Source organism: Saimiri boliviensis, chromosome 1 (genome assembly GCF_048565385.1).
Source record: "Saimiri boliviensis isolate mSaiBol1 chromosome 1, mSaiBol1.pri, whole genome shotgun sequence".
In the NCBI taxonomy this organism is placed as follows: domain Eukaryota; kingdom Metazoa; phylum Chordata; class Mammalia; order Primates; family Cebidae; genus Saimiri; species Saimiri boliviensis.
The window spans coordinates 80,819,910-80,891,998 of record NC_133449.1 but is presented as its reverse complement, the minus strand read 5'-3'; positions in this window follow the sequence as shown (position 1 = coordinate 80,891,998).

The window sequence follows — 72,089 nt, the reverse complement described above, 5'->3', positions numbered from 1 at the left end:
GCACTGTGGTCTGAGAGACTGTTATGATTTCCGTTCTTTTGCATTTGCTGAGGAGTGATTTATTGCCAATTATGTGGTCAATTTTAGAGTAGGTGTTATGTGGTGCTGAGAAGAATGTACATTCTGTGGATTTGGGGTGGAGAGTTCTGCAAATGTCTATTAGGTTTGCTTGTTCCAGGTCTGAGTTCAGGTCCTGGATATCCTTGTTGATTTTCTGTCTGGTTGATCTGTCTAATATTGACAATGGGGTGTTAAAGTCTCCCACTATTATTGTGTGGGAGTCTAAGTCTCTTTGTAAGTCATTAAGAACTTGCCTTATGTATCTGGGTGCTCCTGTATTGGGTGCATATATATTTAGGATCATTTGCTCTTCTTGTTACAGTGATCCTTTTACCATTATGTAATGTCCTTCTTTGTCTCTTTTGATCTTTGTTGCTTTAAAGTCTATTTTATCAGAGATGAGAATTGCAACTCCTGCTTTTTTTTTTTTTTTTTTTTTTGCTCTCCATTTGCTTGGTAGATCTTCCTCCATCCCTTTATTTTGAGCCTTTGTGTATCCTTGCATGTAAGATGGGGTTCCTGGATACAGCACACTGATGGGTTTTGGCATTTTATCCAATTTTCCTGTCTGTGTCTTTTGATTGGGGCATTTAGTCCATTGACATTTAGGGATAGTATTGTTATGTGTGAATTTGATACTGTCATTTTGATGCTACCTGGCTGTTTTGTTGGTTAGTTGATGCAGATTCTTGATTGTGTTGATGCTCTTTTACCATTTGGTATGTTTTTGGAGTGGCTGGCACTGGTTGCTCCTTTATATGTGTAGAGCGTCTCCCAGGAGTTCTTGTAGAGCAGGTTTGGTGGTGATGAAATTTCTGCGTACTTGCTTGTTTACAAAGGATTTTATTTTTCCTTCACTTATGAAGCTTAGTTTGGCTGGATAGGAGATTCTGGGTTGAAAGTTCTTTTCTTTAAGGATGTTGAATATTGGTCCCCAATCTCTTCTGGCTTGTAGGGTTTCTGCTGAGAGATCTGCTGTGAGTCTAATGGGCTTCCCTTGTGAGTAACCCGACCTTTCTCTCTGACTGCCCTTAGCATTTTCTCTTTCATTTCAACCCTGGTGAATCTGACGATTATGTGCTTTGTGGTTACTCTTCTTGAGGAGTATCTTTGTGGTGTTCTCTGTATTTCCTGGATTTGAATATTGGCCTGCCTTGCTAGGTTGGGGAAGTTTTCCTGGATAATATCCTGAAGAGTATTTTCCAGCTTGGATTCATTCTCTTCATCACATTCAGGTACACCTATCAAACATAGATTAGGACTTTTCACATAGTCCCACATTTCTTGAAGATTTTGTTCATTCCTTTTTGCACTTTTTTTCTCTGTTCTTGCCTTCTCATTTTATTTCATTGAGTTGATCTTCGACCTCTGATATCCTTTCTTCTGCTTTGTCAATTCGGCTATTGAAGCTTGTGCATGCTTCAGGAAGTTCTCGTGTTGTGTTTTTCAGCTCCATCAATTCACTTATATTCCTTTCTATGCTGTCCATTCTCGTTAGCATTTTGTCCAATCTTTTTTCAAGGTTCCTAGTTTCTTTGTGTTGGGTTAGAACATGTTCTTTTAGCTCACTGCAGTTTCTTACTACCCACCTTCTGAAGTCTGATTCTGTCATTTCATCACCCTCCTTCTCCATTTGGTCTGGTTCCCTTGCTGGTGAGGAGTTGTGATCCCTTTTAGGAGGAGAGGTGTTCTGGTTTCAGGAGTTTTCATCCTTTCTGTGCTGGTTTCTTCCCATTTTTGTGGGTTTATCCACCTGTTGTCTTTGTAGTTACTGTCTTTCAGATTGGTTCTCTGATTGAGCTTCTAGCTCGTGGATGCTGAAGTTATTTCCTTTTTTTTTTTTTTTTTTTTTTTTTAAGCTTTTCTTCTCACAGTCTGGCCCCTCTGCTGTAGGACTGCTGAGGTCTTCTCCGGGCCCTGCTTGCCTGGGGATCACCTGCAGCAGCTGCAGAACAGTAAGGGTTGCTACCAGTTTCCTCTTCCTCTATCTTTGTCCCAGAAGGATGCTCGCCAACTGTCAGTCCGTTCTCTCCTTTATGAGGTGAGTCTTTGAATCTATGGGGGTCAGGGAGCTACTTGAGGAGACAGTCTATCTTTTATTGGGGCTTAAGTCCTGAGCTGTGAGCTCTGTTGTTCATTCAGAGCTGCTGGGCAGGTATGTTTAGGTCTGCTGCAGCTGAACTCATAAAGCACTTTTTGTTCCCAGGTATTCTGTCCCAGGGAGTTGGGGGTTTATGAGTTTCCATTGCTCTACTGCCTTTTTGGATTTTTCTTTCAGGTCTGCCCCGCACATCTAGCAGCATGCCTAGCCACTGCCTGCCTGCAGAGGCTTTGCTGAGCTGCTGTGGGCTCTGCCCAGCTGCCTTGTGCTCTTGCCTGCAGTCCTGTTTATATGGGCGTAGTTAGAACTGTCTCGGCAACGGTGGCCCTGCCTCTGTTATGGCGGACTTTCTCCATTGTGGCAGGTTGCCTCGGCAACGGCAGGTTGCCTCGGCGACGGCCTGCCTCTCTAGTGTTGGAGAGTCTCAGCAATGGCGGACGCCCCTCCCCCACCGAACTGGACCATCCCGGGTTCGGCCGTGCTTGGTGTGAAGGGCTCAACCCAAAGGGTTTTCAATTTCTGTTTTTGTTTTTCTTGTTGGCGGTGGGGAGTGGGACCAACCGAGCCTGATCACCTGGCTCCCTAACTCAGAGTCTTTTCTTTTATTTTTTAAGTTGAACGACCCCACGTTCCAGTCACTTGTTGAAAAGGCGCCGGGATCTCCCGTGCTGCCACTCACTGAGTCAGCTCAAACAACGGCGCAGGCCCCTGGCAGATTTTTTGCCTAGGAATCTCCTGGCCTGGCTCGCTATTTCAGATGAATTGGCAACTCTGCCGTCTCAGGGCTCCGATCACCAGCTAAGAGGGCTCCCAGACCAGTGGCTTTTGTTTGGAGAACCGCAGCAACAGGGCGTGGTCAAAGCAGCCGCGCTGGCCAAATCAGCCCTGTGGGGGCCAAAACAGCCGCACTGGCCAGGACTGCGGCAGTGGCGACCCCTCTGCCTGGGTATCTCCTGGTCTGTGGGCAATAAAAATTCATCTGGAAATGCAGTGTCCACGCACCCTCTGCACTTTCACTGGGAGCTGAAGTCCTGAGCTGTTCTTAGGTGACCATCTTCACAGCATTCTCGCTTCCATTCTTAAGCTACAGATTTGCACATCCGTCCTCAGCTCTGAAATGATGCTACAGATAACTTTGGGATATATCAATTTTGTAAAGACATCAGAGAGAAATGAGTCCAATTAATTCCCAAATGTCCCTTAAAGTGCTGTATTTGGCTCCTCAATAACTCACCAGTAATTTTGCTAGGTAGTAAAAATAGTATGTACAGAAATGCTTAGACTTGTAGCGATCCAAGGTCAGGGCAAAAGGAGTAACCCTTCAGGGTGCAGGCAATAATTCAAATCTGAAGACAATAACAATTAAACTGATGAATATTTGTCAGTTTTCTGTCACTGTGAGCCTGCCTTTTTAAACTATGCTAAGCATAAGGTATTCTTTCCTCCAAAAATGTTTTGGGCCTTAATTCTAAACAGTTTTGGTTGTTGTGTATATATATGCACACATGTACATATACATACACATTTTTGTCAGATTTGCATATTTATCTTTTAATAAGCATTTTTTTGTACAGTAAATGTCATTTGGGAGATTCTCCAGTTATACACTTGGCCCATAACACGTGCAGACTTCACTGCATACATTCTTTTGAAAATTAGTATCAGGTTTTGGACAAAGTAACTTTCTTCAGCTCCTGCGGAGCTACATATTGTTCTGTCTAAAAAGCTGATGAGAAGTAAGCAATGACGGAACAGTGATACAAAGGTGAATAAAAAGAAAATAAGCTACTTCAAATTTTATGTAAATGCCTAAAATTTTTATTTTTGTTTAAAACTTAAAACGATTGAAAGAAAATTAGAACTACAAGATATGTTCTGTTTGTCAGTTGAACATTTTAGTTCACATGTAAAATATTAAAATTTAAATAATGTCTCTAATGTTAAAAGATTATCATCTTCAACTGGTAATTATTGTTCATCAGATGAAGAAAGCCTCAAAAACTAACATGACTGGTTACTACATTAATATCACTGAAAATAATTTTGTCATATAGAGGAAATTTCTTTGTCAAATAACTAGGTATCCTACTGGCCCACTGTATAAACCTAATATCTCTGTTCTTTCAGATCTTGTAGTAGCTGCCTGAGGGCCCTTTAAGGTATAAAATTATTTGTGAAATGACCCATTAAGGGACTAATTACATTAAACAGTTCAAAAAATAAATGTATTATATTTAATTTAATTCCATTCAAATGGTATTAACTAAGTGCCAGCTCTATATTAAGCTGCTGAAGACATAGTAACACTTTGAGCTCCTTGCTCAAATTATTGATTTTGATATTTAATGATTAGTGTTTAGCATCTTTTATATGCTTGTTTGCCATTTGTATACCTTGAGAAGTGTCTATTTATGTCCTTTGCTCAATTTTTAGTGAGGTGGTTTTTATCTTGTTATTTTGCTTCTTATTGACTCTGAATATTAGAACTCATTGAATGCAGAGTTTACAAATATTTTCTCCTGTTCTGTAGGTTTTGTGTTTAATCTGTTGATAGCTTATTTTGCTATGAAGAAAGTCTTTCATTTAATTGGGCCCCACTTAGCAATTTTTGTTATTGTTGCAATCTGCTTGTTGAACTGATACATTTACTATTATGTATTGCCTTTCTTTGTTCTTTTTGATCATTGCTTTAAAGTTTCTTTTGTCTGAAATAAGAATAGCAATCTCCACTCTTTTTGTTTTCTGTTTGCTTGATAGCTTTTTCTACATTCCTTTACTTTGAGCCTGTGGATGACATTCATTGTGAGAAGGGTTTCTTGAAGACAGCATAGAGTTGGGAGTTGCATATTTATCCAATTTGCCATGCTGCACCTTTTAAGTGGGACGTTTAGAAGCAAATACTAAGGGAATTTATTACCACCAGACTAGCCTTACAGGAGTTCTTCAAGGACATGCTAAAAGTTGAAATGAAAGGTTGTTACCAGCCACCAAAAAAACACACTTAAGTTCATAGACCACTGACATTAAAGCAACCACACAATCAAATCTTCATAATAACCAACTAACAACATGCTATCAAGATCAAATCCATACAAATCAGTATTATCTTTGAACATAAATGGTGTTACTAGTTTTAATGTGACTTTTTAATCTCTCAGCTCTTGAATTGTTTTACTGGATTCCTTAGATTCCTTGGATTGGGTTTATAATGTTCTCCTGAATCTCAGTGATCTTTGTTGCCATCTAGATTCTGAGTTCAATGTCTCAGAATTCTCAGTTCAATGTCCAAATGACATTTCAGCCAATTCAGTCTTACTAAGAATCATTCTGGAAAGTGAGTGCAGTCATTTGGAGGTAGAAAGACACTTTGGCCTTTAGAGTTCCCAGAGTTCTTGCACTAGTTCCTTCTTTTCTGTATAGGCTGATATGTTCCTTTAATCCTTGAAGTTGCTGTCCTTTTTATGGGGCTTATTGCTTTTATGTTCTTTGAGGGTCTTGAGGTTTTCACTGTGGTATAAGTTGGATATAGTCAGTTGGCTTCCTTTCTGAATGATTTCAGGGGTCCATGGCTCAGCCCAGCACTTTTTTTGTGTTGCTTCTTCTATTGCTGGGTGTTTGAGATGAGGTCTGTGACTTTGTTCTTCAGCCTCTTTACCTCAAGCACTGCTGTGCCGGAGGGGCCAAGTTGTTCCCAGTCTGCTGGCAACAATACTTTGATTGGGGTGCTGACAAAAGCACTTCAGTAGGGCAGTGTCAGCAGGCTCTGTACTCATGCATACGTACCAGTGGCAACAGGGTGTCAGTGGGACAGTAGGGTTTGTGCACACTTACAAAGTGGTGAGAGGAGGGTATGGTTGAGTACCTGCTAGCAAAGTGATAGGAGGAGGCTTTGGGTTCCTGCACACTAGTGGAGTTTCATCTGCAAAAGCTCTCTAATGGGGTTTGCTGGTAAAAGAACTATGGTAGTATACACTGGGAAGCTCTCCAACTGGGCATCTAAGCTGGTGCTGCAGGTGAGTGTGGCCAAGCAATGATTCTGGAGGAGCCTGACTGACAGGGGAATCTCAAAACAAACTGGCCCCCAATCACATGCAAGAAAGCCCTGTTCTGTCCAAATCTAAATTAACAAATCCAAAAGCTACCTTGACGATCATGGCTTTGTATATCTCAGATATGGTTTTCCTTTCTAGGACTTCAACCCAAAGTTTAGAATTGAGTTTGGGATAAAGAGGAGTGCATGGATTCATTCAGGTTAAGTCCCTGACAGGCCTTGCCAAATTTGTTGTTATCAGCCAGCAGGGGTCATTCCTCTGATTCCTCCCTATTATAATTTACCTTAAATTCATTATTCAGTTTACCATTAATGGTTACTTAGGCTGATTCCATGTCTTTGCTATTGTGAATAGTGCTGCTATGAATATATCAATACATGTGTAGTTTTTGTAGAATTATTTTCCTTTGGGTATATATGCATTAATGTGATTGCTGAGTTGAATGGTAATTCTATTAGTTTTTTGTGAAATCTCTAAACTGCTTTCCACAGTAGCTGAATTAATCTACATTCCCACCAATGATGTAGATGTTTTCTCTTTCTCCACTGCCTCACCAACATCTACTTCCTGACTTTTTGATAGCAGCCATTCTGACTTGTGTGAGATAGTATCTTATTGTGGTTGTGATTTGTATTTTTCTGATAATTAATGATGTGAATAATTTTTCATATTTTTTGACCACTTACATGTCTTCTTTTGAGATGTCTCTGCCCATATGCTTTGCCCTCATTTTAGTGGAGTTATTTGATCTTTGCTTGTTGATTTTTTAAAGTTCTTTATAGAGTCCGCATATCAGACTTTTGTTTAATGCATAATTTGCAAATATTTTCTCCTCAACCTATGAAAAGTCCTAGAAAAAAACCTACCAAATACTCTTCCAGATATCAGCCTTGGCAAAGAGTTTATGACCAAGTCTTAAATGCAACTGAAAAAAAAAAAAAAAAAAAAAAAAAAGAAAAAAAAAAGAAAATGGCAAGTGGTACTTTAAAGAGTTTCTGCACAGCAAATATCAACAGAGTAAACAGACAACCTACAGAAGTGGAGAAAATACTTATTACATTTTCTGTTTCATTACTCATGATTGGTTTGTCTAGGTGGTTCAATCTGGGTAGTTTTTAATGTGTCTATGAATTTATCAATTTCTTCTAGATTTCCCAATTTTTTGGCATATAGATGGTCCTAATAATCTCTAAAGATTTCTTGTACTTCTGTGGTCTCATTTGTTATGCCTTTTTTAAAAATTCTAATTTTATTTAAGTCTTCCCTCTCTCTTTTTCTTAGTACAGCTAATGATTTGTCAATTTTGTTTATCTTTTTAAAAAACAAATTGTAATTATGTTGCTCTTCTGTATAGATTTTTAGTCTCAATTTTATTAACTTCTATTGTGATCTTCAGTATAATAAATTTTTTATTCTACTAATTTTTGGTTTCTTTTGTTTTTGCTGACCTCATTTCTTGAGGTGCAATATTAGATTGTTTACTTAATATATTTTATTTTTTTTCAATGTGGGCATTTGTTGATACAAACTTCTCTTTTATGAATTTTTATATTGATAAAAATTGATACATTTTATATTGATAAAAATTTGATACATTATATGGATACAAACTTCAATTTTTCAATGTGGGCATTTGTTGATACAAACTTACTTTTGTTGCATTCCATAGATTTTGATATGTTGCGTTTCCATTTTCATTTGTTTTAAGAAATTTTTAGATTTCCTTCTTAATTTTTTCATTGACCCATTGGTCATTTAGGAGAATGTTGTTTAATTTCCATGTGTATGTATAGTTTCCAAGGCTCTTCTTTCAATTTTATTTCTAATTTTATTCTATTTTGGTCAAATAAGACACTTCATATAATTTCTGTTTTTTTTTTTTAATTTTTTGAGACTCGTTTTATAGTTTAACATATGGTTTATATTGGAGAATGTACCATGTGCTGATGAAAATAGTGTGTATTCTGTGGCAATTGGGTGAAATGTTCTGTAAGTATCAGGTAGGCCTGATTGTTCTTGTGTGTATTACTAGTTTAACTTGGATGTTTCTAATTGTTTGGTTGATCTGTCCACTACTGAGAGTGGGGTATTAAAGTCCCTGGTATGATTCTGAGGAAGGAGACCCTTAATCACCCTTAAGCATCTGAGACTACCTCCCCTTGACTTCTACATTGCATTTCAATAGGAGAAGTAAAGCCTGGCAGACTGGGTGCCACCTTTAATATCCCTCCTATAGATCACAGGCATGGTATGGAGGAATCTTCCCAGAAGGCACTGTTTGTGCCCAAACACCATCAAACCCCCCACCTAAGTCACATACCCCATGCCTACCTCATGGATCAAGACCCTTTCACCTATAATTTCCAGAGTTGTAAGCCTTTAAAAGGGCAGAGATTTTCTTTGTTAGGGGAGCCGGACTGTTAGGCAACTATGCTGCTGCCACTCCCGGCCAAATAAATCACCTCTTCCTTCCCAGTTTGGTATTTGAGAGGTTTGTTTTGTGGCCTTTGCTGCTTTAATTATATTGCAATCTATGTCTCCCTTTAGTTAATTTTTGCTGTAAACACTTAGGTGTTTTGGCATAGGGTGCACATACATTTATCATTATTAAGTCCTCTTGCTGAATTTACCCCTTTATGTAGTAACTTTCTTTGTCTCCTTTTACAGTCTTTTACTTATAGTCTAGTTTATCTAATACAATTATAGTTACTTTTGCTTTTTTTTTTTTTTTTTTTTTAATTTCCAGTTGCAAGAAATCTCTTTCTTCATTCAATTGCTTTCAGTCTATGTGTGTTTTTATAGGTGAAGTCAGTTTCTTGTAGGCTGCATACAACTGGGTAGTGTTTTCTTGTCCATTCATCCCTCCTGTCATTTTATTACCAAATTCAGTCCATTTACATTTATTGACATTATTGATTAGTAAGAACTCAGTACTGCCATTATATTGATTATTTTCATGTTGTTTTTTAATTCTTCCTTTTTTATTATAATTCTTTGTCATTTTCTCTGTTAGTATGTTTTCATTTATTGCTTTTTATTTATAGTGAATCTAGTATAGGTGTTTGCATTGTGGTTACAATGAGACTTAGAATATGTCTGACAGATATTACAAGTTATTTATAAGTGATGGTTACTTACCATAGATTAAAAGTAAAATAATAAAAACAAAAAAATAAAAAAATACCTATGCTTTAATGTCGTTCCTCCTACATTTTGATTTTTTGTTATCTCAGTTTATTTATTTTTAAATTGCCTATCTCTTGACAGTTTTCTGTAGCTTTTACTGTTTTGTATGGCTTTGTCTTGTATACTTCATACTAAAGTTATAAGGCAATTTCATACCACGGTTGCAATGTTAGAATATTCCAGGTTTATCTGTCTATTTACTTTTACCAGTCAGTTTTATACCTCCAAGTGTTTTCTTTTTGAACATTAGGTGGTCTGTCTTTTTTTTTTTTTTTTTTTTTTTTTTTCAGATTAAAGAACTCTCTTTAAAGTTTCTTGTAAGAAAGTCTGATGGCAGTGAATTTTCTTAGCTGTTATTTGTCTGGGAAAGACTTTATGTATCCTTCATATTTAAAGAATAGCTTTTCTAGTTACAGTGTTCTTGGGTGACAGTTTATTTCTTTCAGGACTTCGAATATGTCATCTCACTCCTTCCTGACCTGTATTGTTTCCATTGAGAAGTCTGTTACCAGATGAATTAGAGTTCCTTTATATTATTTGCTTCTTGCTTTCTTGATGCTTTCAGAATCCTCTCCTGGTCCTTGATCTTTGAGATTTCGATTGTTATATGCCTTGGGCAGTTTTATTTGGGTCAAATCTGTTCAGTGTTCTCTGACTTTCCTGCACCTAGATATTTATCTCTAAAGTTTTGGCATGTTTCTGTTATTATTTCTTTGAATAGCCTTCTACCTCTTGCTCTTGCTCAACAACCTCTTGAACCCCAATAATTCTTAGGTTTGGTCTTTGGAGGTAATTTTCTATATCTTGTAGATGTTATTTGTACCTTCTTATTTTTTTTTCTCCTCTGATGCAGTCTATTTTCGAATAGTCTTTAAGTTCACTGGTTCTTTACTCTGCTTCATGCTTTTTGCTGTTGAACAATTAACAATCTTTTTTAGTTTAGCAAATATATTTCTTAGGTCCAATATTTCTGTTTGATATTCTTAAAAAATTCCAGTCTTTGTTAATTTTCCCTAATAAATTTCTGAATTGGTTTTCTGTGTTATCTTGAATATCATTGAGTTTTCTTCAAACCGCTATTTCAAAATCTTGATATGAGAACTTACAAATCACTATCTCAAAGTTGGTCATTGGTTCTCTATTTATATGGGAAAGTCGTGGTTCCGTATTTGCTGTTGTTTCTTGTGGACATATGTTTATATCATTGCATTAAATGATTAGTTATTTATTCCAGTGTTCTCTGTCCAGATTGTTTAGGTTTTCATCAAATATATTTGCTTAGAGAGTCTTTGTAATTTACCTTTTGAATTTGTTTTTAATTTTCTGCTTAGTTGTCACCTTCTTTTTGGCACTAAATGCTGCCTTAAGCCCAAGTTTGTCTCAGCTCTAGTAAGTGATCAGAGTACTGCTTGTTATGAATGAGAGAAATCCTTCTTTGGATATCCAAATAGTGTGTGAAGGCAGGTTAAGGGTTCATACGCAGATGATCTGTAGAACATATCTTCTATAATATGGTACTACTAAATGGCTACTCTGATTTGACATCTCCTTGGCTATTATAGAGAAGAGTTTTCAGGGCTGGAGATGGTAGTACCCCACTCCCCTTTGTCTCTGTCTGTTCTTTTGGAATGTTGTCTGATTTTGATATAAAGATGACCTCATATAATAAGTTTGGAAATATTTCCTCTATTTCTGTTTTTGGAAAACATTTTAAGATAGATGGGTATTAATTTTTATTTCACTGTTTGATATAATTCAGTGATGAAGTCATATTGCCCTGAGCTTTTTTTTTTTTTTCTAGAAGGTTTTTAATTCCCACTTCAATCACTTTATTTTATTGATCCTTTAGGCCTTCTATTTCTTCTTGATTCAGTGTTGAGAGTTTATGTTTCTAGAATGTTATCCCTATCTTTTAGGTTATCTAAGTTTTTGCCATACTGTTGTTCATGGTAGTCCTCTATGACATTCCTCATGGAACTAGAAGAAACTATTTCAGAATTCATATGGAACCAACAAAGAGTCCGAATAGTCAGAGAAGTCCTAAGTAGAAAGAACAAAGCAGCGAGCATCATGCTGCCCATCTTCAAATTGTACTACAGGGCTATAGTAACCAAAACAGCATGCTACTGGTACAAAACCAGACATGTAGACAAAAGGAACAGAATAGACATCCCAGAAATAAGGCTACATACCTACAACCCTCTGGTCTTCGACAAAGCTGACAAAAACAAGCAATGGGGACAGGACTCCCTATTCACTAAGTGGTGCTAGGATAACTGACTAGCCATAAACAGAAAGCAGAAACTGGGCCCCTTTCTTTTACCATATATAAAAATCAATGATGGATTAAAGATTTAAATGTAAAACCAAAACTATATATTAAAAAAATACCCTGAAAGGCATTCTAGGCAGTACTTCTCTGGACATAGGCCCTGACAAAGACTTTATGACTAAGACACCAAAAAAATTGCAACAAAAGCAAAAATTGACAAATAGGAACTAATTAAACTGTCTTCTGCATATCAAAATAAACTATCAAAATAGTAAACATATACTCTACAGATATGGGAGAAAATATCTGCAAACTACATATATGACAAAGGTGTAATATCCAGCATTTATAAATAATTTAAACAATTTTGCAAGAAAAAACTAAACAACCCATTGAGAAGTGGAAAGATACATAAACAGAAAATTTTTAAAAGAAGACATAGATATAGCCAACAAGCCTATGAAAAAAGTTCAATATTACTGATCATTAGAGAAATGGAAATCAAAACCACAATGAGATATCATCTCACACCAGTCAGAATGGCAATTATTAAAAAGTCAAAAAATAACAGATGCTGGTGAGTTTGCAGAGGTAGGAGAATGTGTATACACTGTTGGTGGGAATGCAAATTAGTTGACAACGTTGTGAAAAGCTGTGTAGTGATTCCTCAAAGAGCTAAAAACAGAACTACCATTCCACTCAACAATCCCATTCATGAGTATATACCCAGCAGAATATAAATCATTCTGTTATAAAGACACATGCATGCATATGTTCATAGCAGCACTCTTCACAATAGCAAAGACATATGATCACCCTAAATGCCCATCAATAGAAGATTGGTAAAGAAAATATGGTATGTATACACCATGGAATACTATGCAGCTATAAAAAAAGAATAAGATCATGTTCTTTGCAGGAACATAGATGGGGCTAGAGGCCATTATTCTTAAGAAATACAAGAACAGAAAACCAAAATGTCGATATTCTCATCATATATGGGAGCTAAGTGATCAGAACACATGAACACAAGGGGAGAAGAGACACCAGGGCCTACCAGAGGCTTGAATGTACAAGCATGGAGAGGTGTAGAAAAACTAATTACTGGGTACTAGGCTTAGGAACCTGCTAATGAAACAATCTGTTTTATCAAACCTCCATGACAATAGTTTACCTAGATAACAACCTGCACATGTACCCCTGAACCTAACATAAAAGTTAACAGAAAATCATGTTGCACACCTTAAATACAAGAATAATAGCTTAATAACAAAATGAAATAACAACAAAAAGAACATTTATCTTAGGTATTGACATTTCATGAGAAATTATTACATATAAAAATCTTTTATAATTTGTTAGTAGTTTCAACGTTCTTTTTCTTAACTGGATCTGAGGCACAGAGTTTGCAGAGAAGCAAAATTCACTTACAAAGTAGATGGCAAAAGCACCACAGTCCCAGAGGAAAACATCTTCTTCCTGAAATCTTACTTCTAACAGAGTAACATTGTTATAAGGCATGTCTTTGAGAGCTGTATTGGAAAGTGCCTCTGTGGAAGAGTACTTTTTATCAGTGTTAACAAAAGTTTGGCTGATTTTTCTCTATTGCGGAGGTGAACTATCTTTGTATAATGTGTTAACCCCAGAGCTGTTTTCTTGTGATGAGTGTTCACTTTCTAAAACTGAAGCCAAAGTTGATGAAAATGGTGAGGAAGAAAATATTATTCCAGTGTCAATATTAAAGGCACATTCTTCATTAGAATTATATTTTAAATATCAACAAAGGAAAATATAGAGACTTACATATGCATGGATAAGAACTAAGTTCTGGTTCATCCGGTATTGATTGGATGCTCATATAGTAAGTAAAACAGCTTATTTGGCAAGTATATCAAGTGTTTTTAGTCTCTAATATGCTGTTCTTAGCAGAATTAACTGTCAACCTATCAGAATGTTTTTGAATCACATAAAAGCAATCCTGTTAATAGTGTATCATATGGAAGACCTTTTAGTACAAAAAGAATGTTTATAAAAAATTGTTTAAAGACTTCGTGCAGCCAACAAACATGAAAAAATGCTCATAATCACTGGTCATTAGGGAAATGCAGATCAAAACCACATTGAAATACCATCTCACACCAGTTAGAATGGTGATCATTAAAAAATCAGGAGACAACAGATACTGGAGAGGATGTGGAGAAATAGGAATGCTTTTACTTTGTTGTTGGGAGTGTAAATTAGTTCAACCATTGTGGAAGACAGTGTGGCAATTTCTCAAGAATCTAGAACTAGAAATACCATTTGACCCAGCAATCCCATTATGGGGTATGTACCCAAAGGATTATAAATCATTCTATTATAAAGATATAAGCACATGTATGTTTATTGAAGCACTGTTCACAATAGCAAAGACTTAGAGCCAACCCAAATGCTAGACTGGATAGAGAAAATGTAGCACATATATACCATAGAATACTATGCAACCATAAGAAACAATTAGTTCATGTCCTTTGCAGAGACATTTATGAATCTGGAAACCATCATTCTTAGCAAATGGATACAAGAACAGAAAACCAAACACTGCATGTTCTCACTCATAAGTGGATGTTGAACAATGAGAACACATGGACACAAGGAGGGGAACATCACACACTGGGGCTTGTTGTGGGGTGGTGGGCTAGAGGAGGGATAGTAGGCAGGTGGGGGCTAAGGAGGGGATAGCATGAGGAGAAATACCTATTGTAGGTGATGGGGTGATGGATGCCGTAAACTACCATGGCAAGTGTATATCTATGTAACAAACCTTCACATTCTGCCCATGTACCCCAGAACTTAAAGTATAATAATAAAAAAAATAAGAGAGGATAAAGAGCTGCTTTTTGCCTAGACTGTGAACTCCTTATGAGTCGGAGCCTATGTTACCGTTTGTTTACCACTTTATCCCTGTCTCTAGTTGCCTAGAACTTGATAGGCAAAGAATAAATGTTTTGGGGAAATTAATGAAAAATCAAAATAAAAATGTAAAATAATGAGTACTATATTAATATAATATATATTAATATCTACTGAGTGAGATATCTCTAAATGTGTGTGTGTGTGTGTGTGTGTGTGTGTGTGTGTGTGTGTGTATATCTGAATCCTATACTGTAGAATTCATTTTTATTCCACTTTGTAATTGACATGCACAGGTTTTTGTAACAAGTAATTCTTCTACAGATGTACTGTACTACAGTGTAGCAGATAAGAATGTGGTGTGAACCAGCCTTGCTAAGGGAGTCACTACTGAGAGCAGGTCTGATCTAAGCACTTGTTATCACTTCTGCAAAACAAATCTTTCTGCGGAGATATTAGGAATCACATTTACATATCTTTTGAGTTCAAATGACAAAGAGCAATTATATCTTTTCTCTGTATCTCAGTTCAAAATTCCTGGAAGATTTCGAACTTGAGTCACATGCCTACTACACATTGAAGGCTTGGGAGAGGGCCTACCAAAGCACTGCACACAGGCCAAACCTAGCCTTCTTCTGCCTTTCGATAATAAACTTTTGTTGGAAAGCAACCGCACCTATTTACTCATTTCCCTGGCTACTATCCACTACCATGACAGAGTTGAGAAGTTATAACAGAGATTCTATCACCCACAAAGACTAAACGATTCAGTAGCTTGCTCTTTAGCAAAAAAGTGTGTCAGTCCTTGGCTTTGGAGGTGTGGATGAAGAGCAGTTATCAGAGTAAAACACTGAACAGGTATCTTATGAAGAACCTTGTATACTTGGTGAGGAACTTGGTTCTTTTTGTATGACCAGCAATCTAAATCAGTCTCCAAAGGGAATAAGCTACTGATATCCTAAAGAGGTTTTGTGGGAGGGTGAGGCTTAAGACACAGTGTAAACAACATTTTATACTGTGGCGATGTCAGAACCACTACAGTGATACAGTGAAATCCATTATTTTAGATGGCCTAAGGGGGTTGGGATTGGACTTTAGCTGCTGACTAGAGGGGAAAACAGAATTAAGACTTATGGAGGAGAAAAATAAACAAGAGCTATGCAGTGGTTTCTAGCGAAGAGGTTCAGGACAGATGAAAGATTCTTAAAAACTAAGATTCAATTAAAGAAACAAGCACTAAATATCACCATATGGACCTTAAAAATGCATTAGACATTAGGAAACAAGACAATAAATGCTTTGGCACACGGATACTCAAGGGACACAGCAGTTGCATAAATGCCTTAGGACAGAAAGGGTACCTTCAGTTGCTCTGGGTGGTGAGTCTGAGTTCTTGAAAATACTTGCCTAGGATTTATTCTGAAACTGTGCATGGTGGCCGTATGATGGTTCCATGTCCCCACCACTGAACATATGTTGAAGTATGCAAGGAATGGGGATTATATATTACAAAAATAAAAGCTAATACAAACAAGAGACATGGATGGTGAGTGGAGTCAATGTACTAGAATAAAGTGTCTCTTTTTAGTTTAGATTTTTCTGAGTTGCTGAACCTAAAAATTAGATTTTTCACCTACTTGCTTGGTTAAAAATCATAGATTTTGAATTTGGTGGGCAAGTACCCTGGCTGGTTATGAATTTAGAAGGGTTGGTAAGAGAGTCATATATTCAGAATGACAATGTCTATATGGTATCCTGAGGCAAGAAAAAACACACTGTGTTCTGAGGACAAAAAGGCCGATTGTACTGATAGAAGAAATACGGCATGAATGGATGTCTTCTATGCAAATAGTTATCGTTGCATAAAAATAAGTGACTGTGACAAAAGTAAATAAATAAAAAATAATTGCTATCAAGAGTTTAATAGTGTAAAGCAAGACAATGAAAAATGTAGAGGATGTTACAGAATCATTTCTCTAACATTGCTCCTTTTATCTTTGATGTCTCTTCTGTACCCAAGATACTGTCAAACACAGAAAGAAAAAAAATCACAGGTGAATTAGTGGGAAGGTTTCATAAATCCTGTAGGGCTGTGGAGGCTCCAGAGGGTCGTGGGGTGTCCCTTATGCTGTGTTGAGGTGCAGAATCCCAGAAGTAAAGAGACAAGACACTGAAGAACTGGTAAAGAGCATCTGGACTCGGGGGTGCCACACCACCTGTGAGCAGATATCAGCTGTGGCCCCCTAATGCCCAAGAGCATCTGTATTTGTTAGGTACAAGCAGGGGGCTGGGTCATGAGTGAGGCCATCATCTATAGCCTTAGTAATAGGGCATACATAATTACATGAGTTACAAGTGAAGGGACCACCCCATTATGTCACCTGGGCAGAGATGTGGGCCATGTGCAGCAGGGGGCTCTGCCATGAACAGTAGTAGAGGGACGTGTACAGAAAAGGGGTCCACCCACATTAGGTCACTGAGGCAAGGAGGTGGGCTGTGTACAACAGGTGTTGTGTGCAACCCTTCTTATCTGGGGACTGGAGACTTCAAAGGATTTCTAATAGAAGGGTACTGTAAGCTTAATGCAGTGGGAACTGACAGACTTGTGCTCTTCTCTTAAGATATTTATGGGAGGATTCTTTGAGCTAGCATAGAAGTGAGAAAAGACTGACAGGGTGTACAGCTTCAGTCACTGGTCACACCAGAGGGGCTCTTCTCCCTCAATTACTTCCAGGATCTCAGGCCTGAGGCCTACTTTCCACAGGAACTGGATGCAAGATACTACAACTCCTTTATCAGGAGGAGAGGCCCTTGCTCCAAGCCTGCCTTGCAACATATGCCCTTTCAGGAAGGGGTGCCACCACCTGGGTCTTTAGTTCTTGTCCTGGTTTGGCTGTTTTCCCATGCACTGCTTCTGTTCTGTGACTGCTCTAGGCATTCCTCCTACTACAAATGACTATATGGTTATACAGAAGGATTATATAAATCAGCACTAAATGTGTCAGTACAGCTGACTACAATATCTATATGATTATATAGAAAGATTGTATAGAACTAAGTATGCTAGATATATGTAAGCAGTGAGTTACACTTCAAGCACTAATTCTATAAACTAATATATGATTATATATGAAGGATTATATAAAGGAAACAGCTTAGCAATAACACTGTAAGATATTCTTAGGCACTAGTTGTGCCTGGGGTCTGGACACTTCTCCTTCCTTGTTGTCCATAGAGAGTGTTACCCACAAATCTAGCTGCTCTTATCTCATTTTACAGAGGAAGAAACTGAGGGCTAACCTGCTTAATGTCACAGCCTCCTCTTTCCAACTGCAATGTTATTTATACTTTCTGTGTTCTAATTACTCCAGGGGTTTTATCTCTAGGTTTTCTCATACTTCAAGTGTTAATTTGCATTTTTATAGGCTGTGGAGAATAAAGCACAGTGGCTACTGGCTTTTAGGGTCAGAAAGTTTCATAAACCAGGCCCTAATTCAGCCCAAATTTGCTAGTTTATCTAATTACCTGTCTGTCTCTTACTTTGTGCCATGATTTGTGCTTTCCTGCCTGAAGCCACTGCTACCTAGTTTGTTGGTGTAGTTTTGGATATGGTAATTCAGTGTACATGGTTCTCCTGCTCAGCCTTTCATGTGTGGTAATCCAGAACAGATGTTTTTATTTAAAACTGTTCCCAGACTTAGAGTACTCTGTCTTTCATATTATTTTTGTTTCTTGGAGAATTTGTAACGAATGTCCCATCCCCACAATGAGTCTGACAGATCTTTTGTGTGCTGAGACAAAGATTGGGCTCAATCATAAGTGACCCATTCTTCTGAATTCTAGATTCGCACTTGCCTACTATGTGCAACAATGTAGTGCTGGCATATTCTTAGAACAGGGCTTGTGGTTGATCAAAATAACCAATTAACCTTAGCTCATTATATTCTGGAAGACTTTATTACAATAGCAAAGACCTGGAACCAACCAAAATGTCCATCAGTAATAAACTGGACAAAGAACATGTGGCACATATACACCATGGAATACTATGCAGCCATAAAAAATGATGAGTTCATGTCCTTTGTAGGGACATGGAACAATAAGAATTAAAAAAAAAAAATTGCATGTCCATAGATTGGAAGAGTCAATCACTAAAATGACCCTACTGCCCAAAGCTATGTACAGATTCACTGCTCTTCCAATCAAACTACCAAGGTCATTTTTCACAGAGTTAGAAAAAAAAAACTATCCTAAAGTTCATAGGGAATCAACTTAAATGTACCTTAAGAATTGTGCTTAAATATTAGTCAATTCACTCAAATAGTATTTATTGAATCTTTTTTACGATAGATGCCTACAATTACAGTACAATATAAACATACACAATCATGATTTGTTTCTTTGATGGGAGGGTCATTGAATGAACACTATGAGGGTGCACTGATGAAATTCATCACTTCTCTAGCTTGGTTCATTCCCTCTATCGTGTGCATTAATGATATTGAACAGAAGTTCTAGACAATAATTACTTAACACTATCTCATTAATAAATTAACTGATCATTACCTTTCCCAGAGAACTCTTGAGCTAAAAGTGAGCAAGCCATCCATCGTAAAGATCCAAGCAAGATTTGTGGACTTAGAAGAAAGCTCAAAACAACCCATGGGCTGCTGCCTGCTTCAAAACCATTGACCACTTTTAATAGTTTCTAGTAACAATATTTCCTCTGCAGGAGGTCAGAAGCCTGTCTAACCAGGGATTAATTTGGTCATAAACAAATCAATTGAGAATGTGTAGTGTTAGTCTATGTTGGAGCTTTTCCCTAAGTATGCCTTCCTGCAATTTTGCACACGTAAATGTATTAGGAAAATTTTTATATTTTCTATATCAAGTTAAAAACTTTTGCTCTGAGAAAAACATTGTTAGGGGATCAACATTGGCAACAGACTGAGAACATGCATGTAACCTATGTATTCAATAAATAACACCTATCTAAAAAAATTTAAAAATTAAAAAAATAAAAATGACCTAATGCACATAAATTTCTTGGTATTGAGTAGGGTTTCTCAACATTGGCACTATTGGTACTTTGGTTTGTATAATCCTTCATTGTGGGTGCTGTCCTGGGTTTAGCAGCATCCTGACCTCTATGCACTAGATGCCAGTAACATTTCACCCTGTTCTGACAATAAAAAAAGTCTCCAAATTATTAAAAATTTCCAGAGAATAAAACTGTCCTTTAATGAATATCACTATTATAGACTGTGGTACATAGGAAGTTAAAAATAATTAGCTATATTTTTACATAAATGTAAATAAAATGTATATCAATACACTTTTATGTCTTTTAAAATTAATTAATTTAAAATTTTAGATTCAGAGGTTACATGTGCAGATTTGTTATATTAGATATATTGCATGATGCCAAAGTTTGGGCTCCTTATGTTCCTGTTGCCCGCGTAATGAACATAGTATCCATTAAGTAGCTTTTCATCTCATTTCCCTCTCTCTATTTTTGGAATCCCATTGTTTATTGTTCCCATCTTTGTGCCTGTGTGTACCCAATGTTTAACTTCAGCTTATGAGTAAGAACATGTAATATTTGGTTTTCTGCTTCTGCATTAATTCACTTAAGATAATGGCTTCCAGCTGCATCCATATTGCTACAAAGAATGTGACCTTGTTGTTTCTTATGGCTGTGTAGTGTTCCATGGTGTATACCTACCACATTTTCTTTCTTTTTCTTTTCACTGTTACAGTAACCAATTTATCTTGCATTTTACAGGAGTCTGAATGATTTTCCAAAAGCACCTCCTTACCCCATGTTACATTCTTCAGACCATTGTCAAGTAGGCAATGAGTGTGTCAACAGCTTGAAGAACAGGATCTCTCAAGGATTTCAGATAAGCCAACCACTCACCAAAGAACTTGACAACTTTTTAATCTTGTTTTTAGTGCAGTGATATATCCACTCCGATGGCAAGCATGTCCATGAAAATCCCCATGACATGCTTTGCAAAATCAGCAATTAGCAAATTAGTTAGCTTTGGCACAGAGCTGTGCTCACTTGCCCACGACAACCTGGAAGCTGGTTTTGATGCTGGCAATAGAATGACACACTTCTCTGTAAAAAAAAAAAAAAAATAGAGTTTTATGTTTTATTCTACAGGATTGTGTTTCATGATTGACATGTGCACAAGCTATATATTCATTCATGTATCTTCTCAAGACAATTTCTCTGTTTCTTTTGTAATCTTTATTTGATTACAAGCTAGTTATTACCACCTGGAGAACCATTTGTACCCAATTCAGCCAACAAAAATGCAAAGAGGTGTTTGGGGTGGCAATACATTTGTTTATAGATACTTGTAAAGTTGACGTAGAAGTTTCCTGGGTTTCTACTCAGACAACCTAAGGAGATTTTATGACAAATTTCCTTTTCTCTCCAAAAACCATGTCTGCATTACCTCTACATGATGTGGAACATTCAGTTGAGTAGCTTCTCATATGTGTAGTCTCTTTCTGAGCTTGCCCAAGTAGAGCTGAGCCTGTCTGATTACTACATGAGATGCCACTGTCTTTTTTTTTTTTCTCTTTTATCTTCTAGGCTTCATCTTTCTCTAGTTTTTCATTCTCATCTGGGAACTTGAAATTCTTCTTTTTCTTTTTCTTTTTTTTAATGCCAAACATAATATCAAAGTCATCCCCTTCTTCAGCTGGTTCTTAAACATCACTTTCAACCTTAAGATTCTTTATACCTTCTTCACCTCCATCAGTATAAAATATCTTTTTTGTTTATCTCTTCTTTTCCTTCTGATTAAAGAAGATCAAGTCATCTGGATCATCATAAGCATCTCTTTTCCTACTGTCCTCAACATCAGCTTCCAAATATTTGTCCTCAGTTGGCTCTGGCTCCACTTCTTTTGTTTCTGAAGACTAGGTTTCCTCTGTTTTGGTGTCCCCACCCTCATCTAAGATAAATGTCCTCTTTTCCTTCTCGCTTGTAGAAGGATCAAAACTCATCTTGTCCCTATATGTGGCTGTGGCTTGAATGGGCTCAGCAAGAATGGGAAGTCAGACAGGTCAGCCCCAGCCTTGGCAGCAGCTCTGCTCCCATTGATATCTCTCCCACCACCATGCTAGGCTCTTGCATCAGTGATAGGGTTACATTTTCTTTATCCAATACCCTGTTGATGGGCACCTGGGTTGATTCCACATCTTTGCTAGTGTAAATAGTGCTGAGATAAACATACAAGTGCTGGTGTTTTTTTGGTAGAACAATTTATTTTCCTTTGGGAGTATACCCAGTAAAGGGATTGCTGGATCAAATATAATTCTATTTTCAGTTCTTCAAGAAATCTCCAGACTGCTCTCTATAGGGCCTAATTTGCATTCCCACCAATAGTATGTAAGTGTTTCCTTTCCTCTGCCACCTTGCCAACATTTGTCATCTGAATTTTTAATAATAGCCAGTCTGACTGGTATCTTGTGGTGGTTTTAATCTGCATTTTTATGAAGATTAGTGATTTAAAGCATTTTTTTTCACGTTGTTGGGCCACTCTTTTGAGAAGCATCTGTTCATGTCTTGTGCCTACATTTTAATGATTTTAATGGAGTTTTTTTTTTTTTTTTTTTTTCATGTCGACATAAGTTTCTGTTTTAGGTTTAAGGATACATGTGCAAGTTTGTTATATAGGTAAATGGTGTTTCACAGGGATTTGATGAACAGATTATTTCATCACCAATGTAATAAGCATAGTAACCAATAAATTTTCTGATCCTTTTCCTTCTTGCATCTTTCCCTATCAAGAAGGTCTTGGTGTCTGCTGTTACTTTCTTTGTGTCCATGTGTACTTAATGTTTAGCTCCCACTGACAAGTGAGAACAGGTGGTATTTGCTTTTCTGTTCCCGCATTCGCTTGCTTAAGATTATGGCCTCTAGCTCTATCAATGTTTCTGCAAAAGACTTGATCTCATTCACTTTTTTTTTTATGGCTCTGTGGTATTCTATGGCATATTTATACATATACACACCACATTTTCTTTCTCCAGTCTACCATTGATGGTAGGTTAAATGCATGATGCTGCTATTGTGAATAGCACTGTGATGAATTTTTGTTGAATGCATAGTTTGCAAATATTTTCTTTGTTGAATGCATGGTTTGAAAATATTTTCTTTCCTACTGTAGGTTGTCTGTGTACTCTGTTTTTTTTTTTTTTTTTCATTTTTGCTGCCTGAATCCGGCAGCTGTTCCTTTTTGATGTATGACCTTAATTTTATCCCCTTTTATTCTATTAACTACTCAATACTTTTATTATCCAATAATTTCTGGCTTATTTTAGACTGAGTGTTATTGCTTGTACCTTGTAAACAAAGAACCCTAATTAATACAAAAATAGGTTATGAGTTAAGAGATCTTCAGGAAAATGCTGAATTTATTCTTGGGCCTGCATAAGGTGAAATGCATGACTCAGGATGATAAAACAAAAGGAAGATTGCATCTGATTGCATAGAATAATACATAATGAGAGAAGAGGAAACTCAAAACATACATTCTTTCCTCAAGGTCCAAAATTAAATCCCCAACCTTTTGAGGATATGTTTGAAAATGCTAAAATAATTTCTTCAACTTTGTGACTCTGGGCTAAGAAGAAACAATAAGAAAAACAAATTGATATACCAACACCACTGCCACCACTAAAAAACAAAGTGATTCTCTGGGATACTAGGTTAAACAATTAGGTGAATTTGTCAGGCCTGATGTGAAAATTCATGCACTAATTAACAAAGAAATAAATTACAGTAATAGGGCCTGGGTTATAGGAAGATTCAAGGATTTATATTACCTCAAATTCATAAATCCCAGAAACCCTTGGTGAGGTTTTTTCGCACTTGTAGAAAACAACCGAAGCATTTTTTCTTGCCTCAAACCTCATATAAGGTGAATATTCAGATTCCAAATTCATCATATTCTAGAGGTTGAAATGCTACCTGAAAAGACAAAACAAAGAGGAATATTGCAGGAATTTGCTAGCTGTATCACTCAAAACCTGATGAGTATTTGTAGGAATGGATTTTGAGTTTGCAGAAATGTGGAGGTATAAAACTTTAGCTCAGGCTGAACTTTCTTATCATAGTGAATTAATTAGAGACTTTGACCATTATGTCTTCATGCAAATCTTAATCTTAGATTGCCAGATTTATGTATCATCTGGCTGTATCTCATTTATTTCTTCATTATATTCCTCAAGAAATTTTAGAAGTTGCTCATTTCACAAAAGTTTTAGGGACACGTTAATTATGGAAAGTATAGTATTATTTAAAAGGAGGGAAAAAATAAGAAAACCCGTTTTACTGGTTGCTCTCCTTCTACTAATAATGTAGTTAGAAGGGATTTAAAATTTCATCTCAGTGGGGATAAAAGTGTCCCAGGTGGCTGAGCCAAGAAGTCACAAAAGTGGATGTCACTGCTACAATAGGCAGCAAAATGGGTGGGCATTAGAACTCCCTTAGACCAATAAAGATCTCTACCTATGGTTAATTATTATGGGTTCCTAGAAATAAAATAAATGTTTCTCCACGGTCTTACCTGATTTGCAAAACCAAAACACTCCAGATATGGCAGACAAAATAACAGAGAGCAACCTGAGAATCATGGATCTCCAACCATATTTTAAGCTTGAGTCAGTTTATCAACCTAAGAGCCTTGAATATAGACAGGACTACCTGCCTTGGGTAGGATGGACCCCACTTGATATCACAGATACACACAGTGAACTGGTCCCTAGCCTTTTTGAAACGGTCCTAGAGCAATTTGGGCAACTGTGTTCTAGGAAAATTGGTTTATTCATCTGTAAAAGGATATAATTATGGTAGGTAACCTGCAAATTGTTGTATTTAGGAAAATAGAATACCTGTAAAGTATACAGAATAATACCTGGTACATACTAAGTACTTAATAATGTTAGCTATTATTATTACTAAATTCAAGTTCTTACAACACTTATCCCCAGGACATATGCCATATTTTTATTTTGTGGATCCTGTTGCTAACTGTTATGCAGAGTAGTTATTTAAGTTGTCCAGATAACTAAGATGTCATCAAGTATGATGGTACGAGGCAATCTGAAGCTCCCAAAGTAGCACAGTGTGAAAACTGTCAGTCATGGAGGTTTTTAAAAGTCCTTCAATTTTTCTCCTGCTTAATGAGATACCTACTTTCCTTGAACTTGTGATTGGCTCTGTAAGTAAAGCTTAGCCATGTACCCCTGACTCTGAGCAAGAGGTACTCTTCCTCCTCTAAAATTTTGTAGTGCCTTAGACGTAGGCCTTAAATTACTGATTGCATTGCATTGTAGTTTGTTGATTCTGTGTATTCTTGCCCTGAAAAAGAGCTCTGTATGAGACAAGGGAAAATATTATAGTACACTTGGTGGCAGGAAATTAGGACAAAGCCTGCAGTCTTCCCTTTAATAACCATTGCATTTTACCCCTTAGGTAGCATTTCTTCTGAATTTTCAAGCCATATAACCAAAATTATTGTCTGTTAATTTTGCACTGTTGTGTGGTGTAATGGTAGGAGCATGTAGTATAGAGTCAATCTCCCTGAATTTAAAACCCAGGTTCACCTTGGATAGTAGTATGACCAGGTGAGCTATCCACATTCTCAGTGTCTCTTTTTCCTTCTTTTTAATATAGCATTGATATGAGATTTAAGTGGATCAAATCACACAAATTACTAAAGCAGTGTCTGACACATACTAATTGCTCACCATATGTTAAATTACTACTGAAACTTTCAAATAAAAAACTAGTAAATATGCTTCCTTTACTCTTAATACAGCTATTTGTTACTAGTATGAATTGTTTTATAATACATAAGCAAAAGAATGAATTAACAAATGAATGATTAAAAACCTTTTTTCTAAATATGTTATATGTGTTGATTCATGTTGTTGTTTTAACTTCAGCAGATTGGAGTATTTAGAGGTCAATTCTTATTTTGCTACTATTTATTTTTAAGATTTACATATGTTCTGGAACTTCACATTTGTAGAAAATGAAAGATGATTACATGTAACTTCAAAAGACTGCTGTTCATCATGGTGTCCTTGACCTTGGCCGTGCTGAGTCTTTGTTTATAAAAAGGAAGAACTGGTCCTTTCCTTACCACTTTCTCTCCTCGCACAACTATGACTGCATCTTCTCATAGTTCTGAGGCAGGAAACATTATTCTTTGTCTATTTATGTAGTTGAATGCAAAGGTTTTTCTTCCTTAAAAAATATAGCATTTGTTTAAAATGCTTGCTGTCTTAGAGATAAATTTAACATGGCAGTGAGTGTCCTTGCATATTAATATTTCTGAAATAATTATTTCCTAAAAAAACTAATTTATATTCTTGACTGCATAATTTTAAGTAACATTTGCAATATAACACTAAAATTGTGTTTTAAATGCAACTTAAATAACTTTTTATGTTTTATTTTATAATTTTATATAGTGTCTTACTGACATTTGCTGTCCATATTTGAAATCTTATATTATTCCTGGCTTAATAGAGTGAATCTATAAAAATAGTATGCAAGATTGAACATTTACCACGAATCTCAAAAATTGTAGGAGGAAATGGCTTTAAACTATAATGTTTTACAATGGTTTAGTGAAGCAGAAATTTCACTGCATTTTCTTTGCTAGAAAACTGTTGCTACAAAAACCAGTACTTAGAAAAGCACGTAGAACTAGACATTTGTAATTAATAGTCAATTTTGAAAGAATTAGGAGTACTGTTGTTTCAGGTGAAGTACTTTGAAATGTAATTATATCTCCTTTTAATAGAAATTGTGATAAAAATGTTCCATTTTAATTTACTTGATTTTACTTCTATTAAATAAATCAGGCCTGTAATAAATTATGTTATAGACCTAATATAGCCATAAGACCATATTATGTATCTGTATTCTTTATCTCTTGCAAATGCTTAACAGTATTTTTTATCAGTATATAAAATTATTTTTATGAGTCATATCAAGAAAATCAAGAAAAATCACTAAAAATTTCACAAAGTGAAGGAAAATAAACTCAAATTATTTTGAATTTTTCAGAAGTATGGTTCCAGGTTTTATGTTAAGCTTGCTTTTATTGCAAATATATATTTTAGGATTAACAGTCAAATCTAATATAGGATTTCATAGAGTGCCTCTCATCCTATATAGGATTTGACTATAAAACTCCAAAAATTTCATTTGTAAAATGACATATTTCACAATTTATATACATATACATGTATATATATACATATATATACACACACACACACACACACATATATATATATATATATATATATATACACACACACATATATACACACACACATACACATGTATTTATATTTTCATAGCCAGAATATTAGGCTATTCAGATAAATAAGAGCTCATCAAGTATGAGAGTGTAAAAGCTGCTTTTCAACAATGATGGTCTTTCTAGAATTCTTTATGGAGCAGCAAAGCTTAAATGACTAAAGCATAGATGAAAGTAAATGATTAAACTATACAACTACTATTTAGACTAAGTATGAGGCTTTATGTTGTTGTTATTTTATTTTTATTTTTGAAAAGTTCTGTGGGTACATGTATTTGTGGTATGCATGATATATTTAGGTACAGCCATGCAATACACAATAATCACATTATGGAAAATTGGATGTGCATCCCTTCAAGCATTTATCTTTTATGTTATAGACAATCCAATTATACTCTTTCAATTACTTTAAAAATGAACAAATAAGTTATTATCAACTATCGTCCCTCTGCTGCTGTATCAAATGTTAGGTTTTTTTTTTTTTTTTTACTTTTTCTATTTTTTTGTGTGTGTACTCATTAACAATTCCTACCTTCCTCCAAGCCCTCACTACCTTTCCCTGCCTCTTACTCTATTCTCTGTCTCCATGAGTTCAATTGTTTTGAAGTTTGTATCCCACAAATGAGTGATATCATATGATGCTTGTATTTCTCTTCCTGGCTTTTTTTCCTTATCATAATGACCTCCAATTACATCTATGTTATTGCAAATGACATAATCTCATTCTTTTTGATGGCTGAAGAGTACTTCATTGTGTTTAAGTAACACATTTTATGTATTTATCCATCTGTTGCTGAACACAGGTTTTTCCAAATCTTGGCTACTGTGAACAAACATGACAGTTCAAATATTTTGATATACTGATTTCCTTTCTTTGGAGTATATACCCAGCAGTGGAATTGCTGGATTGTACGGAAGCTCAAGTTTTAGTTTTTTGAGGAACCTCCAAAACTTTTTTCCAGTGTAGTTATATTAATTTATATTCCCAACAGTGAACAAGGGTTCCTTTTTGTGTACATCCTCACCAGCATTTGTTATTGCCTGACTTTTGGATAAAATCTATTTTTACTGGGGTGAGATGATATGTTGTTGTAGTTTTGATTTGTGTTTACTTGATAATTAATACTATTGGGCATTTTATTCGTATATCCGTTGGCCATTTGTATGCCTTCTTTTGAGAAATATCGATTCAAAACTTTTGACCATTCTTAATTGGATTATTACATTTTTTCCTGTAGAGTTTTTGAGCTCCTATATATTCTGATTATGAATCCCTTGTGAGATGGGTGGTTTGCAAATATATACTCCCATTCTGTGGGTTCTCTCTTCATTTTGTTGATTATTTCCTTTTTTATGCCAAGACCAATGTCCTAGAGAGTCTCCCCAATGCTTTCTTGCAGTAGTTTCATAGTTTAAGGTCTTACATGTAAATCTTTAATGTATCTTAATTTGATTTTTATATGACATGAGACAGATAGGGATTAAGTTACATTCTTCTCCATATGGTTATACAGCTTTTCCAGCACTACTTACTGACGAGACTATTCTTTCAGGTGGATGTTTTTGGCAGCTTTGTAAAAAATAAGTTCACTATAGGTGTATGAATTTGTTTCTATGTTCTCTATTTGTTACACTGGTTTATGTGACTGTTTAAATGCCAGTGTCATGCTGTTTTGGTTACTATAGCTGTAGTATAATTTGAAATCAGGTAATGTTATTCTTCCAGTTTAGATCATTTTGCTCTGGATCACTTTAGCTATTATTGTGTGATTTCATGTAAAGTTTAGGATTGTTTTATATATTTCCGTGAAGAATGTCATTGGTAGTTTAACAGGAATTAAACTGAATTTGTAGATTTCTTTGGTTATTAAGGGCATTTGAGCAATATTAATCTTCCAATACATCAACATGGGATGTCTGTCCACTTTTGGTGCTTTCTTCAGTTTCTTTCATTAGCGTTTTGTAGTTTTGGTTGGAGAGATCTTTCAATTTTTTCGGTTAATTTTATATGTGGCTATTGTAAATAAGATTACTTTTTTTATTTCTTTTTTCAGATTGTTTACTGTTGGCTTATAGAAATGCTACTGATTTTTGTATATTGATTTTGTATCTTACAACTTTACTGAATTTGTTGATCAATTCTAATAGTATTTTTGTGGAGTATTTTTGTCTTTTCCAGAGATAAAATATCATCAGAAATCCAATATCTGAACAGACCAGTGAAAAGAAACAAGATCAAAGTCCTAATAAAGTCTCCTGGTAAAGAAAAGAAAAGACTGGGACCTGACGTATTCACTGCTGAATTCTACTGAACATTTTTTTTTTTCCTTTTTTTGAGACAGTCTTACTTTGTCACCCAGGCTGAAGTGCAGCAGTGCAATCTCAGCTCAATGCAACCTCTGCCTCCCAAGGTTCAAGCAAATCTCATGCTTCAACCTCTGGAGTAGCTGCGAGTACAGGCAGGAACCACCACGCCCATATGTATAAATACATAGCATTTTTGGTAGAGACAGTTTCACCACGTTGGCCAGACTGGTCTGAAACTCCTGATTTCAAGTGATCCTCCCACCTCCGCATCCCAAAGTGTTGGAATTACAGGCATAAACCACCGTCCTTGTCATGTTACAGATCTTACAAAAAAAAAAGCTTTCAGTTTTTACCCATTCAGTATGATACTAGTTATGAGTCTGTTGTATGTGGCTTTTATTATGTTGATATATGTTCCTTCTATAACTGCTTTTTGAAGGTTTTTATCATAAAGAGATGTTACATTTTGTCAAATGCTTTTTCAGCATTAACTGAAATAATCATATGGTTTTGTCTTTCATTCTGTTGATATCATGTATCACATTGATTGATTTGCATATGTTTAAACATCCTTGCTTCCCTGGGATAAATCCCACTTGGTCACAATGCATAATCTTCTTAATGCATAGTGGAATTCAGTTCACTAGTGTTTTGTTGGGGATTTTTTGCATCAGTATTCACCAGATATATTGACCTGTAGTTTTCTATTTTAATCTGGCTTTGTGTGATTTTGGTATCAGGATAATATTATCTTCATAGAATGAGTTTGGTAATGTTCCCTCTTCTATTTTTTGAAAATGATTGAGTAGGATTGGTATTTTCTTTAAATATTTGATAGAATTCAGGGAGGGGAACGGTGGTTTATGCCTGTAATTCCAACACTTTGGGATGCGGAGGTGGGAGGATCACTTGAAATCAGGAGTTTCAGACCAGTCTGGCCAACGTGGTGAAACTGTCTCTACCAAAAATGCTATGTATTTATACATATGGGCGTGGTGGTTCCTGCCTGTACTCGCAGCTACTCCAGAGGTTGAAGCATGAGATTTGCTTGAACCTTGGGAGGCAGAGGTTGCATTGAGCTGAGATTGCACTGCTGCACTTCAGCCTGGGTGACAAAGTAAGACTGTCTCAAAAAAAGGAAAAAAAAAATGTTCAGTAGAATTCAGCAGTGAATACGTCAGGTCCCAGTCTTTTCTTTTCTTTACCAGGAGACTTTATTAGGACTTTGATCTTGTTTCTTTTCACTGGTCTGTTCAGATATTGGATTTCTTCATGGCTTAATCTTGGTAGCTTGCATATATCCAATAATTAATCAATTTCTTCTAGATTTTCTAATGCATTGGCAGGTAGTTGCTCATAGTGGACACTAATGATCCTTTAATTTCTACAATATCAGTTGTTATGTCTCCTTTTTCATCTCTCATTTTACTTATTTAGATCTTCTCTTTTGTTTCCTTTGGATGTTTGCCAATTTTGTTTGAATTTCGATAAAACTACTTGTTGTTTTACTGATCTTTTGTCTTGCTTTATTTATTCTAAATTTATCTATTTATGTTCTGATCTTTATTATTTTTTTTCTTCCCTAGATTTTGGGTTTGGTTTGCTCTTGCTTTTCTTGTTCTTTAAGATGCATCATTAGGTTTTTATTTAAAGTGTTTTTTGATGTAGGCATTTATAGCTATAAATTTCTCCAAGTACTACTTTCACTTTATCACAGAAGTTTTGGTATATTGTGTTACCATTATCACTTGCTTCAAGAAATTTTTCAATTTCTTTCTTGATTTCTTTGTTTACTCATTGAGCCATTTGGGAACATACTGTTTAATTTTCAAGTTTTTGTGTAGTTTCCAAAATTCTTATCACTTATTTATAGTTTTATTCCATTGTGTTCATAGAAGATGCTGGATATTGTTTCAATTTTTAAAAATTGTTTTAAGACTTGTTTGTGACCTAACATCTGGTCTATCCTTGAGAATGAGCCATGTGCTGATGAAAAAAGTATTTATTCTGCAGCTGTTGGATAAAATGTTCTATAAATATCTATTAGGCCTATTTGGTCTATAGTGAAGATTAAGTCTGATGTTTCTTTGTTGATTTTCTGTCAGGGATATCTATCTATTGTTGAAAGTAGGGTGTTGAAGTCTCCAGCTACTATTACATTGGGGCCTATCTCTCTTTAGCTCTAATAATATTTCCTTTATGTATCTAGGTGCTCCAGTGTTGGGTGCATATATATTTAGAATCATTATATTGTCTTGCTGAATTGACCCTTTTATCGTCATTAATGACCTTCTTTGTCTCTTCTTTCCATGTTTATCTTGAAATCTATTTTGTCTGATTCAAGTGTAACAACTCCTGTTCTTTTTTGGTTCCCTTTGGCATGGAATATCTTTTCCCACCCCTCTATTTCATAGATAAAAATGTTTCTCGTAGGAAACAGATCGTTGGCTCTTGTTTTTGATCCATTCAGTCACTCTGTGTCTTTTTACACAGAGTGTAAAAAGTTTATTATTTAACGCGGAGTATAAAATCATAACATTGAATTCCATTTACATTCAATATTATTATTCATAAGTAGGAACTTACTAATGACACTTGCCATTTGTTTTCTGGTTGTTTCATTTTTTCATCTCTTCCTGCTTCCCTCTCTCCTGTCTTAGTTTTATTGAAGGTGATTTTCTCAGATTGTATGCTTTAATTTCCTTCTTTTTCTTTGTGTATCCCTTGTTTGTTTTCTAATGTGAAGTTACCATGAAGCTTGCAAATACTATCTTATAATTCACTACTTAAAACTGATGAAAACTTAACACAAATTATGCAAATAAGCAGACATGCAAAAAGAAACTAATAGAAATCACACTTTAACTTTGTCCCCCTGGTTTTTTAACTTTGTTGTTTCTCTTTATGTCTTATCATACTATGTCTTAAAAAGTTGTTGTGGTAATCATTTTTTATCATTTCACTATTTAGTCTTTCTACTTATGTCAAGAAAACTTTACAGAACAGTTACTGCATTTTACTATTCTGTGTTTCTATGTGTGCTTACCATTACCAGTGAGTTGCATACTTACAGGTGATTTGTTTATGTTCATTATCATGTTCTTTTTTCAGACTGAAGAATTTTCTTTAGCATTTTTTGGTAGGACAGTGCTGCTGTTGATGAAATCCCCCAGCTTTTGTTTATCTGAGAAGTTCTTTGTTTCTCCTTTATGTTTAAAGGATGTTTTCACTAGACATAGTATTTTAGAGTAAAAAGATTTTTTTTTTTTCATTTTTTTTTCTTTTTTTCTTTACTTTAAATATCTCATGTTACTATCTCCTGGCTTGTAAAGTTTCCACTAAAAATTTTTCTGCCAGATGTATTTGGGCTTTATTTTATGTTTTTTTGTTTGTTTGTTTGTTTGTTTTCTCCTGCTGCTTTTAGGATTATGTCTTTTTCCTTGACCTTTGGGAGCATATTAAATTCCTTGAGGTAATCTTACTTGGGTTAAATCTTCTTGGTGTTCAACAGCCTTCTTGTATTTGGATAATGGTATCTTTCTCTATCTTTAGGAAGTTCTCTAATACTATCCTTTTGAAAAAACTTTCTACCGCTATCTCTTTCTCCAACTCCTCATTGCGGTCAGTAACTCTTAGCTTTGCCCTTTCAGGCTATCTTCTAAAACTCATGAGCGTATTTTATTATTTTTTATTCTCCTTTTCTTTTTTGTCTTTGGACTATATACTTCCCAGTAGCCTGTTGTCAGGCTTATCAATTTGCCTTCTGCTTGATCAGTTCTGCTATAAAGATACTGATAAAGAGACTGATGGATTCCTCAATTGCATTTTTCAACTCTAGAAATTCTGCTTGATTCCTTTTAATGATTTTAATCTCTTTATTAAAATATCTGATAGAATTCTGAATTCTTTCTCTGTGTTATCGTGAATTTCTTTGAGTTTACTCACAACAATTATTTTGTATTTTCTGGCTGAAAGGTTAAATATCTGTTTTTCGAGGATTGGTCCCTGGCATCTCATTTAGTTCATTTGTCTGGTCATGTTTTCCTGGATGGTGTTGAGGTTATAGTTGTTTTTCAGTGTCTGGGCATTGAATAGTTAGGTATTTATTGTGGTATTCACATTCTGGGTTTGCTTTTATTTGTTTTTCTTGAGAAGGCTTTCCAGATATTCAAAGGGACTTGGGCCCTAAGCCCCAATAACATTTTTTTCCCCAGATTCATAGAGGTACCACCGTGATAGTCTTGGAGATAAAATCTAGAATAATTATCTGGATTACAATGCAGAGACTCTTGTTCTTTTCCCTTACTTTCTCCCAATCTTTGCTGAGCCACGTGGAACTGGGAGTGTGGTGATGCAACCGCCCTTGTGGCCACCACCCCTTAGACTGTACTGGGTCAGACAGTACAGGGTCCGACCTGAAGCCAGCACAGCACTGGCCCTTACCTGTTCCCTGTTCTTTCTGAGTTACAAGTTTCCCCAGGCCATCCAGAGATCCTGTCTTGGAGCCAGAGATTAGAGTCAGAACCTTAACAATTTACCTGATGTTCATTCTACTGCAGCTAAGCTGATACCCAAACAACAATACAGATTCCTTCCCACTCTTCCTTCCTCTTTCCACAGGCACAGGAGCCTCTCCCTGTGGAAAGCACCACCACCAGGCCATGGTGGTTCTACCAGACCACACTGATATTCACCTAAAACCCAATGGATCTTTCATCACTTTTGGTGACTGCTACCAGGCCTGGGAATCACCCACTTCAGGGCAATGGGCTCCCCCTGGCCTGGGACAGTTCCAAAGAAGCTGTCCAAGAGCCTAGGCCTGGATTCAGGGACCCCAAAGGCTGCTTGTTGGTCCATCCCACTGTGGCTGAGCTGGAGCTTAGGGTGCAAGACAAAATTTCCTTTATTTTTGCCTCTGATTTTTTTTTCAAACAAAAGAAGTTTTTCTTCATAGCCACCGCAGCTGAGAATTTGCTAGGTCTCCCCTGATGCCAGCTTGTCTCAGAGCCCAAGATGCACAGTGTACTCCCTGGGTATCGCTGGTGGTTATTCAGGTCCGAAGCATTCTTTATTCAGTGATGATGACTCTTTCCATGACTGGGTCCTTCCCTTAAAGGCAGTGGGTTCCCTTTTGAACAAGGAGATATCTAATAAATGTCAGGGAGCTAGGTCCTGGAATGGGATCCTTACAACAATGTCTGATGCTCTATCCTACTGTGCCTGAGCTAGTATTCAAAATGCAAGACAAAGTCCTCTTTATTCTCTGCACACCTTCTTTTAGAAAGAAGGAAAGAGTCACTTCTGTTGCTACAAGTTGCACTGCTTATGTTGGGAAGGGATGGCACAAGGCCTCCCTTAACTATGCCAGTTGGTGTCTCCCTACATCATGTACCACCCAAGTTTACTGGTTCTAAACCCAGCTTACTACTGGGAATTGCCTAGAAATTGAATCCAGTCCTGTGTCTAGACTGCCTTTCAAGTTTGCATAGGATTTCAGAGCATTCCAGCCTGTGGTGGTGAGATTGCCAAGAAACTCAAAAGTTCCAGCTACTGGGATGGATAATAACCCTCCAGTTAGTGCTTGTCCAAATGCTCCCCCTGTACATGAGAGCTAGCTGGAGCCAGCATGGCTTTATTCTCTGCTGCAACAAGGCACCATTGAGTTCAACATAAAATCCCCTAGTCAGGGAGCTAGCTCTCTCTTCCCAAAGTATACAGATTTTCCTTCTTTCACATGGCCACTGCTGAGGAATGTGGGAGTGGTGGCATCAGCAATTCAAGGCTGTCTCTCCAGAATTCTTCAATGCCTTTTTCCATGATATGAAGTTAAAACTGGATACTGCAATTGCTCACCTGATTTTTTGGTTCTTGTGAAATGCTTCTCTGTATGCAGAAAGTTGTTAAAATTTGCTGTCCCAGTTGAGGTGATGAACAGTGTAGGCTTCTATTCAGCATCTTGTTCTGCCCCTGCTATTTTTTTCTTATTTCCTCTCTGAATCTGATGATAACTAGATCATATTCAAAGTCTTTTTCACTTTAAAAATTAGAAAAAAAAAACCTTTTATATATCCTTATATCACAGAATATTTAAATTGGACCTTTGAGCTTTGCAATATTAAAAAGGTCTAATTCAACTCATAGGTTAATCAGCTTTCAAGATGGTGCCCAGAATTACATACCTCCCAATATTCATGGCTTCGTATTACCTCATCTTTACATTGTACCAGTTTGGATCTGTGTGACCAAAAGGATACAGTACAAGTGATGGTATGTCACTTCTGAGATTAGGTTATTAGAGCATGTGGCTTCCTTCTTGAGAATGTTCTCTGGTTTTCCCCTGGGATAGCTCACCATGAGCAGTATGAACTACCATGCCATGACTAGCCTTTGAAGAAGCCCATGTGGAAAGCAACAAAAATTTTTTTCTGGTAGCTGCATGAGTGATTTTAGAAGATCTTCCAGTCCTAGATGACTTCCATCCTAGCTATTAGCTTGAATACAACCTTATGAAAGATTCTGACCGAGATTCACCCACTTGAGCCATTCCCAGAATCCTGACCCTGAAAACCTGTGGGGTAATAGATATTTGTTGTTATAAGTGGCTGTGTTTGAGGGTAATTTGTTAACAGCAATAGGCAAGAAAGAAAAGAATAAGACCTTCAATTTCAAATGCTTCATAGTAAATCAGGATCAGTGTATAAGTGTGGATAATGAATGGCACCTGGTCCAGGAACAAATCATTTTGCTATCAAAGAAAATGTGTCTTATACAGATATCTATACCCATACATATAAGGATAGCTAAATTACAAAATTAATCTCAGGAAATTATTGAGCCTTTCTCAGGGGCTCACAGAGTCTTCTATGCTCCCTGGTCCCACTATGTACACATCTAGCTAAGGTATATTACAGTTATTCTTTGTCTATTTTAATCTCTAGTTTGAAATTTATTAAGGATAGGGCCTGTCTTTTGTATTCATGGAGCATAAGTAATCAGTGCAATTCCTGATATATACTAGTTACTCAGCATGTCATAGCCAAATGCATGTCTGAATTATTGTATGTAGGTTCAATGAGATTCAAAAATAGAATATTTTTAGATGAAATAAAAGTGTTATAATAAGTGCAGGTGAGAGCAAAAGAAAGTGGAAAGTCTTGAAGTATATCTTCCAGACTCAATGTCCATTAAAAGTCAAATCCCCCAGGTGCTATGTCTCCCTGCTTCAGACAGTCCTGAATATATATATGCTGACAAAACCTACTTTTCAGTTTTCTACTTTGCTCTTGAGGTCGCTCTTCTCTTGACATATTTCTTTAGCTATACCCGTGTGATTCAAGAATGCATTTAAAGAAGCCCCTTTATTCCAGTCCACATTGCATAAGAAAATAGAGACAGAATTATATAACATTTCTGCTGGGCTATCCAGCAGTGATGGTATAAACCATTAATGAATCCTTTTTGCTTTTCACCTTGGAAAACCAAATGCACATCTGTTGCCAGACACCTTGGTGTATGGCACACTTAAAGTAACCACACCACAAAAATGGAACCATTCCAGCTGCTCTCTACCTTTGCCCAAAATGTGCCAATCATTTTGCTTGATATGGTAGTGAAAAGACAGATATACAGATGTCAAGATCAAAGTAAGTTGAAGATGTATTTTATTTATATAGAAAAAAATAAAATGTGATACACTCCACAATAGGTTTTTGGTAAGTTTCTTTGTCCTAAGTAGATTCAGTGGTTATCTGGGTGTGTATTTCCAAAGTTGGGTTTTAATATTTATTTAATTTAATAATTGATAAATACTTAGATTTATAATTGATTATCATCACATCCAAAGAATTGCAGTTTCCTTGCTTAAATGGAGGAGTTAAAAATTGTGTTCCAGTTAATAGCTGAATTCTGTGTTGGATGAAAATATTACACCAGTGATTTATTTCATTATTTAGATAATCTTCACCAGCAATAAACTTTAGTCCCAGGCAGCTAATGTTCCCATAATGACTTTTGAGAGAAGCTAATGTTAGAAGCCTCTAACCATATTTGCAAACAAGTCCATGTATCATGACACTCAAATGATTGTTCCAGGGAAGCCAATGACTTTGGTGACTTTTGTGGCATAGATTTCAGACAGTACTTTTAAAAAGCATATAGATTGATTAAGAAGAGAAACTAATCGTGTATTCCTACAGTCTCATATTTTTACAGACCTTGAAAGATAATGGTCTGCATACCATACAACTCCGGTGATCCTAAATTACTTCATCTAAAGTCAATATGGTAACATTAAGTATCAGATTTTATTTTTATTTGTTTTCCATGTTATTTAAAATCAGCATTGAGGAAATAGGTCACTCATTCTGAAAGAATAATGGATAACAGAAAATTACATAGAAATTATTTTCAGAGTGTTTTAAATTCATTGGTTTGATATGTATGAAAATTGCTCTCCAAGCAATTAAACGAATGTGACATAGGCAAACATTTGGCTAAATATAGAAGGAATGCCTGTTTTTAAAAAAAATATGTATAAGCCTACATTTCCCACACTTTCTTTGCCTTAAATAGTGAACCAAATATGTTTAGTATTTCCAAATTAAAAGCCACAATTATTTTCTCTATGGTTTAATTTCTTACCAGAATTATTTACTGACAGTATGAAAACAAACACTTTTTCTTCTTAACACAATGAAAGGCAAATGGAGGCCTATTTCAGTGGGTTTTAGAAATCAGTTATAGTGTCTGAGCTCTTTTAAGTTTGTGTATCTCTGTGTGTATGTTTTTATGCTAATGGTTTATCTTATAAAATTGAAAATTGCTTATTTCTACACTTGAATTGAGAATAAATCCATTATATTGAAAAGATGAGGTCATTTGGATACTAATGACCTGTAACTTCATTTTTGATTCAAAAATGTCCTCTGAATTTCATACAAGCAACTGGTATTTGGCATTGCCAACTAGGTGCTTAAGACTGCTTCAAACTAAAAATATTCAAAATCAAACATATGCTGTCCCTGCCCACCTCTCTCCTTCTCTAATCAAAGGCTTCAGACAACTTTTATGTCTTCAAAGTATTGTCTCTGCCTAAATACTCATGCTGCCTTCCAGTTTTTTCACTTTCTACTGTCTGAGCTATCTTTAAAAGATGCAAGTCTCCTTGAAGAGGCTCTTCATGTCCCTTTTAAGTTGTATTTCTAGGTATTTATTATCTTTGTTGCAATTACAAATTGGAGTTTACTCATGATTTGGCTCTCTGCTTGTCTATCATTGGTGTATAGGAATGTTTATGATTTTTACACATTGATTTTGTATCCTGAGACTTTGCTGAAGTTCCTTATCAGCTTAAGACCTTTTGGGCTAAGATGATGGGGTTTTCTAAATACACAATCATTATCTGCAAACAGAGACAATTTGACTACCTCTCTGAATATCCTTTATTTCTTTCTCTTGCCTGATGGCCCTTGCCAGAACTTGCAATACTATGTTGAATAGGAGTGGTAAGAGACAGCATCTTTGTTTTATGCCAGTTTTCAAAGGGAATGATTTCAGCTTTTGCCCATGCTGCATGATATTGGCTGTGGGTTTGTCATAAATAACTCTTATTATTTTGATATATGCTCCATCAATATCTGGTTTATTGAGAGGTTTTAGCATAAAAGGATGTTGAATTTTATCGAAGGTCTTTTCTGCATCTATTGAGATAATTATGTGGTTTTTGTAACTGGTTCTGTTTATGTGATAGATAATGTTTATTGAAGAAATAGTCCTTTCCATATAATCAATGCATACACTTACTTTTTTATTTAAATATGCTTATTAATTTGTAGTATAGTTACTGTGTGATCAATTGTATATTACTAAAAATTATAAGGAAAACTCCACCCAGGGATATCTTTAACACCTCAATCTTTAGAGTCACAAGAAAGTAAAATTATATAAATATGTAGTTATAATGTCTGTTGTGAAGAATGACATATTGATCAATAAAAATTTTTCAAGCATGAAGAAAAAAGATGCAAAGCTGATGATGTGTGGTGTTCTGGGATTTCAGGTGTTCCTCATTAATCAGTTTCCCCAGGAGTAACCTTTTCTCTTCACTCAGATTTGCATCAAAGATGAATCTTGGGCACTATCTGACGTTCAGGGAGTCTCTTCTGCAGCACCCTTACAAAATGGGTAGCAGAAGCAGACAAGATACAGTCATAATGTCAGATGACTGCCTGAGAAGTGTGTCCATCCAGGGACCATTCTCAGAGTTTGGGAAATTCTTCCCTCCTTGTTATGCCTGTACTCAGTCCTGATCAGTTGCCAGCTCATATATATGTGTATGTATGTGTATATATATATATATATATATATATATATATATATATATATATATATATAAAACCTCTTTATTATACTCTATATCAGGAATTGTACCTTGGCATTTGTACTGAAGTTGTTTTGTTTACTTGAAATTCCCCAGGCCCTGATTGGAAATTCCCAGGCCATGTTGTATGATACTGCTAAGTGACACATAACAGTAGCCCTGCTAGATGTTTGACAGAGCCCTATGGCTATCATTAATCTTTTAATCATTTTATATCTCTTATAGTTTACTAACTACCTCATGCTATTGGCTCAAATACTGTCACTCAAGTTTGAGATATGTTTTTCAATGATTCTTAGGTTCTTTTACTTTTGCTTAGTGTGTAAAGGTAAAGACCATGCATGGACAAGTTCAGAATGTCAGGCTTACCTTGAATTCTTCTTCTCTTTATCTTTTGGCTCATAAAGGGGAATTAATCATAGGTGGGGAGGACCTTGCTCTTAGATGAGGGCTGGCCTCACAATCTCCCTCTTTTACAGAAAACAGTACATCTTAGGGAGGATATGGAAAGTAAGACCTGTTCTCATAGCACACTTTTAGTTATCTGCAAAGTAAGAGATAGCTTTGACATAAGCTGATTTCCATGGCATCAGCAAAGACCAGGGAGCATACTCCCAATGAGACAAGATTCTTCATAGAAAAGGCACAATATGCTCTTTGCATGTGAGATTAATTTGCTATAGCTGAAGTTCAATAAATTTTTATTGGATATTTCCATCTTTTTTAGCCTTTTCTTCATTATGAGTAATTATTCAGAATTATTTCCTTGATTTTATGCCCAGAGGTTTCGATTAATTAGTTAATAATCTGGGAATTAGTTTAAAGGGTTAATTTACCTGATATTAAAAAAAAAAGCCAGCTACCTCAGTATTGATCTTTCCTCCATGACTGCATCATATTAATAACTTTAAATTGCCATTAAGAAAAACAAGTCTTACAATGCCTATCTTTAAACTGTCTAAGCAGTTCTATGCTTCCTTTAGCTTCCACACTCTTGCAAATGCCATTACACTTTATGTATATCTTCCCTTTCCTCTCATCTAGTTAGTGCATCCTTCAGGTCTCCAGTTTAAGTTATTTCCACGTCTGATATCATGTTTCCATATCATATGTGTCAGAGCACTCTTCTACAAAAAAATATTTACTGCTATGTTTATATATGTGTTTTCTAATGGATATCCATCTCTACCATTAGAATGCAAATTTCATGAGGCACGGGCCATGTATATTATGTTCATAGTGCCTGTACAAACCAGTGCTCAATAAATATTTGCTAAATAGATCTATTAATTTAAACAAAAGGACAACAAATAGTTGGATACTATAAATCTTTAAACATGCTTATAAAATGCAAAAATGTAATATCCATACTCAAAACAAAAGTATTTCTTATAGGCAGTTAAATACTAAAAAAATAAGTGCCCTATTATTTACCATTTTAAAAATGCTGATTAGAATATGAGACTATAAAATGGAAATTATCAGAATTGTCCAAATAATGAAGCATCCTATTGTTAACCTTCATCTATGAAGCTATATTAACTGTTTTCATGTCCGAAAATAAAATATAGGAATAAATGTTTCTACCAGATCCAACTGTTTTCAAAATGTCAGTTCTATGAATGTCTCTATTTCACAGGTTTCATCAAAGACTTCAGTGAGTGAAACATTTATGTCATTTAAGGGACATTGATAGAGGACCCCAGTCAGGGTTTACTTTAATATTAAAATTATGCTAAGAGGCCGGGGGTGGCTCAAGCCTGTAATCCCAGCACTTTGGGAGGCCGAGGCGGGTGGATCACGAGGTCGAAAGATCGAGATCATCCTGGTCAACATGGTGAAACCCCGTCTCTACTAAAAATACAAAAAACTAGCTGGGCGTGGTGGTGCATGCCTGTAATCCCAGCTACTTAGGAGGCTGAGGCAGGAGAATTGCCTGAGCCCAGGAGGCGGAGGTTGCGGTGAGCCGAGATCGCGCCATTGCACTCCAGCCTGGGTAACGAGCGAAACTCCGTCTCAAAAAAAAAAAATTATGCTAAGAAAAATCTTTTTATAAAAGATGTGTAAATCTGCATTAGAGAGATAAATCTGTATTAGAGAGATACACAATATAAACTTTACATAATCCACTTTGTGAATCAGTATTTTGTAAGACTGTTTTCATGAAAGACAGTTCTGAGCACTGTTCTCTCCCTTCAATGAGGACAAATTAGATAAATATATATAGGGCATTTGAAAAGCTAATTCATCTGGACTATTTCAGTTTTATGATAGCAGAAGCCAAAAGGGATTTCAACAAATAGTACTTTTTTTCTGCTTTCCTCTTCTTTGTTAAGGATTCATTTCACAGTACCATTTAAGCCTATTTCAATACACAACCAAATGCTTAAGTGAATTATGAAGTAACATTTAAAGTCAAAAAAAGTCATTTTTCAGTGCAAAATCAATTGCCTAGTCGAGTTAAAGACATATTTTAAATCTGATTACATTAGATGGCAACTCTAATGAGAACATGTAACAACTATTATTCTGTTAGATATAATTTCAATCACCAGTGTCAAACATCATTAGTTTTAATTGCTTGGGGATTTAGAAATTCACTTTTATGAAATATTGTTTTGTGAATACTGGGAAGAGTTTTTTTATTTGTTTCCCATAATTAGCATTAGGAAGGGAAGAAAGGTGTTGCAATCTACCAAATTGTAGAAAGTAAGAAAGGCCAAGGTAACAGCTATGCCAATAGCAAATTGAATTCTAGGAATATATAAAATGGTCTTTAAGTAAAGAAGTTGAGCACTATATCAGAGATAAGGTAATTATTTGGTCATATTATAATAATGTGAGAGAAATCACTAAAATTAAATTAATAAACCAATACTCAAAAAATGATGCCTGACTTTTAGTAGTCAATAATACTTATATGAATGAAATGAACATTACAGATGTTATAATATTTGTATCTTCTAGTGTTAAAGCTACATTGGTCCTGCCAAGCCAATAGGATAACAGTTTTGTGTCTTTCAAGAAAAAATAATTTCTTTTTTTTTTTTTTTTTTTTTTTTTTGAGACGGAGTTTCGCTCTTGTTACCCAGGCTGGAGTGCAATGGCGCGATCTCGGCTCACCGCAACCTCCGCCTCCTGGGTTCAGGCAATTCTCCTGCCTCAGCCTCCTGAGTAGCTGGGATTACAGGCACGCACCACCATGCCCAGCTAATTTTTTGTATTTTTAGTAGAGACGGGGTTTCACCATGTTGACCAGGATGGTCTCGATCTCTTGACCTCGTGATCCACCCGCCTCGGCCTCCCAAAGTGCTGTGATTACAGGCTTGAGCCACCGCGCCCGGCCAAAATAATTTCTTAATAACTACAAATACTAATATAGTTTGTTATGTATCATTTAGAATTCAACCAAAATGCTACTACCTGATAATTTGGCACTATTTAACAATGTAGAACTTTAAAATATTTATTTCTTAAGTGTTTGAATTTGCGTAATTCTCAAATCTATTAGTTTTTCGCTTTCTCTTACTCTTTTCTATGTACTTTAGTTTTTCGCTTTCTCTTACTCTTTTCTATGTACTTTATAGGTGATATTGTTCAATTTATTTTTAGGAACAGCTATAAGTTGCCTAACAATTTCTGCCCATGTATTTTTTATTACTAAACTAGACTCTTTCCCACAGCAAAAGATACTGTGTTATGACTAAGTGGTGTGTAAAACAAAAAATATGGATATTGATTTTTAAACTTCAAACCCACCATTTTAGAAAAGTAAAGAGGTTGACATCTAAGCACAATATATTATCTCATTGCTGGTGACCACAACTCCCAATTACAAAATGAAGTTGTTCCAGGTTCCATTATAAATTTCCTTCTGAGTTTATAAGTCAGCTATAAAACATACTCTGAAGCAGAAACACAACACATGGGGATTTGGCTTGGGAGAGCTTTGTTTTTAATGCAAATTTAGTTTGAATTGGTTCAGCTATTTCTAAGTGATAGGACAGTAATAATAAATGAATATGCAAATACAACAAGTCTTTTTTGCATTTCTATAACTAGAAAATTAATTTCTATTCTAAAATATAATTTTTCAGGTTGTGGATTGAAGACATGATTTTACTGTTTGAGGGAGAGATACCAAAAATCATTATGAAATAAGAAAGAAACCAACAGATAATCACAGATGATGAAGAATGAGAATACACAGTGTCTCTCTACAGCATTTACTTTTATGATTAACAAGTCCCTATGTAGCCTCTGTCAATATATCAGGTAGATAAGTATCTTTTCCATTAAAATAACTTTGAATATAAAAAAATTATACCAAACCTAGAAGAAATGCAAAATGCTCACTAACAGATTTTCAGAGTTTTGTCCTTAAGATCATTTAAAAGTCAATTTAATATTTACTAAGGTCACCCATACCATGTAGTTCAGCAGCAATTTCAGCATAATAACTTATCAATGTTACACATATTATAATTTTATGAATGTAATACAATTGTCCCTTGAACAACATGGGTTTGAACAGCACAGGTTCACTTATATGCAGATTTTCTTCTGCCTCTTCCACCCCTGAGATAGCAAATTCAACCCTTCCTCTTACTCCTCTTCATTGTTAAGATGGTGAATAATAAGATCATTATAATGATCAATTTCCACAAAATGGGTAGTAAATATATTTTATCTTCCTTATAATTTTCTTATTGACGTTTTCTTTCCTGTAGCTTACTTTATTGTAATAATGAATTATTAAATATATATACATATATATTGAATGTGCAAAATATGTGTTAATTGACTATGTTATGTGTAAGGCTTCTGGTCAATAATAGTCTATTAGTAATTATGTTTTGGGGGAATCAAAAGTTACCTGTAGATATTTTACTGCATTAGGGGCTGGTGCTATTAATTCCTCTGTTGTTCAGGGGTCAACTATATAATGTTATGCTTATAGATATATATTATTTCAACTTGACTTCTGTATTAGAGTTGTCAATTTGGAAAAAAATAATTACACAAATTACAAAAGTAAAATGCAAATTATAATTTCTCTTTCATTGTGAGGTTGCATAATATATAATTTTTTTTTTTTCTCGAAAGGGAACTATTTTGAATTATTTATTTAGCAATCAAGGACAATTTAACTGTGCCACGCTCCCTTTTTCTCACCCAGTAGTAGTTGTATCTAGTAGGCTGGATTAACATTATAGTCATTGACTGTGGAATAGAGAAGGTTTTAAGGAATAAGAATTAAGCAGATCAGTTTGGTCTCTAAACCTTCAATTTACTGTCTATCATCTTATAGACACTAACATTAATGCCTTTGCAAGTGTGAGGATGAAAATCTTTACAGGAGGAAATGAAGAAAGGGTAGCCTAACAAGTACCACATAAGTTAGAATTTTGCCTGGGTTTTTGTAGATCTACACTCTTGCTGCCCCTGCATGTCTTGTACTACCCGCATTATCAGCTTATATCTAGTTTTCTGCTTCGTGATCTTAGACATAGCCTGAAATGTATTTAAAATGTGGCTTGGATAACTTCTGCTATCTGATGTTGCCACAGGTGCACTGGTTACAATTTCTGCCCTCCCACACCCAGTCAGTGGAGTTTTCTCCTTGCCAGCACTGATTCTGTAGCTTTAACTCTGAAATGGATCAGTATAGTGCCTGATTAAAACTTCTGTGTCTTCTTGCTACACTCATATCTGGATTTACCCATGAAAAGCCAGTATGTTGCAAGAAAAGCAAAGGAAAACAATATTTATGCTGATGTTTTTAACTTTTTGGTACAACAGTCGGATCCTAGAACTTTGTCAAAATTGATTTAGATTTTATATGGGATTTTTCCATCTTTTTTTTTTTTTTTGGAGAAACAATAGCTGTAATTGTTTTCTCTTCAACATCTTTGTGCCATTTTGTAACCAAGATAAAGAAGCTATAAGAAAGTTGTCAAGTATTTCCTGTCTATTCTCTGGAATCCTTTGTGTAAGATTAGTACTAATTCATTCATAAATGGTGGATAAAATTTTCCTGTGAAATCACTTGCTTTGGAGTTTTCTTTGCAGACAATTTTGTTATATAGTTTGTTGCCCAGAAAATAAAAAGACAAGGCAAAACTAATAGTCTGGGGTCAGGCTTAGCAGCGAACCAGTACTGCGGAAAAGATTTGGTAGACTCAGAATAGATGTCAAGAAAGTGTTGGAGAAAAATAAGTAATTGGCAAAATTTTGTGAATCAACAAAATGTTAAGGCAAAGCAGTGAGCAAATAGAAAGACTGTGACTTTTTATGTGGTCGGGACACTTTCCTTTCTCTTTCCAATGGGGCTGCAGTCAGTTCTAGAGTATGACAAACCCATGACTCAAAAGTGAAATAGGGAGCTAACCAAGAGGTTTGTTAACTAAATTAATGTAGAAATCAGGCTAGATGTTGACAAGGGATTTAGTCACATGGAATTGCGGGCTGGTCTGTTATTCCAGGTAAATATTTAGCTTTCTACTTCATAGAATTCTGTAGAACTCATTAAATAGAGGAATAGGGTTGATTTTGCTGCTCAACCAGAAAAGTATTTTATCTGGAGGAAAAGTACTTAATAAATCTGCAAATACACACACAGACACACAGACACACAGACACACACACACACACACACACATACACACACACAGCTTATTAGCAAAACATAGTGATCTTAGCAGAAGTAAACAGTGTAATAAGAAACAGATCAATTAAGTAAAATCAAATTTTCTGCTCAATTAGAACTCATTGGGATGTAAAGTCTACTGTCTTTTTCCCAAGCTGTTTTTATGTAATTAAAGTGAAGAAAGAAGATTATATTACAGAGTGTTTGTGACAGTAAAGGAAGCAAAATATTTTATGAAAACAAATATATAAAAAAAATTATTTCAATCTAGGATTTTGTATTGTTTTTGGCATAATTTCTTTATATAATAAGCCTTCTGTAGATGTGTGATTGGTTCCTACGTTTTTCTTCAGGAAATACCTTAAGAACATTCTTTTTCCACATCTGCAGCATTTTCAAAGTATTTCTGATTTATTTCTTGTGAATTTCATAGAATCTATTGCATAGAATCATCAGAAAATATTCCAAGCAGAAAAGAATTGCTACTTTGCAAGTAGGTGGATGACTGTAGTTTTGAGGAAATGTCTCTTCTACATCAGGTCATTTTGAAGAAGAAATTTGTTGTTTTTCTTTAATTTTCAGGAAACATCAAATGAGTTTTCAATTAGTTCATGTATTGTTTGCACAGGTCAGTACTCTATTTATATTTTATGTGTCAGCATACTTAGGAAAAGTGAAAAATAATTGCTTACTTTGGTGTAATGTAAACTCGATTGTTCGGAGGATTGATAATCTACTTGGGAAGATATAAACTATTAGTTGTTTAATTCTTGTTTGTTGGTTATTAATGCTTCTATTACAGGCAAGAAAGTGAGCTATTTCTCATCTCACAGTTACAGTAAAAAGTATAAGGGACAAAAGAAGCATTATTAAAAACTTCTCATCTGAGATTAGATTTTTTTAAGGCTTCTCTTAGCCTATATCATTACCAGACATCTCAGAACTTTTAAATTCATGATCTCTATTCCATTACTAACATAATTTAAATATGGATCTATGGGCAAATGAAGTAGAAATATCTATTTACTTCACTCTGATTTGAGGGAGATTTAAAGTGAAATGTAATTGTTGTAGCATCCAGTAAGAAAAAGTGCTGATAAAAAAGCAATGTACTGAAAGGTATGTACCAGGTAACTACAGGCCAGCCACTAGTTCAAGCTGTGACTGGAGACATTGCAGAGGCTAATGAAAAAGACTGATCTATGTGTAATCCACCATCTACCTAACTTCTCTCTTCACTCCAGCTTTCCTTGTTCAAATGCCACCTGCTGTGAATATAGTTGGAGCCATAAGGCTTCTCTTTAGGCCCACTAGAGTCAACGTGCATTGCATTTGCCAGGCTTCTTGGCTCTTTCGAGAAGCTCACACCTCTACCTTGGACCCCGGACCATACTGGTGTCCCTGGCAGAAATGTTAGAGTAATTGTTCCCCAAAGGACAATTGTTGTAGTGCTACAAAGGCCTTAGTGTAAGGTTGAAGTATAAAATGTCACACTTCCTTGTCCCATACTATCTTTAAAATCTCCATAATACTATTAACAAAGTAGTTATAGTTGGATGATCTTTACTGATTATCTAGAGGTGAATGGCTATTTACATCCAAGCATGGCATAAACAAAACAGAAGAAAACAAAACCCCAAGCAAACAAAAGTACAATTTAATAATTACTACTGTATACCAATATACCTCCTCCATACACAGGTGCTCTCTGATTCCACTCTTTTCTTAGATCTTGATTCATTGCTATTTTCATAGGTCCTTTATCTTTCTAAAATTTTTGCAAATCTATTTTCTTCTGGTAGTGGAAAGAACATGATTATTCTCTTTTTTCATTGTGCAAAATAATTCAGATCTCTCTTTCTTATTCCATTCATTTAGGATATGTCCAGAAGGCATCATTTCTCTTCACTAAAAGGTTTCATCAGGGTGTTTTCCTAAATAATATAATCTATCTAAATATTGTCACTCCCTTGAAGGTAGAAGATGCTAAAGATTGCATTCAATTCTTTTTCATATGTATGTATGTGTGTGTGTATGATGACTATGTGTATATGTATATATATGTATGCATGTGTGTGTGCATATGACTATGTGTATATATGTGTGTGTATGACATATATGTATGTGTGTGTGCGTGACTACATGTGTATATGTGTATATATATATACATATATACGTATACATATATACACACATATATATATATGTCATACACACACACATGCATATATATATATATATATATATATATATATATATGTACACACACACACATACACACCCATGCAGATATATGTATATCTAGGTCTAGATGGATGTAGTTACAGATAATATATGCATGTGGTTATTTGTAAAATAATACATATAGATATGAAGAAACTCTTGTTTATTTTTAAGTACAAGTTGCATCTTAGTTAAAGGCTCTTGTGTTTGGGGGAACTATAGACCAACTTACATGGAGGACTCTTTTTTTTTTTTTTTTTTTTTTTTGAGACAGTGTTGCTTTTGTTACCCAGGCTGGAGTGCACCCAGGCTGGAGTGCAATGGCACGATCTCGGCTCACCACAACCTCCGCCTCCTGGGTTCAGGCAATTCTCCTGCCTCAGCCTCCTGAGTAGCTGGGATTACAGGCACGCGCCACCATGCCCAGCTAATTTTTTGTATTTTTAGTAGAGACGGGGTTTCACCACGTTGACCAGGATGGTCTCGATCTCTCGACCTCGTGATCCACCCGCCTCGGCCTCCCAAAGTGCTGGGATTACAGGCTTGAGCCACCGCACCCGGCCACCTTAGAGCATCTTAAACATCAGTGTTTGTCCCCTGAAACTGATGGCTAATAAAAGCCTAATTATTCCCACTCTGTGCCCTTTATGTGATGTTATTATGACAATGCACTAACTGATATGGTTTGGCTCCGTGTCCCCACCCACGTCTCATATCGAATTGTAATTTCCATATGTCAGGGGAGATTACATATGGTCTGGTGGGAGGTGATTGGATCATGGCGGTGGATTTCCACCTAGCTGTTCTCATGACAGCTAATGAGTTCTCATGAGATCTTATAATTTAAAAGTGTTTGGCATCTCTCCCTTTTCTCTCTCTCTCTCTCTCTCTCTCTCTCTCTCTCTCTCTATCTCTCTCTCCTGTTCCACCATGGTTAAGATGTGCTTGTTTCCCCTTCATCTTCACCATGATTATGTTTTCTGAGGCCTCCCAGCCATACTACCTGTACAGCCTTTCCAACTCTGAGTCAATTAAACCTCTTTTCTTCATAAATTACCCAGTCTCAAGTAGTTCTTTATAGCAGCATGAGAACAGACTAATACATCAACTATGCAAAGCTTCAGAAAGGGAACATATTAACTTTACAATAATTTTAATGACTTCAAATTAATATATTAAGTATCCATTCTGTTGTGTAAAATGCTTTCATTAAATGTTTATTGAGAACAAAATGAAAGAAGGGAAAACGCAAACACAGTTTCCACTTCTTTACATATTTTGGCTAAAGTGTCTCAAACTTATAGAGATTGTATTATCTCTTTAATAATGACATTTCACATGTATTTAGTATTTCAATCATTGGTTTGCTCTGTTTGGCATATAGTCAATTTTTCAAGCTCCCTTTCCAAACCATCAGCCATGTCAATCATTATGTCTAGGGGAATATTTCAGTATGTTTAGGGATAGGGATTTGCTTTGAGAAATTCTGCACTCCTGAAAAAGACACAGGCATAATAGGTAGATAGCTTCCTTCAAATCCTTGTTTTTATTGTGAAAATGATGCCTGCATATTCAGGAGCTGTTCTGCACCCACAAGGTAACAAGCAACAGACAAGTCAATCTGAGCTAAGTCTAGCAGAGCGAAACCAAAAAAAGCATAGATAATTAAAATAATGCTTTCAGAATTCTACCTCCCAGACTGTTATTTTTTAGTAAAGTGTTTTTAAGCATTGTGAATGTAATATCCCATTAATGTATCAATTTGTATTCCTAACTGATATATTCTGACAAAGGGATTTTTCAAATATAGCTATAAGAACTGTTCAGTTCCAAGCTTTTATTCAGGACATCTTTGGAAATACTGACAGAAAAATAAACAACCATTCTTTAATCTCAGTTTGCCTTACTATGATTTATAAAGTCCAGTGAAGTCATGACTGATTCATCAGTTTCTAGTCCTGTGATGAAAAATTAGGTTCAGTTTCACATAATTGTTTCTTCATTCACTATAAACTAGCATCTAGAATTGGTTTATTTGCCAAGAGAAAATGTTATTTTAATGTATTTTAATTTGAAGCAATTGTAGCCTTTTTTCTGCAAATAATACTGAACATTACTTTCTATTCATGTGATTACAATAACTTTGTTAATAATGATATAAATATTGTTTGGATATTAAAATATACTAATATCCAAAATATTATTTGGATATTAAAATATACTAATATCCAAAATATTGTTTGGATATTAAAATATATTACCATTTTTCAGGTGAGGCAGAATCAAGAATGTACCCTGTAATTTTTGCTGGTTTTATAGATGTTCAAAGTTAAAACTTTTAAAGATGAGATTAGAAATATCATAAAACAAATGAACAATTATGCAAATAATTGCTGTTATACCATTTTAACAACTCAAATTGATATGGGAATTTGTAGTTTCTTTGAAGTTTATTCATCAGTTGGTTAAAATCACTTTATGCATCATACAATTTAATGGCTGTAGATGACATTCACACAGAAAGCAAGATGTAAAATTGAAGGAAGCTGCTGTGTATTTTGATTCTTTATGTCAAAAATAAAGGAAACCACTTTTCAGTGACTGTTCTAAGTATTGTGTTATACAGACATAACTTTATCTGAGAATGTCTTCATTTTCCATCATTTCTGAAGAATATTTTTACTGGGTGTAGGATTCTGGATTGACAATTCTTTTCTTACAGTACTTAAAACATGAGGTGTTTATTTCTGTACTCCATGGTTTCTTGTGAAAAATTCACTGTCATTCACATTGGTTTCCCCTATATGTAAAGCCTTCCTTCATGCTTGCTATATTCAGTATTTTTTCTTTGCCTTAGGTCTTAGAAGTTTTACTATGATGTGTGTTACCATGTACTTATTTGGGTTGGTTCTGTTGGCAGTTCACTCAACTTCTTGAATCTATAGGTTTATGTCTTTTTCAAAAAGAAAAAGCATTATTTCTTCAAGTAGTTTTTCAATTCCATCCTTTCCCCCTCCTTTTCCTCTCATTATGCAATTACAATGAAAGGAATGATAGATCTTTTCTTGTAATCCTAAGGTCTCTGAGACCCTGTTCATTATTTTTTCAATCTATTTCCTCTCTGTTACTCAGATCGGATAATTTCTAATGTTCTGTCTTCCGGTTTCTGTCTCTTTCATTATGCTGTTTAGCCCACAGATTGAGCTTTATTTTTACAATTGTACTTTTCATTTCTAAATGTTAAATTTAGGTTTTTTTTTTTTTATTTATTGGCTGGAAATCTCCATACTTTAGTGTGTTGCCAAATGCTCATTAACATGTTTTTGTGGGGACTGCTTTAAAATTTTGTTAGCTGTATATAACATCTCTGTATTTAGTGTTTAGATTTCTTGTCTTTCTCTCAATTAGTTGAGACACTTCTGTTTTTTAGTGTGATGAATCATTTTTATTGAAACATGGGCACTTGGGTTTATTTTGAGACTGTGCATCTTGCTAATTTTCAGTTTATTTTCTCTGACACTGCTCCAACAAGGGAAAGAGGGAGGCACTGGCTTGTTATTGCCAATGGGGTTTAAAGTCCAGGCTTTCCTCTTGGCTTCTGTTGACAAATTTAGCCTTCTCTGAAATCATCCTAGAGGTGGGCAAAAGATGGAGTGCTTGTGAGTCTCATGATAGCTGAGTTTCAGTAGAAGTCTAGACTACCCATGTAAGCTGCTGCTGGTGTAGGTAGGGTCGGTCCCACAGGTTTTATTTTTTAGTTCTTTTCCTGTGGTGGTTGGTTGAAGAAAAGTAGTTATTGTCTAAAACTTTTCTCTAATGCTAGGCTTCCTCTTTTCTAGTTTTTTTTTTTTTTTTTTTTTTTTTTTTTTTTTTGTAATAAACAGATAGATGTATTTTTGTTTTTTGGTTTTGTTGTTTTCTTGGTGGTTTTTTTTTTTTTTTTTTCTTTGTGTGTGTGTGTGTGTGTGTGTGTGTATGTTTTCATTAGAATTTCTGTGTGGCTGTCTTATTTAACACTCAGCCTTAAAAGTTTACGGAAAAAAGCAAATCTAGGAAGCTCACTGTTACGGGATCTTTGAGGATGTTTCTTTGCTGGCCAGAAACCTCTGACCCGTTGCACCTTTGCCCCAGTTTTGCTCAGACCTGCTGGGTCCACTCGGCCTGGCAGGCTGCACTCAGCTCTTGCTACCGGCCTGGATCTCATACTTCTAAAGAGATGAGTGGAGTGGCAAGTGGTGTGAGCGAGCAGGCATTGGGTCATACACGCAATCTGCTGCAGTGGGGTAGGTAATGAACTACCTACCTACCCCAGGTGCCAGCATATTTGCCAGTTCATTACAAGGCTGTGGCTGGACCAGGTGTACGACAAGCAACTTCTATGGCTGGCACTGGAGAATGTGATGGTGCCTGGAAGTTTGGAGGCTCCAGGAACTTCAGGGGTCCAAAGTGAGAGTCACAGTGTTTGCTTAGAGAGCTTGCAGGTCTGAGCTCCCCAAAGGGCCACAGCTCTCCTCTCCTCTCTTCTCTCCTTGTCACCCACAATGTGAAGAACAAGAGGCCGTCTCTTCTCTCCTTGTCACCCACAATGTGAAGAACAAGAGGCCCTCTCTTCTCTCCTTGTCACCCACAATGTGAAGAACAAGAGGCATGTTTCAGTTCTGTTTGTATTACAGCCCTTTTAGACCCTCCATTCAGTGGGTCCCAAGTAACCAGCTGCACCCAGGAAAGCAGGGCTCCTGCCTGCTTCGAGCACCCAAGAGGGAGGCCCAGGTCCACAGCCACAACTTGAGCTGCTGGAACCATGCCCGGGAGGGTGGACTGCTGCCTACTCCCGGCTCCTGTGGGTTCTGTGGAGGGCGGTACCTCCCTCCCCAGGCCCAGCTCTGCCCCAGGACCCCTGTCTGACCACCCCTCCATACAGGACTTCACTGCACCCCCACTGATGGGCAATTTGGCCTGGCCTCATCATGGTAAGCTCTGGGGGGCTCCCAGGGTGGGCTCCGGGCACTGTCTGTTTCCTTCTCTTGCCCTCCCTGTGGTGGTGGCAGGTGAGAGTGGTGACATGGGGCCAAGGTCCAGAGCAGCAGGGGTTCCTGACCTGACAGTGGGTCTTGCCAGGCTGTGCAAGGGTAGGGTGGCAAAGTCAGCTGCCTCCAGGATACGGGGCACAGGGGATACAGGGCACAGGAGTCCCACCACTGCCACTGTTGCTTCCACTCCTAGTGCCGTGGCAGTGGCGGCTCTGGACAACCCACCACTGCCATCATCACTACCTCATGATTTACTGAGTTCTGAGGTCCCTAGCATGTCTACCCTCTCTCCACCTTTCAGTCTTCTTAGTTTGATTTTACATACACTATGCAGTTTTTTAGTTGTACTTAGCAGAGGGAATCGGCAGAAGTGCATCTGTCTTCCCATAAGCAGAAGTGAATTTACTTTATCTTTTTAAATTTACTGAACAGTGTTCTGTTGTATGGACAGATCTCCATTTCTTCACTACTCAATTTTTGTTGTTTCTAGTTTTTGACATACACAAATAAAGCCATATTAAAGAGCTACCGTGATTCACTAGCAGTGAATCCACACAGATCTGCAGCAATCTCAATTGTTGCCTCCTCAGAAGAAAGATTTTGACTGAGGACCATAAGGTAGAAGAAGAGATCGAGGCAGGTTTCAGAGCAGGAGTGAAAGTTTATTGAGAAGCTTTAGAACTGTAAGGAAAGGAAAGGAAAGAAGGAAAGTACAGCTTGGAAGAGGGCCAAGCGGGTAACTTGAGAAACCAAGTTATAGCCTTACCCCTTGACTTGGGGTTTTATACATTGGCAAACTGCTGGGGTCTCGCCTTGCTTCTCCCAACAGCTGAGATATTATTGGGAAGCTGCTGATCAGTTTCACGTGCTTTCTATTAAGAGACTGTCTTTCCTTGGCATTGGCTGTAACCAATTATTACTTTAGAGAAACAGTTACCTTACCATCACCTGGTGGTCGCCCATCACTCCTGGTGCGTGGTATGGGGAAGTCCTCTCCTGTCTTGCTTATACCCACACAGCCACTGCAACAATTCTGCTTTGGTAAGTACCCTAAAATGAGATTGCTGTGTCATATGGTTAGCATATTTTTTAACTGTAAGAAACTGCCAGGAGGCTGAGGCAGGAGAATCGCTTGAGACCGGGCAGTAGAGATTGCAGTAAGCTGAGATCATGCCACTGCACTCCAGCCTGGGCGACAGAGTGAGACTCCATCTCAAAAGAAACTGCCAAACTGCTTTCCTAAGTAGGTATGACATGTTTAATCTTCTCAACCACACATTACATACTCGTTGCTGTGTATCTTTTTATTTATAGCACTTATATTTTCACTATTTTTTAAAAAAATTACCCTGTCTAATAAATGTGGCAAGTTGCTTATCTTGTTTCTCAAGATATTGAGAAACACATATGCATCCCGGAAAAAAAATTTGAAATTGAACACTGTTTTTTCCTAGAATTATGGTATAGTTTCTTATTCGTTTAGATCATATATTGGTATCTTTTAGGGGTACTTTTATATAAGAAATCTTTTCTTTTTTACAAATTTATTATGAAAATTTTGGTATTTTAATACTGTCATAAATGAAATACATTTCCCATTTTTATTTATAGGAATTTATTCTTAGAGTAGAAGAGAATTATTAGTTGGTAATTTATCTTGTCTCTACCTTTCATGGTTTAGAATATTTGTTAAACTCTCATAGATTTACTTTACTAAGGCCTCTTGAGTTTTATGAAATACAATATTAGGAGAAAAAAATCTTTTAAGTTTTTTATATGTCAATTATTTAGCTTTTTCTTATTTATTTTTCCAAAATTTATCAGCACAAGTTTTTAAACTTTTAGTTTGTATGTACATAAGTGTGTATGTTTATGGGGTACACGAGATATTTTGATGCAGTTATACAATGTGTAATAATCACATCAGAAATGGGGTATCCACCTCAAGGATTTATCATGTCTTTGTGTTATCAACATTCTAATTATACTCTTAGTTATTTTAACATGTACAGTAAATTATTATTAACTGTAGTCACCCTGTTGTGCTATCAAATACTGGATCTTATTCATTTGCTCTATTTTTTTTAATCTAATAACCATTCCCAATCCCCTGTACCCCTCAACCCCCACTACCCTTCCCAGCCTTTGGTAATCATCATCCTAATCTTTGTCTCCATGAATTCAATTGTTTAATTTTTTAGCTCCCACAAATAAGTGAGAACATGCAAAGTTTGTCTTTATGCACCTTCCTTATCTCACTTAACATACTGTCCTGTATACACATGCCACATTTTCTTTATCCATTCATCTGCTGATGGACACGTAGGTTGTTTCCAAATTATAGCTACTGCAAATAGTGCTGCAATAAATATGGCAGTGCAGATATTTCCTGTGGATTCTATACCTAGCATCGACATTGCTGGATCATATGCTAGCTCTTTTTTAAGATTTTTTTTGTGGAACTTCAAAACTATTCTCTACAGTGGTTGTACTAATTTACATTTCCACCAACAGTGCACAAGGGTTTCCTCTTCTTTACATCTTGTCAGCATTTGTTATTACCTGTCATATTGATAAAAGCTATTTTTACTGGTGTGAGATTATATCCCATTGTAGTTTTGATTTGCATTTCTCTGATAATCAGTGATGCTGACCGTCTTTTCATATACCTGTTTGCCATTTGTATAGTCTTCTTTTGAGCAATATCTTTTTAGATCTTCTGCCCATTCTTAAATCAGATTATTAGACTTTTTTCCCCTGTTGAGTTGTTTGAGCTCATATATATATATGTTATCAGTCTCTAGATGGTTTGTTCACAAATATATTCTCCCATTCTATGAGTTGTGTCTTCACTTTGTTGTTTTCTTTGCTGTGCAGAAGTGTTTGGACTTAATCCTGTTTTCCATCTGTGCTTTTTTTTTGCCTGTGAGGTATCAAGAAATCAATACATTTTTTATCACTCCAGTGTCCTAGAATGTTTCCCCAATGTTTATGTTTAGCAGTTTCATAGTTTGAGATCTTAGATTGAAGCCTTTAATACATTTTGAAACATTCCTGGCCCCTCAAAAATTGCCTATGCTTTTGCAGGTAATTCTTCCCTCTGTAACTGCTTGTAGAATATTACATATGTAATTTTTGTCTTTAGATTAATTCGAATTTCATAGAAATGTGCATTAAAATCAAATATTATATGGTCCTTTGTGTTCAGCTTTTTTCACTTAGTATATTGTTTATGAGATCTATTGATGTTGTTGCATGTGTTTGTTTTGGGGTGATAATTTTTATTTATAATTAGTATTTAAATGCATTATCTATTGCATACTATTGATGTGCATTTTATCTGTCCTTGTTTTGGATATTACAAATAAAGTTACTATAAACATTATGTGTAAGTCTTCTTATACACGTATTTTTAAAAATGTATACTTAAGTGTTGCCTAGTTTTGAGGCCATTTAATGGAACTCTTATAATTTTTATTTGGCAGTATATGGTGATGCAATTTGTAAAAAGAAATATTTAATAATGCCTCCTTGTGTAACTTTAGTTTTTAGTAGCTATTTTGTGTCTTCCTTAAGATTTCCTTTTTATAAAAACTTGCTACTGAAAAAAAAAGAAAAAGAAAAATTTACTTCTTTTGACAATCTGTACAATATATAATTATTTGTCAAATTTATTTTTGCTTAGTACACTGAGTAATATCCTTGCACGACGTTGAATAGCAGCAACAAGGGTTGACATCCTTAACTTGTTATATATTTTAGGTGGAAAGATACAGTATTTTGCCACTATGGTGCTAGTTTATGGTTTTTATCAAATGCTTGAGGAATTTTTCTTCTATTCTGAGTTTGTATAAATGAATGTTGAATTTTGTCAAATGCTTTTCTGCATCAAATTATATATTTATACATTTTGATTCTGTTTATATGGTGAAATATTGAATAAATCTTGCTTAAATAAACTTTACTTGGTGAATAGATAGCATATTTTTATCTTGTGAAACTTAATTTACTAATATTTTACTGGAATATTTACATGTGTACTCTTACATGATAATGGTCTATACTGCTTTTCTTATACGATAGTGTCTTGTTTGGTGTCAGATGGCAGCTAATGGCCCCATTAAATGAGTTAGGAAGTGTTTTCTGCTTCCTTAATACACTTGGACACTTAGTCAACAATGAACACTAACTTTTATTAGTTCTTTTGAAATATTTTCATGTTTTTTAGTGTAAATTATATGACAAATTTTGGTCTCAACGTATTTTTTTTCTTAATACACTACTGTATTCTGTTTGCTAACATTTCATAATTTTTTAAACTTTGTATTCCTAATTAAGATTTGAAATTAGTGTCCTTTTGTGACATTAATTTTTTTAGGTTTTAATATTAACTAGAATTGTGCATATAAGTTAAAAGTGTTTTTCTTCTTAAGGGTTTTACAGCAGAAATTTTATTAACTGAATGTAATTTCCTATGTCACATAGATTTATGTTTGGTTATTTTCTAGTTTTTATATTCTCTTTTGATTTCTTGTTTGATGCAACTGTATAGTGTCCATTTAAATAATTAAATCATTAATTATATTAATTACTTTTTATTATCAAGTTCTAAATATAATTTTCTTGACCACACAAAGTTGCTTGTAATATTGCACATATTTGGACTTCATAAATGTGTTCTTTGTTTTCAATATGTGGTCACATTTTGTTTCGGGTTTTGTTCTTTTGAGATATAGTCTCATTGTGTCACCCAGTCTGGAGTGCAGTCGCGTGATCTTTGCTCATTGCGACCTCTGCCTCCTGAGTTCAAGTGATTCCCTTGCCTCAGCCTACCTAGTAGCTGGGATTACAGGCCCACACCACCATGCCCTGCTAATTTTTGTATTTTGAATAGAGGCTGGGTTTTGCCACCTTAGCTAGGATGGTTTTGAACTTCTAGCCTAAAGTAATCACCCATCTTGGCCTACTAAAGTGCTGGGATTATAGGCATGAGCTACCATGCCTGGATTATGGTCACATTTTGTATGAGTTTTACATGTATTTAACAAATGATCTATATTATCTCTATAAATAATAAAAAGATGTATCTATGTATGTTAATTTAAGATTATTGAATATATTATTTAATTTGTTTACATTTCAATTTATTTTTCCTTGATCAGGTCTATCAAAATTTGAGCAAGAAATGTAGAAGTTTCAGAATTTTCAACAAAATGTGTTCAGAGTTGTACATTTTTCATCAATGCAGCCTGGAACCTGAGAAATCCCTTCAATTTGCAAGCCCCAGTTTTTCTTCAAGTAAGATAAATTTTTCTTCAATATTTTGTTTAAATATTAGTTCTTCTTCACCTGTTTTTATTTGTTATTATTGGATACATGCATTTTATGTATTCTGGCATCTATTTATATGTATCAGCATTTGTTTCATAATTTCTTTTTTGTTGCTTTGCTTTGGAAATATTTAGTGTTTTTAATTTTCCTGATGACTAGCTCAGAACTATATATGACTCATTCATGTAATTAGTTTTTATTTTCATTTAAAAAATTAAGCTTTAGATAGTCTATTACGCTGGACACTTTACTTAGTTGTAAGAAAAATGTCCTACATTTACTTAAAATTTAATAACAAATTTTACAAATTGATGGTATTCTAAAAGCTGATAATGAAACTATAATTTGTGATGAAATAAAGAAAAGGGAACAGTGCATGCATATCTCAGGACTTAAATACTTAACAGGGAAAAGAAATAATCCATGTAATAATCTATATAAATGGCATTTCATGGTGATAACCTCAAATACAAAAAGCCTAGAGATATTACAGCTCTGAAAATTCTGTGAGACCAAGTTTAGAAATTCTGGCTTCCCCTCATTGCATGGAGTGGAGTCCATTGAGTTTGCTAAGGCTGTTCACTTTAAGAATACAGAATCGTCAGGACATGGATGCTTTTCTAATGTATAGCAACAACAGGCTGGTACAGCTCCCATTTAGTATGCTAAAGGAAACCCTCACAAATTAACTAAACTCAAAATTATAAATTTTCTGAGAATTTAAGCCTTCTCAGATTCTGATATTTTGGTTTTTGGTTTTACCTTATTTACCTGATCTCACCAATGATAAAATAATGGTCTTTGGTATATACAAATTTTTTTCCCAAATGTAACAAATAGGACCACTTAATTGGTTTTTATGTCATTTCTCCTGCTAATTGAAAGAGAGGGATAGTTATATATGTGTATTCAGCATGCTGTCTTTCAGTTTCTACATATTTTTAAAAAATTTTTAGTTATACTTTAAGTTCTGAGGTACATGTGCAGATTGTGTAGATTTGTTACATAGGTACACAAGTGCCATGGTAGTGGTTTGCTACATCCATCCCCTGTCATCTACATTAGGTATTTCTCCTAATGTTACCCTCCCTCAATTTACCCCCCCCCACCCCGCTATCCTTCCCCTATCCCAACAGGCCCGAGTATGTGATGTTCCCCTCCCTGTGTCCATGGGTTCTCACTGTTCAATACCCACTTATGAATGAGAACATGTGGTGTTTGGTTTCCTGTTCTTGTGTCAGTTTGCTGAGAATGATGGTTTCCAGATTCATACATGTCCCTGAAAAGGACATGAACTCATTGTTTTTACTGCTGCATAGTATTCCATGGTATATGAATGCCACATTGTCTTTGTCCAGTCTATCACTGATGGACATTTGAGTGGGTTCCAAGTCTTTGCTATTGTAAACAGTATCGCAATAAACATATATGTGCATGTGACTTTATAATAGAATGTTTTATAATCCTTTGGGTATATACCCAGTAATGGGATTGCTGGGTCAAATGGTATTTCTGGTTCTAGATCCTTGAGGAATTGCCACACTGTCTTCCACAAGGGTTGAACTAATTTACACTCCCACGGACAGTGTAAAAGCATTTGTATTTCTCCATATCCTCTCCAGCATCTGTTGTCTCCTGATCTTTTTAATGATTGCCATTCTAACTGGCATGAAAAGGTATCTCAATGTGGTTTTGATTTGCATTTCTTTAATGATCAGTGATGATGAGCTTTTTTCATGTGTTTGTTGGCTGCATAAATGTTTTCTTTTAAAAAGTGCCTGCTCATATCCTTTGCCCACTTTTTGATGGGGTTGTTTGTTTTTCTCTTGTAAATTTGTTTAAGTTCTTTGTAGATTCTGTTGATTAGACCTTTTTCAGATGAGTAGATTGCTGAAATTTTTCCCATTCTGTTGGTTGCCAGTTCACTCTAATGATAGTTTCTTTTGCTGTGCAGAAGCTCTTGAATTTAATTAGATCCCGTTGTGTATTTGTGCTTTTGTTATATTCCTAATACAATATTTTAAATTTGTCTGCTTCCAGAAACATGCCAAATATTAATTCAAATTTTATTTCTGTTTTTTTATTTGATTTTTCAGAGATACGTGTAATCACTGATTTCTTCCTAGTTTAGATTTAAATGTTTAAATCTAAAAGACCTAGTTTAGATTTAAATGTTAGATCTAAAAGACCTAGTTTAGATTTAAATGTTAATTATATCATTTTTCATTTTGAGTTATTTTATTTTATAATACATGCCCTGGGGCTCTACAATCAATAGGTGGCAAAGCCAGCCAAGATTGTGTTCTTTTCAGGACAGTGTGTGTCTCCAGACTGCAGGTGCCATCAGAGAGCCAGGACTAGAGTCACAAACCTTAGACACCTACATGGTGTTCTGTACTTCAGCTCAGCTGGCAGTAAACCTATAAGATGTGATCCTTCCTACTCTTCTGTCCAACAGATACAGGAGCTGTACTGCACGTCCCCTGCCACAGGGAGTACTGCCAGGCTACTGCTGATGTTCTCTTAAGGCCCAAAACTCTAAAATCAGCTTGTGATGAATGCTGCCTAGCCTAGGACTCACCCTTGAGGGCAGTGGGCTCTCTTCTGGCTCAGAGTAGGCTAAAAAATCCCATCTGAGAACCAAGTCCTAGAACTGGGGTCACCAAGAGCCTGCTTGTTACTACCGTACTGTGGTAGAGCTAGTACCTAAGGTGCAAGACAAAGTCCCATTTACTTTTCAATCCACTTTTCTCAAGCATAAGGGGTCTCCCCCATAGTCACCATGTCTGAGAATGTACTGAGTCTAACTTTGAAACAAGTCTCAGAGTCCCAGTCAAGACCCACCACGTACTACCTGAGTATTGTTGCTGCTTATTCAGGGCCCAAGGATCTTCAGTTAGCAGGTGATGGATTCTTCCAGGACTGGATCCTGCCCTTCAAAGCAGCAGGTTCCTTTGTGGTCAGGAATATGTCTAGAAGTACTATCCAAGATCTAGGACCTGGAAAAAGGACCTTGCCACTCTGACTGGTGCCATATTTTGCTGTGGCTGAGCTGGAAGACAAGGTCTTTCCTAGTCTTCCCTCTCCTCTTTTCAAGCGAAAGGAAGGAGCCATCAGTTGTGCAGCCTAAAGTTTAGGGGAGGAGTGGTGCCATCCCTCCAGTAGATACCACAGCTGGTGTCTCAGCAGGTTGTGACCCACTCACCGCAGTTAACTGACTCTGAGCCCAGTTTAGCACTAGGACTTGCCTAGGACTTATAGTCTTTGTGACCCAGATTGCCTTTTTAGTTTACTTAGATCCAGAGCACTCCAGTTCAATGTGTCAAGGTTTACTGGAATTTAAGTTCCCTGCTAGGATGGGCAATTGCCTTCTGGCTATAGTTAGTTTAAATAACCCCCCCCCCCCAGGAAGTTGTCCACTGAGTTTTGTCCAATTTTGGTTTCCGCAGTAACAGGGAAGCACTGAGTTCAATGCAATGTCTAAAAATTACTGGGTTCTTACTCTCCAAAGCACACAGCTTTTCTCTTTATGCTGCATGACCTTTGCCAAGGGATTGGGGAGGGGTGGCATAGGAAATTCAAGACTGTTTTTCCTACTTTTTCAGTGCATCTTTCAGTTATATGAAATTAAAACCAGGTATTGTGAGTGCTCACCTGATTTTTGGTTCTTATGAAGGTGCTTTTTTTTTGTGTAGATAGTTGTTAAATTGGTGTCCTTGCAGGGGTAGTGATTGGTGGAGACTGCTATTCTTCCATCTTGTTCTACCTCTCTCCCATTAATTTGGTTTAGTGCTGATTGAGGCATATGTCATTTACTGAGAAATATACTGAACAAAATTTTTAGCTCAAAAAATTATTGGTGTTTACAAAAGAATAATTTACTATTGCTCACTGTCATTTCTTCTAAAAATCTTTAGGAGATTGTTTTTGCTGATCAATATCATAAGAAAATATTTGTTTAGTTGTTTAGAGATTATGACATTTCAAACTTCACCTGAAATTTTCTTGTCAGAATGGTATTAACAGTTGTGGTACAAGAATAAATACTAAGAAAAATTTAAAAAGTGACAAAAATGACACATTGGGGGCACTGAAACATTCCACCTCACACAAATCACACCTGGCATCACTTATTTATTCAGTTTGTTTGATTTGTTTAATTCTACACAAAATAAGTTATAATATTGAATTTAACATATATATACACTTTTATTTGAAAAGTATATGATAAATTTTTAAAATTCATATGAAAACCTCTAATCAGACAGTAGAAATCAATAATGTCATGCTGAAGATGCCATTCAGTATCTTCAGATATCCGAGATGCTGAAAAAACAGTTGCAGTTTTTCATATTTTTAAAGAAGCACTAGTTTGTAAAGTCTGAAAGGGATGACTAGTCACTCCATCAAATGCAGGACATCAATTCAAGTTGATGAAAAACGTTAAAAGTAAACAAGGAAACAATACCAATAAAAGAACACAATTATTTTCTAGTAACTGACTACAAAGAAATGGAAATGCATGAATTACTTGAAAAATATTCAAAATAATTATTTTAAGGATGCTCAGCGAATTTCAAGAGGAAATAGAGACTATCCAAATCAGAAATACAGTTCATAAAACATAATAAGTTTACTAGAGCAATGGAAATCATAAAAAATATAAATCTTAGAGCTGAAGAATACAGTGAGTCAAATGAAAAATGTGATGTATAACATTAAAAGCAAACTTTATTAAGCAGAAGAAAGAACATGTGAACTAGAGTCAGATAAGAATTAAGAAAAAAAAAAAAAAAAGGAATAAAGACATTCTACAAGGTTTATATCACCCGAGGCCAGGAGTTCCAAACCAACCTGACAAACATGGCAAAACCCCATCTCTACTAAGATACAAAAAATTAACTGTGTGTACTGGTGGATGCCTGTAATCCCAGCTATACAGGAGGCTGAGACAGGAGAATAACTTAAATCAAAGAGCCAGAGGCTGCAGCAATGAGCCAAGATTGTGCCGTTGCACTCCAGCCGGGGATCAAGAGGAAAACTCCATCTCCAAAAAAAAGAAAAAAGAGAGAGTGTGTATTTTTAAATGTTCTCACTATAACAAACATTAAGTATGTGGTGTGATGGTTACTTAGGTTCTAATTTCACAACATATACATATAGCAGAACATGTTGTACATCATAAATATACACAATATTTTTTAAAAAGTCGGCACTTTGTTATTTCCCACTGAATCATTAGTGACACAGGCTTAACCTACTGACACACTCTGATATGTGAGAAATGATATCTGGAGTTTATTTAAATAGAATAGACTGCTTGTTCATTCACGTAATCTATTTTTACATTTTTTTTCACTTGTAGCTGAGTTTGCATTTTGCTCTTTCTGTCTAAAGACTGATTAATAAAATCCACCTTTCTCTTATTGCCAGTTATGCACTGAATGTTACTAAAAACAAAATATTCCCTAAATTGTATGTCTCCTTAGTAGTTTAGGACCATCCTATATAAAATATTTACTCAGAGAGCCCAACTTAAATAGATGATATAAAGTAAAAAGAGAGTGGATAACATTTGGCTCTGCTATCTTCTTCAGGGAAAACATATTGAAGAATTTATGTATCATATTATTACCACCTCTTGGCAATACACTACTTATTTCAGAGAATTTCAGAGCATAAACATCCTTGGGAATTATCTTCTCCAGCCTTGTCAAAATAGTCTGAACACCGAGACAATGTTTCTACAAAGATTTATTCAATTTATGCTCGATTACATACCAGGGAAGCATCTTCTGTTCTTCAGGAAGCAGTCAAACTGATTGATAAATCATCCTTATAGTAAACTGCCATGTTTGTTCCTGGAAATTTGTCTCACTTATGCTCTCTAAACCAACAAAGAACAAATTCAAATAGTTCTTCTACGTGACATTCTTAGAGATTCTTGTAGATAGATAGCAGTTTTTTCAAAGTTCATCTACATTTTAATTCTTTCTTGTCCTTTATCTTTTTCATTTGATTTTAATAACATTCACCATTCTGTTAACTTCATTTGACTTCAATCTATCATGTGAGAGCCTTTCTTAAAATATTACAAGAAGTAGGCACATAATTCGACCATTTAAGATTTAGTTGAGGCAGAAATTATTTTTTGTAATCTGACCAATTTTTCACTTTTAATGTAGTTCAGCATGCTATTTCCATTTTGAACATTTTTGAAATCATGTCAAATTTGGGGATATATGTTTAATACTACCAGGTTCATTGCACATTAAATGCTATTTTAAAAAAATTACTACTTCTTTTAGACTCAACAAAATTATCCCCATCTATTAGTGCCAAATTGTATCTTAGATCTCTATCATTTCAAGCCTGTTGATGCCATTTTTAACTGTAAAGGAATCATGTAATATATTTATCTTTATATTTTGATCTTCATCCCTCCTCACCTTTTTCTTGTTCCAAATGGTTTTACTGGGGTTTTCAATTGTACAGTCCTACCCTTCTACCATGAGATTTTGTATTTTAAAATTATCCGTTTTGAACTCATTGACCTGTTTTTTTTCAATTCTATGAGATAACTTATATCCCCAGTAATTTTAACATCCACCAAAATGTTGCTTATTAAAATTAAAAAATTACTTTGTATCCATCACAGATCAAAACACATGTATCAACTCCTTATGTAGGCTCATCACTACTAATGTAGGCTTTGTTTTTACTGAGACCTGTGTTAGTCATTTAGACAAATAACTTTGTTTCCTGGGAATATAGTTTAATTTTTAATTTGTGTACATACATAGTATGTGTATCTATATATTCATGTGGTACTTGAGATGTTTTTATACAGGCATGCAATGCAAAATAAGCACATCCTGGAGAATGGATTATCTGTCCCCTCAATCATTTATCCTTTGACTTAAAAACAATCCCTTTTAAAATGTAGAATCAAGTTGTTATTGACTACAGTCACCCTATTGTGCTATCAAGTAGTAGGCCTTATTCATTCTTTTTTTGTTGTACCCAATAAGTATCTCCACCTCCCTGAAACCACCTCACCACTTTTCCCAACCTCTGGTAATCATCCTATTCTCTATGTCTGTGGGTTCAATTGTTTTAATTTTTAGATTTCCAAAATGAATGAGAACATGTGATTTTTATCTTTCTTTGCCTGGCTTCTTTCACTTAACCTAATGATCTTCTGTTCCAACCATGTTGTTGCAAATACTGGATTCATTCTTTTTTATGGCTGAATAGTACTTCACTGTGTACATGTATCATGGTTTCATAATTCATTCAACTGTTGATGGACACTTCCAAATCTTAACCATGAAAACAGTGCTACAAAAAAAAGAGAAAAACAACAACAACAACAACAACAAAAAAAAAAAAAACATAGAAATGCAGATATCTCTTTGATAAACAGATTTCTTTTCTTTTGTGTATATACTCAGCAGTGGGCTTGATCTTATGGAAGGTCATTTTTTTAGTTTTTTGAGGAACCTTCAACATCTTTTCTCCCAGTTGTTGTACTAATTTACATTCTCACCAATAGTGAATAAAGGTTCCTTTTTCTACATATACTCACCAGCAGTTGTTATTGCCTGTCTTTTGGATGTAAGTAATTTTAACTGGGGTAAGATGATATCTCATTGTAGTTTTGATTTGCATTTCTCTGATGATCAATGATGTTGAGCACTTTTAATATGTCTATTTGCCATTTATATATCTTCTTTTGAGAAATGTATATTTAAATATTTTGCTCATTTTTGTTATCAGATTATTAATTCTTTTCCTGTAGAATTGTTTGGGTTCCATATAAAATCTGATTATTAATTCCTTGTCAGAGGAGTAGTTTGTAAATATTTTCTCCCATTGTATGAGTTGTCATTTCACTTTGGATTGTATCCTTTGCTGTGCAGAATCTTTTTAACTTGATATGATCCCATTTGTCTATTCTTGCTTTGTTGTGGTAGGTTGTTGTGCTGGTAGGTTATTGCTCAAGAAATTGTTGCCCAGATCAATATCCTGGAGAGTGTCCCCATTTTTTTCTAGTGGTTTTATTATCTGAGGTCTTACATTCAAGTCTTTAAACGATTTTGATTTTATTTTTGTTCATGGTGAGATACAGGGGTCTAGTTTCATTCTCCTTTATATGAACATCCAGTTTTACCACATATATTTATTGAAGAGACTGTTTTCTTCCCAGTGGATGTTCTTGACACCCTTGCAAAAATGAATTCACTTTAAGTATGTAGATTTGTTTCTCAGTTCTCTGTTCTGTTCCACTGGTTTTTGTTTCTGTTTTTAATGCTGGTACCATGCTATTTTGGTTACTAAAGCTTTGCAGTATAATTTGAAAACAGATAATTTTATTCCTTCAGTTTTGCTCTTTTTCTCAGGATAGCTTTGATGATTCTATGTCTTTTTTGGTTTCATATAAATTCTTTTTCTATTTCTGTGAAGAATGTCATTGTTATTTTGAAAGTCATTGCATTGAATCTGTAAACAAGTAAAGACATTTCAACAATATTGTTTTTTCCACCATATCAACATGGAATATCTTTTTAATATTTTGTGTGTCCTCTTTAATTTCTGTCATTAAAGTTTTGTGATTTTGTTGTGGAGATCTTTCACTTCGTTAGTTAATTGCTAGGTATTTAATTTTATTTGTGTATATTGTAAATGGGATTACTTTTTAAATTTCTTCTGCAGAGTATTCACAATTTGCATATAGAAACATTACTGATTTTTGTATCTTAATTATATATCCTGCAACTTACTGAATTTTTCAGTTCTAATAGTTTTTCTGTGGAATCTTTAGGATTTTCCAAATATAATAGCATATCATCTGCAAGATAATTGGAATTCTTTCCTGGCATTTTGGATGCCCTTTATATGTTTCTTTTGTCGGATTGCTTTAGCTAGGATTTCCAGTTCTTTGTTGAATAACAGTGGTGAGAGTGGGCATCCTTGTCGTGTTCAGCATCTTAAAGGAAATGCTTTCAGTTTTTTCCACTATTTAGTATGATACTACCTGTGAGTCTTTTCCATAAGGATTTTATTTTGTTGAGGTATTTTCTATCTTCATTTTTAAGAGCCTTGAAGAGATATTCAATTTTATTAAATGCCTTTTCAGCATCAGTTGAAATGACCATATGATTTGTATTCTTCATTCTGTTGATATTGCAAATGATTGATTTGCATATATTGAACTATACTTGCATTTCTGATATAAGCCTCACTTTGTCCTGATGAATGATTTTTATAGTGTATTGTTGAATTCTTTTTAATAGTGTTTTGTTGTGGAATTTTGCATCAATATTGATCAAAGATACTGGCCTATAGTTTTCTTTTTCTTTTGATGTATATTTGTTAGGTTCAGGTATTAGAATAATACTGGCCTCATAGAACCAGTTTGAACATATTTACCCTTCCTATAATTTTCAGAATAGTTGTAGTACAATTGGTATTAGTTCTTTAAATTATTGGTAGAATTAGCAGTGACATCAGATCCTGGGCTTGTCTTTACTGAGAGAATTTTATTACAGCTTTGATCTTCTTACTTATTGTTCCATTCAGGTTTTGAATGTCTTTGTGGTTCAATCTTGATAGGTTGTATGTGCCTAGGAATTAATTAATCAATTTATTGTAGATTTTCCAATATATTGGCATGCAGTTGTTCATGGTAGCCACTAATCTTTACATTTCTGTAGTATCTGTGGTAATATGTCCTTTTTAAATTCTTATTTTATTTATTTGGATCTTGTCTCCTTTTTTTATAGTCTGGCTAAAGATTTTTTCAATTTTAACTATTCAAAAACCAGTTTTTTGTTTTATTGATATGTTTTGTAGTTTTAGAATTTAAATTTCATTTGTTTTGGCTTGGGTCTTTTTTTTTCTTTTTTTTTTTTTCTTTTACTAATTTTAGGTTTGGTTTTCTCTTTCTTTTTTAGTTCTTCCAGATGCATTGTTAGATTGTACATTTGAAGTTTTTTCTCTTTTTTGATGTAGGAAATTAAAAACTTTCCTCTTAGTACTCCATCTGTTATATCCGATAGGCTTTGGTATGTTGCATTTCCATTATCATTTCTTCCGAGAAATTTTTCAAGTTCCTTCTTAAATTTTTCATGGACCCACTGGTCATTAAGGAGCATACTTTATTTATTTTCATGTTTGTGTATAGTTTCCAAACTTCCTCTTTTCAATTTACAGTTTTATTTATTTGCATTCAGAAAAGATGATTGATATCATTTCAAATTATTTGAATGTTTTGAGACTTGTTTTGTGACCTAATATGTGGTCTGTCCTTGAGAATGATCCATTTGCTGGGAAAAAGAATATGTATTCTATAGATCTTGGATGAAATGCTCTGTGAATACCTATTATATCCATTTGGTCTATAATACAGATCAACTCCAGTGTTTCCTTGTTTATTTTCTATCTCTAAGATTTGTCTAGTGCTGAGAGATGTTGAAGTCTCATCTATTGTTGTACTGCGGCCAATCTCTCTTGTAAGTTCTAATAATATTTCCTTTATATATTGGGATGGTCCATTGTTGGGTGCACAGACATTTCAAATTGTTATATCACTTGCTGAATGGATCCCTTTATTATATACTTACCATTTTTGTCTCTTTTGATAGTTCTGGTCTTAAATCTATTTTGTCTTATATAAGTGTAATGACTCCTGCTCTTTCTTGTTTTCAACTGGTATGAAATATCTTTTTTCATCTCTTTATTGTCCGTCTGTATGTGATTTTGTAAGTGAAAGCTGTTTCTTTTAGGCAACAGATCCACAGGTCTTGTTCTTTTTATTCATTCAGCCAATTTATGTCTTTTAATTGGAGTTTAGAACATTTACATTCAATATTATTGATAAGTAAGATCTCACTCATGCCATTTGTTATTTTCTTTCTGGTGGTTTTATTGTCTTTTTTCTTTTGTCTTTCTCTAGTGATGGTGATTTTTCTCTGGTGATATAATTTAACTTTCTGCTTTTAATTTTTTTGTGTATTGATAGTATGTTTTTTGGGTTGAAGTTGACATAATGCTTGAAATATTATCTTATGACCCTTTATTTTAACCTGATAACACTTTTTTGCATAATTAAACATGCAAAAGAAAGCTGATAAGAACTCTATGCCTTAAATTCATCTCCCCCACTTTTTAACTTTTTATTTTTTCTATTTATACTTATTGTAGTATGTCTTGAAAAGTTGTTGCAGTAACTATTTTTGATTGGTTCACTATTTTATTTTTCATTTTCTCTTTCTACTTAGGATATGAGTAGTTTACACACTACAGTTGCAGTGTTATAATATTGTGTGTTTTTCTGTGAACTTTTACCAAGTGAATTTTGTACCTTTAGGTGATTGTTTATTGCTCATTTGTGTTCTGTTTTTTAACGATTGAAGTACTCCCTTCAGCATTTCTTGTAGGACATATCTGGTATTGATGAAATTCCTCAGCTTTTGTTTGTCTAGGAAAGTCTTTTTTTCTCCTTAAGGTTTGAAGAATATTTTCTCTGGATTACCTATTCTAGGGTAATAGTTTTTGTTTTGTTTTGTTTACTACATCATTCCACTCTCTCTTATCCTGAAATGTTTCCACTGAAAATTCTCCTGCCAGACTTACTGGAGTGCCATTGTATGTAACTTGATTATGTTCTCTTGGTGCTTTTAGGATTTTTTTTTTTTTATTCTTGACCTTTAAGAGTTTAATTACTAAATGGTTTGTGGTAGTCTTCTATAGGTTAAATCTGTTGGTGTCCTGTAATCTTTTCATACTTGAATACTGATATATTGCTCTAGGTTTGAGATGATCTCTGGTGTTATTATTTTGAATAAACTTTCTACCTCTATCTCTTTCTGTATCTCCTTTTAAAGGTAAATAACTCTTAGATTTGCCCTTTTGAGGTTGTTTCTAGATCTTACATAGAAATGCTTTATTATTTTATGTTCTTTTTGTCTTCTCTGAGTGTGTATGTTCAAATAGCCTATCTTCAAGCTCACTAATTCTTTCTCCCACTTGATCAGTTCTGCTATTAAGGGACTCTGATGTATTCGTTAGTATATGTATTGCATTTTTCAGCTCCAGAATTTCTGGATTATTTTTAATTTTTAATTATTTCAGTCTCTTTATTAAATATATCTGATAGTATTCCAAACTCCTCTGTGTTATCTTAAATTTCTCTGAGTTTTCTCAAAACAGCTATTTTGAATTTTCTGTCTGAAATGTCACATATCTCTGTTTTGGGATGTTGATTTGAGATCTTTCTAGCTTTTTGATGTGGGTATTTAGTGCTATACATTTCTAAATTTTCCCCTTAACACTGCTTTAGCTGCCTCCCAAAGATTCTGGTACGTTGTCTCTTTGTTCTCATTAATTTCAAAGAACTTCTTGATTTCTATCTTAATTTTCTTATTTACCTAGAAATCATTTAGAAGTAGATTGTTCAATTTCCATGTAGTTGTGTAGTTTTGAGTGAGTTTCTTAATATCGAGTTCTAATTTAATTGTGCTGCACTCTGAGAGACTGTTTGTTATGATTTCAGTTATTTTGCATTTGTTGAGGAGTATTCTACTTCCAATTATGTGATCAATTTTAGAGTTCATGCCATTTGGCACCAAGAAGAATGTATATTCTGTTGTTTTGGGGTATGAATTCTGTAGATATCTATAGGTTATTTAGGAGCAGAAGTCATTTAGAAGCATGTAGTTGTGTAGTTTTGAGTGAGTTTCTTAATATCGAGTTCCAATTTGATTGTGCTGCACTCTGAGAGACTGTTATGATTTCAGTTATTTTGCATTTGTTGAGGAGTATTCTACTTCTAATTATGTGATCAATTTTAGACTACATTCCATTTGGCACCAAGAAAAATATATATTCTGTTGTTTTGAGATATGAGCTCTGTAGATATCTGTAGGTTCCACTTTATCCAGAGTTGAATAAAAGTTAAAAATTAAAAAGTACTGAATATCCTTTTTAATTTTCTGTTTTGATGATCTGTCTAATATTGACAATAGGGTGGTAAAGTCTCCCACTATTATTGTGTGAAAGTCTAAGTCTCTTTGTAGGTTTTAAAGAAGCTGTTTTATTAATCTGGGTGCTCCTGTATTGAGTGCATATGTATTTAGTATACTTTTCTCTTCCTGTTGAATTGATCCCTTTAGAATTATGTAATGCCCTTCTTTATTTTGAATTTGTTGGTTTGAAGTCTGTTTTGTAGAAACTATGCAACCCC